This window comes from Salvelinus namaycush, chromosome 16 (assembly GCF_016432855.1).
Source record: "Salvelinus namaycush isolate Seneca chromosome 16, SaNama_1.0, whole genome shotgun sequence".
NCBI lineage: Eukaryota > Metazoa > Chordata > Actinopteri > Salmoniformes > Salmonidae > Salvelinus > Salvelinus namaycush.
Window position 1 is genome coordinate 3,497,842 of NC_052322.1, and position 72,089 is coordinate 3,569,930.

Sequence of the window (72,089 nt, forward strand, 5' to 3'; positions counted from 1 at the left end):
CCGAAACAGGCTCTCTCCTAACACACACGCCATACTTTGCTGCTACTATTTTTTTATCCTGCTGCTCAGCTACTTTTCCCCTGATTGTATGCATATAATTACCTTGTCTATCACTGATATCGTTATTGATATTGTTTTTGTACATACTGTATATTATTTTATTTCTATTGACACTATCTATTTCTAATATTGTTACTATGCAAGTATCCATTTGGCTGTAACTTTTACACCTTCTGTAGAGACCCATCCACTTAGCAAGACTTAGCAAAATATTGATATATAAAATGAATATTGATATGTGTGGTCGTAACATGATTTTGAGAGATACTACAACAATATCATGTAACCATTTCAAGTGTCCACCACATAAGTATATGGCGCATGCATCTATTTATGTAATGTACCTCACTCAGGTTTCCACTCAGGATGCATGGCCTTAACTTATGTATGGAATACTATGTGATAAGTATGTGTTTAACAGCATATACAGTATGCTTATGTATTGGTGTGAAGGCATTTGGGAAGTGGTGTAAAGTACATAAAGTAAAAATACTTTAAAGTACTACTTAAGTATTTTTGGGGGGTGCCTGTACATTACTTTACTATTTATATTTTTGGCAACTTTTATTTCACTACCTTCCAAAAGAAAATAATGTACTTTTTACTCCATACAGACACCCAAAAGTACATTTTGACAGGAAAATCAAATTCACACACTTATCAAGAGAACATCCCTGGTCATCCCTACTGCATATGATCTGGCAGACTCACGAAACACAAATGCTTAATTTGTAAATTATGTCTGAGTGTTGGAGTGTGCCCCTGGCTGTCCGTAATTGTGCCTTCTGGTGTAATATAAGGAATTTGAAATTATTTATACTTTTACTCAAGTATGACAATTTAGTACTTTTTCCACCACAGGATGTGGCTGGTGGTTGTAGCATTTCTTTCACATGACCCATCAATTTAGACAAGTGTGTCTGGGTAAGTGTCATCTAATATTTTTCATCTAAAATATTTTTATCTGGAGACTTTCTGTTTACCTGGAATGTTTCCTTATTTTAGGCTACTACCATTTTTAGTCTTAATCTTTACTACACTACTCACTGTTTAGCACATGACATCACATGAATCCTTAAAGAGATGGGTGGGGCTGGTTTAAGAGGGTGTGAACAATGGTGAATGGGTGTCGACAAAGGAGAGCACTCCAGTAGGTACCAACACTTTCAAAGGCCCTTTTCTCAAAAGCGAGTTTACAAGTTTATCAACTTTCAAAGCAGTATTACTTTCCCATTGTTCCTCAAAAATGCAGTATGTGATATACCATTTTGTAGCTCTGAGTCTCTACTTTTACCCAAATTAAAAAATATATATTTCAAATGTTTCTACAAAAAAACAATTTGAGCCGGTCAGTCACAAATGCACTTTATGCAGTTCACTCCTGATCAGTGTACCTCAGATAAGTTTCACATAACTTTTTAATTACTTTTCATTTCTTTGGGTTTAGTGCACACTGTCACAACAGTCTCAAGCATTCATTTGGAGTCAACTGCACAAACAATTTTAAGTCACAATAGGCCAACCAATCTGAGGTCAACGGAATGTACATAGTTGAATAAATAACAGTAATGGGAAAAAAATAAGAAAATCCTACGAGACAGAGCAGTACTGACCCAGCTCAAAGACCTGCAGAGGCAAGGTGAGAAAGCCTGATCGGTGGGAGTAGGGGTTGTTCTGGCCGGGGGCCGTACACACGTTGTCTGAGGGGGGCAGCAGTAGCAGGAAGGACACCTTGTCCCCAAACTCCAACACCTCCTGGGCATAGATACGGAATTCTTGTGCCTGGAAGAGGGGGACAGCATACTGAGTCACAACTATGCCATGTATTGTATTGTATTTTATGTATTGCCATGTAGTAGATGGATATACAGCATGGCTGGAAGAAATGGATGGCTGGAAGGATGGTTAAAATGTATTACAACTACAGTACAACTACAGTTTTTTACTGTGGTCATCTTTGGGTGTTTCTGACATTTTATAATTTTTTGAAAGCTCAGGATCTACAATGCTTATCCAGTGATAATAAGCAATACTTGATGGATGGATGGATGCTGACCTGGCTGACGGGGATGTTCATGTGGGTCATGAGGTCCTTGGCAGCACTGCGTAGGTCCTGTAGGAGGCGGTGTGGAGCGCTCTGGACATCCGTGTCCATCTCCAGAGACTCCTCCAAAGAACTGAGGGCCTGCAGCCACTACCACTCCTACCTGGCACGCACGCACGCACACACGCACACACACACACACAGTATTACAGACAACAGCTAGTATTTCAATAACATTCAATAACAATACCGTAACATGAAACCAATAAATTCACTAATAAACCCAGATATCCAGGTACTTCACCTAGACACATTACAGTTGTTTCGTATCTTGGTGTGACAAAGGACGTTGGGCAGCTTTCGAGGCACCAGGGTTCTGATCTGGTCCATGGCGCTACACAGCTTCAGGTAGCCCAGGTACAGGCCTGGGGAGAGGAGCTTCCTGCTCCGTCTGTGGTATGCCAGCTTCTCCTGAAATAATGACGGGAACCAGATGGGGAAGACATGAGACTGGGATTGCCTTTGATATTGTATATTTTAATGTCATTTATTTAGATATTGTTGTTGATTTGAGGGCTTTGAGGATTAGGTTGCTCCAGTCTATGGTATTTGGGGGTTTTAAGTTCATATTAAATAATAACCATATAATGCATTTTTTGGGTTCAATTATATAATTTGTTCATATTTGGAATCATAAACTATATTTATACTGTATCCAATACATCAATGGAGTTGATCGTGACCGCCAGAACTGAAGCTCCAGCCATTGTTTTTGCAATAAAAACCCCAAACCAACATGCAGCGCAAACAAAACAACATCAGATTGGCTGGTATTAGGTTCACCAGAAACAAAAATGTACTCTAAGTCATATTCAGAGAGCATTAGTAGTGACAAGCTGAATGTTCATTGGATTTTTTTATTTGTAGATTTTTTTGTGTTTGACATTTTACTGCATCGTTAGGAGCTAGTAAAATGAGCATTTCGCTGCAACATCTGCTAAGCTGTGTCCGCGAACACAGAACTTCTATTTGATTAGCCTTTCTGGATATGTACAGTATGGCCTATTGCAATGAGCATTGGCCAGCGCACTAACAAAAGGTAATCTCTATCTCTTGTTAAACAATCAAACCATGGTAAAATCACCCGCACAGCTGATCTCAATTGCCTCCATCATTGACAATTGCCTCCATTCATCATTGACAATAATTCCGTCCCCTATTGAGTCCGGTTTTGCGGCCGGAGTCCGCACCTTTGGGTGGGGTACTGTCACGCCCTGACCATAGAGAGCTGTTTATTCTCTATGTTGGTTAGGTCGGGGTGTGATTAAGGGTGGGTTTTCTAGGTGAATCATATTTCTATGTTGGCCTGAAATGGTTCCCAATCAGAGGCAGCTGTTTATCGTTGTCTCTGATTGGGGATCATATTTAGGTAACCATTTCCCCATTGTGCTTTGTGGGATCTTGACTATGTATAGTTGCCTGTGTTCACTATTATTAGCTACACGTTTCGTTTGTTCGCTTTATTGTTTTTGTTATTTGAGTTTTTTCTCTTCCTTAAAAGAGATGGAATCATACCACGCTGCATCTTGGTCCACTCTTTTCGACGATCGTGACACTAATAAAGCTATTTCAAATAGCACATATTATATTATTTTGCCATTTTAGGTGAAACATTTAAATGAAATATAGGCTTACTACTTATATATTCTTAATATACTTGAAGTATTTTTACATTCACCAGGCTTATGGTTTCCGATACACCTGTCGATATTTCCTTGAGGGCGTGTAACGGCAGATTTCCTCCTCTTCGTCTGAAGAGGAGGTGTAGCAGTCAGATACTATACTTTAATCACCTCGCTAGATCATAAAGGAACAATTGTTCAGACAGAGGTTGAGTTTACGAATTCCCGGTTTATTAACCCAACTCAACACAGACTACTGTTTGGCCGTAGCCCACGCCAAATAAATGAAGGATACCCTATAAAACAACCGTGACCATCTCTTATTAAGACCAGACGTAAGAGAGAGAACAATGGCTAAATATGGTCTTAAATTTGCGATGCTCCACCCCCCTCCGCTCCACGAACCACCAGGATGCCCGGCACAAGAACATTCCAGGCATTCCCGTGGTTGGCAGATAGCAGGTTGACTGGCATGTCGAACCCCGCCAACACTGGGTAGTGGTAAGTACAACACAACCAACCAACAGCATAACACATAACACACAGCTGTCTGTGCGGGTCGCAATACATAGAGGTGTAAAGGGAGACCAGAAAAGTGGTTATGTACCGTTTCAAGCTTTTGACAAATTTGCTGTTGGCCTGGAAGAGGTGGCGCAGGCTTTTGGATACAGTGTTTCCTCACATGTGGAGGCGCTTCAAGACAATGATTCATAGAATTATCAAGCCAAAGACACAGTAAGAATGTACAGTAAGAATCTATTTTCCTCGGTGCATCACTGTTAGGAATGGAACCCTGTGTCCCACAATTTAGGTGTATGTGGTGTGGTGGAATGTGTTATTCTATTCAGGTTTAGTTGACACAGTCACTCACACTCTGCTGCAGATTATAGGGCCAGAGGGAACCAGTCATTCTCAGTGCATTCCCGAAGGAGGGCTGGATCTGTGAGTGTGTGTGTTTTTTTTGGTTTAATTATCCTTGTGGGGCCCAGAAGTGAGACATTTCAGGAAAAAAAGGCTATTTTAGGCTTAGGGGTTAGGGTTAAATTAGAGTTAGGGTTAGGTTTAAGGGTTAGGAGTTAGGTTTAGGGTTATTGGGTTTGGGGTTAAGGTTAACATTAGGATTAAGTTTAGGATTAGGGTTAGGCTCAGGCCATTTAAGCCAATAAATGCCCTATTCAGGAGAAATTAACTAATTTTCTTTTCATGAGACAAGTTGAGGTGAAATAACAAGAAAACGAGCTGCAGCTCACCTCACCCCTCCACTAAACCCCCCCCCCCGCCTTTTCTTACCGCCCTGACACTGAGTAAGACAGACAGGTATAGCCGTCCGCTGGGGTGCCCGTGTTAGTTAAGGCCCCTTTCACAGTTTAATTAATAGTGTTTGGAGAAGGGGTGCCGGCAGGGTGGGGGGTGGGAGGGTGGTAGCAGACAGCGGTCCTGGAGGCCTGTAGAGGGACCGGCAGCAGCCAGTCAGTGTTAATTTATACCCCTTAAACTAGCGTCAAGCCTCCGTCTCTACAAGAACAACAAACATGACCCGGTACAGACGATCTCGGCTACCGTGCATGAACTTGTGCTGCATACTCTGGAAAAGCCTGGCCAGGGGACTGAATGCTGACTATTATATAGATAATTACTGATGACTATATGTCATGTTGCATTATATCATTATGCTATATGTGTATATAGTATACACTGCTACCCCCTGATTACTATACATGACGTTACATTATGTCATTACGCTATGTATAAAGTATAATTATACACAGTATAATATATATATGCACATAATGTACAACTACTACAATTACTATGGCATATGACATATACAGTATCATTGCACTATATAAACTATATAGTATAATTATACATAGTACACTATATATACAGTATATGCATATATTATCTCCGACCATTACACTATTGGGCTGAGCTGACAGACTGACTGTTTGGTTGTGAAAGTGGATTGTCACGCCCTGACCTTAGAAAGCATTTTTATTTCTCTATTTGGTTAGGTCAGGGTGTGATTTGGGTGGGCATTCTAGTTTGTCTGTTTCTTTGTTGGCCGGGTATGGTTCCCAATCAGAGGCAGCTGTCTATTTTTGTCTCTGATTGGGAATCATACTTAGGCAGCCGTTTTCCTACCTGTGTTCGTTGGTAATTATTTATTTTCTGTGAGTGTTTGTGTGCGCCACGTTTGCGTCACGTTCGGTTTTTGTTTACCTGTTTTTTGTGAAGATTTCACTACGATTAAAAAATGTGGAATTACATGCACGCTGCGCCTTGGCTCATTTATGACAGGGACTTTGAAGATAGTGAACGTGACAGAATTACCCACCACAAAAAGACCAAGCAGCGTGCGCCAACTTGGAAAACGAGCTGGACCGGGGAGGAGATTATGGCAGGGGACAAGACCCTGTCATGGAAGCAGGCGGAGGCAGCGAAGTTAGGTCAACAACGGAAGCCCGAGAGGCAGCTCCAAAAAAATGTTTTGGGGGGGGCACACGGGTAGATGGCGGAGTCAGGGTTTAGACCTGAGCCAACTCCTCATGTTTACCGTGGGGAGCATGTGACCGGTCAGGCACCGTGTTGTGCGGTGATGCGCACTGTGTCTCCAGTGCCATTGACAGGCCGGTGCGCAAAGAGTTGAAACCCAAACAAAAGAGCGAGGAGTACCTCGAATAAATAACACAAGCGCACGATGATTATCACACGGGACGAGACCAGTAGTCATCTGTGCAATCCACAAGGGCACGAAAGCCTAAAACACACAGCACAGGTACTCACATGACCAACGGACATAGTAACAATAATCGACACCACCATGGTGAACAAAGGGCACATATATACAAATACAATCAGTAGGAATAGGGGCCAGGTGTGCTCAATAAAAGTTCCAGGGGGATCCGTGACGTTTTCAATCAAAAATAATTGTTCTGAAAGCAAAAACGAGGCTTCATAGTAAAAAAAATGTTTTGCAATCAAATATTTTGTAATAGAGCGCAAAGCTTTATGCATTTTATTCCCCCAAAATATTTATAGAACAAAAAATGTATTTGAAAACAAAACTCCTATTTAATTCCGCTATCAACCACCCTCCATTTTGGCCATTTTTTGAGTATCAGTTTGGCTACAAGCAATACTGTTCAGCCTTTCTTTCCGATACAAAGGAAGTCATAGTGGACACCTACGAAGAAGGACTGTGTGATGATGGCATCTCAGGTAAGCAGCACTGGGCGTTCTTCCATCCAACTTTTACATAGCTAGTAGTTAGCTCCTAAGAATCAGTGTCGGTTCATAACATTGTACTATATTACATAGATACATACATACCGTAGAATGATTAATCATGTAATTATTATCCTCAAGCTAACCAAAAGCATTTAGCTACGCACGCCTGTTCTCACCATTTTCAGTTGAATTCATCTAACTTTCTTTCATGGCAACTCATAAGCAGGCCATGTCCTATTTGTTTTATAGTCGATATATCATCATATTTCATGACAGTGTAACAGTTAGCTTTTTTTACAGAAGGATGAAAGAACACAATATGTCTGTCAGGGAATGCTATTCTGATATGTCAGATGTCAGATTAGACCAGAAAGTCAGCGCCATTAAGGCGAAGATGCCCCATGCGGGCTTTAGAATGGTCAAAGGAAGTCTCAGAGCAATGGGCCATCGTGTACAATGGCAGAGAGTCTTTGCAGCGTGTAGATGGTGCAGGTATCATTGCCAGAATGATCCAGTTTCGTTGCATTGCTCTGCAAAAACGTTCCTGCACCCCTGTCTCTCGTCCACATTGATACAAATCATAAATTGATAAGGTACTAAGATGTATAATGTCTCCCTCAAATCTAAGAAGTTATTTAAACTTTTTTATTCTTACTTATTCGTAGACACATTTTCAATGATGTATGAAATTGGAGTTGTTCTTTATCAACTGGTAATACATAAATAATGAAGCAGGTTAATAGGTTAAACATTTCACTTTTAATTCCAATGCTTTTTTTCAAGATACAACAGGTAAGTATATTATTTTGTATACATATTGCACATTTCCCATCACCTAATGAACAACCACAATACCAGTCTGGTGTTAAGCTTTCTGTGCTGTATTGACGTATCCTGAAAATGACATCTGCTGCTTTAGATTGAATGGTCATATCTCAGTTATTGTTTTCATTTCTACAAAAAAGTATCTATTTCTTTACTTTCAGAGTGCGAGCTGATCAAGGGGTCAAAAATGTAGATATTGCCAGATGAATGTTCACTGTCCGAGGAGCAGGTCGTGGAAGCTTTATTGCTGGCAAAAGTGTCCACATTAAACTGTTCTGTGTTATTTTTCTCTCTTTCTCTCTGCCTGTCTTGTTGTACATGGAACCTGTTTCACATGCACAGTCTGGAGGAAGAAGGATACCTTGACTTGTCAAATTCTATCCACCTCTTCTGTGTGGGATATGTGTTGTGGTTCTTCATTTCTGTATTACCAAATGAGGAGAGACAAACTTCACACACCAGTCAGTTATACTTAAACTACATCTTTAGTAATAAGAGCTTTGCATTAGCACTTGACTTTCAACGATTCACCATTTCTAATGAACCGTTGAGTGTCAACATGATGGCTACTGAGATCATTTATAGCAAAGATCCACCCCCCTTTGGCATGACAAACCACAGATTTTTAGGAACTGTTCACAAAGAAAGACTTTTACTTGAGAGAGGAGTATCCCATAGCCAGATAGAATTCGCTATACATTATCGTTCAGTTTGGTCCCTCAAATGAGGTTCTAATCTCGTTCCTGGTACTTCATAGTACAAAAACACCAACTCATCCAATGGCATATATCAATTGTCAACTCTAGATACTCCCATCTCAAGTAAACCCCCTCTTGACCCCACTCCTGGACCAGCTCACTGAGGGGAGTGAGCCTCTAGGTCATACACTATCCCAGGATAAGTGTAAGATCAGAGAGGACATACAATGTTTCCAGACACTGCCATACACCTCCCCCCAATGGGAAAAGTAGGGAGTGACTGGCGCACAGACATTGTGTAGACAAGTAATTGGTTCCCCATTAATCACGCCATCCCTTCACATGGTTTAAGAATAGGTAAAGACACATTCACATATGAAGACAATGTTCCATTCTGTCCTCTTCCCTTTCTGATATTCTGCATAGCACCAAGGACATGTGAAAGACAAGCCTGAACTCTCCCCTCTCTGGGCCCCAAGTGACTGAGCCCTAGCTGAGGGAAAAGTGCAACTGCCAACACTAGAGTCCAAAGGGATACATTCTAATGACAAGTATCTCACATAAGCATATTATGCAAATAAAACATCTTAATTATTTATGTTACCCAACAAATTCTGATTCATCTGCCACAGTGTTCAGATCTGTGGGCAGATCTGCAGCATTTCACAGAGATTTGGAATAATCACCCTTTAAGTACGGAGGCGAACCTGACGCCTCACCAGCTGTGGCATATCGAAATGCTCCAAACACCTGTGCACATTTTTGTTTTTGCCTTAGCACTACACAGCTGATTCAAATGATGTGGTATGTATGTCTAATAATAACATTATCTTCTATTGTTTGTCCTCGTGTCTGTTTTTCAGCAAAAAGTACTCTTTGGCCACTTAGTGTGGACAACAGGTGAGACCACACACACACAATAAATGTCTCTCTCCTTCACTTCATCCCTCTCTCAATTCTACCTAAATCCTCTAGGTTATATCAGCTGTGTCGGTGAACCCCTGATCTGGCTGACACAGAGGGCACAGCATGATCATAGGTGAGAGGTCAGCTCAACAGGAAGTATTATTAAAGAGATGCTTTACATTAAAAAACAGATAGAGATGTAGTAGTGCTAGAGATAATGATCCAAGGTCAGTTTTACATTTCACCTCCTGATGATTATGATGACTGACCATGTTAGATTGAAAAAAACAAAGCTTAATCATGCTCTCTCTCTATCCATCTGTCTCTCGTCTGCAGTTATGTTTTGATGTGAGAGAGGAAGCCAGTCCCATCATCACCACCTCACCCGCTCTTAAGATAACCTTCCGGCCAACTGGGCTGGTTAGGAGACACCGCTAGAGACACTGCAAATGTGATGAACTGAGAGAATATTAGGGTAGCACTGTAATTCATTAATCGTATTCTGTCTGCACCTCTCTCCCCACCTTGTCTTTCTTACTCGTTTTATAATGCACACTATATGTGCATTTAAGTACAGATTTAACTTGTATTTATAATATAACATTACAATTATCATAATTATAATGCATGTATTATGTATTTATAACACCTGGATAATGACCCTCTTTCAATAAAGCGTTTCAAATTCTCCACTGGTTAAGTATCTCGTTGAAATACTATCCTATATCCTCAGATTAATGCAGATGAAGGGAGTTAGATATGCATAGTTTTTTTTTTTTCTGGATATGTGAATTACAAATCAGCCTTTAATTAAATCATGTTTCTAGTCTATTGCATAGTTACAATGTGTAATCATTGATGTCCCAGGAGCAGGATTGGTAAACACTGTTGAAGTGTATAATTGTAATACATACATGCAGACACAGCATCATTCAAAGAATGGAGTTTGATACACCTGGTATTGGATATGACTGAAAACGAATGTCTCAGAGATTTACACCTGAACAACACCTTTATTTGCCAAGGAAAAGTAGATGATCAGTGAATATATTCAATGTACAGGCTACAATGTAGGGATCTCATGCGTAGTAATAACTACAGTACATGTATGTAGGACTTGCGTCCTTGGCACAATAAAGTTATTATATTCTACTCAATCCATAGGCTTCATTAATGCCATTCCGACTTGAAGTTTGTTGATACAACAACTATGATAGCTGAGGTTCATAGATTGGTATGAATATTAGTTCAGAACCTAATGTTTTAGGGTCCAAACACAGATCGGCTACATACTGTAGCTAGCTACAAATCCATAGGCATACAGTTATTTTTTATCCTCCACTACACAATAAGCAAGTAAATAGTTAGCTAGCTATGTTACTTCAGCTGCATTGCACGGCAAGGCAAGCTTACACAATTGTACATTCAATTTGCAGCAAATTCTTTAGCTAGCTAAATTCTTTACATCCACTGTTTCCCAAGACGACAGCCTGGTTTGCTGGTTTTCTCTGTAGTCCCTAAAATATTAAACAACACGAATTACAATGTCATACTGTACTCATGTTCTAACACTAGCTAGCTAGCTGGCTAATGTTAGCTGGTCAGTTAACTTGCTAAATCGCAATTTTCATAAATTAACTTTGACAAAAAATATGCACAATCGTTTGTCTCTAGATTAACTAACATATTCCTCTCAATTGTACACTTTTACCTTGACTCGTTATGACGTTATAAGTACTTACATTTGCTTGCCCCGTAATGCTTTGTCAGCCAAGTTTGTTGAAGTAAGCCACCAGGGACGGGTGGCTCGCGTCAAATTCGTTATTGGAACCACTCGATATGATTGGTCATATAAAAACTTTGGGACCCAAATGCATAATGAGTGCTCTAACTCCCCGTTGTGGTGGTCTGGAGCAATGAAGCTGTGACGCTGGGTACCTCTAAGCCGCAGTGTAAGCTCGCAACTTTTAAAGGAGGGACCACTGTATGTTATCCAGAGCGTTGGTGACTGCGACTGTGCTGTCAGATTCTCTGCTCGAAAATTCAAAACGTGTCACTCTCGGAGCGTTCAGAGCGCATACCGGACGCTCTGGCAGATGAGTAGGGTTGAACAGAACGTTCTGACTTCACAGCGGCCATCAAGCAACCAAGCTAACTGGCTAACATTGGCAAGCTTGTTAGATACTTCCTGACACATAATGAGAGAACACCTCACTCTGACCATTTTTCTTGCCCTAGCAGAGTTAGGTTGTTTTCATGTCATCCAGAGCGTGATTGTAACTGTGGTGCTGGCAACCATTTAATTACGCTTTTTTGACAACATTTACTGACACGGCCAAATTCAACGGGTGTTGAGCGTTCGTAAATTTGTCAGTTGTTCTGCACTCTGACACACTCAGACGAGACTGGTCTGAAATCGGTGAAGATAGCCAGAGTGAATTTACCAGCTACGTCAATCAACAGTTGTCTCGGTGACCTCATGAACATTCTATTGAAATGGTTACTTGCATAGTGGAGTCTTTTGTTAAGACATGTAGCTAGCTAGCTTGCTAAACAATTAACCATAATTCCAACTCATGACGTTACTACCCTGCATGAATCTGTAGGTAGCTAACCAACCAGGTTCAATGTTAGCTAGCTAACAATAGGCTATAACTAGCAAAGCAAATGGGTCTGAGATACGAAAAATATTACTACACAGATCATACACATAATGTTAGTTAGCGAGCCAGCCAGCTAACATTAGCTAGCTAGCTAACAGTTCGATTTAAGATTAAATGAAACTGACTTTTTGACAAAATTTGAAACACGTAATATCTGAAAATGTAGCTAGCTAGACTATGTTACCCATATACATGGATGGACACTTCTGCCTCTCTGTCACGAATGCCATGGTTGCCCTTAGTTTGAAGATGTATTCTGCAGACAGGTGTTTTCTCCATCTCTTTAGCTATCATACTCAAATTCCACTGATTTCAAAACCCGGTCCTCCAGAAAGTGGAGAGCAACAAACACTTATGCAGTTCTACTACGTGATATCTTTAAAAAAGAAAGCTGCGTCAGAAAGGATTACCTACACATACCGACCAGCTCAAATAAAAAAGTCTCCAGTAAAGTAGTGGCGCACGACATACGCCCAGATTCCTGAAACGAGTCACATATTACATCAAATCCAGACAGGAACTATTATCTTAGCAGGTGACCTTAATCATACATTCAATTAGATTGACAGACGTAGCAATAAAAAAGGCAAATTCAAGGAAATCCAAAGCGTAATCTAAAACATGACAACTGGAGATTACTATTCCCAACTCAAAAATACTAGTCCTTTTTTTTCTCAAAGTAAAACAAGCTGTTCAAGAATTTACTACATTTTTATTTCCAAAAATGCTCTGAACAATTTACTTAAAATGCTCTGAACAATCATGCTTAATTATACCTACAGAAATTACACTTAGCGACAGAATATAGAAAATTAACAGAGCATCTTGAAGACCGGAAATGTATTAATTAAATACGTAAATTAAAAAAGGAAAAACCTTTTGCCAATACAAATGTAGACATAGAGGACAGTGAAAAGCCACCCCCCGATATAATTTGGGATTGTCACGCCCTGACCTTAGAGAGCCTTTTTATGTCTCTATTTGGTTTGGTCAGGGTGTGATTTGGGTGGGCATTCTATGTTCTTTATTTCTAGGTTTTGTGTTTCTACGTTTTGGCCGGGTATGGTTCTCAATCAGGGACAGCTGTCTATCGTTGTCTCTGATTGGGGATCATACATAAGTTGTCATTTTCATTTTGGGTTTTGTGGGATCTTGTTTTCTGTTTAGTGTGTTTTGCCTGACAGAACTCGTTTTCGCTTTTGTTATTTTGTTTTGAGTGTTTTTTTGAATATTAAAATCATGAACACTTTTCACGCTGCGCCTTGGTCCACTCTTCATTCAACAAACAAGAGCCGTAACACACACACTACACATCCCTCCCCCCCTCCCTCAGTCACACTGTATGCACAGGGGTAAACAGGTTAGTATAGACTCTCCCTCTAGATAGAGAGTGCATGCCAGCAGTGTCCCGCAGAGGCGTAGAAGAAGGAGGGAGGACGATGTGCTGGTGATAAGACGGCAGCAACACGGGCGTCTTGGTTATCCCCCGTGGGCCCCTGGAGGCTGGGTGAAACACCGTGAGCTCTATTCCCGGAAAGGTTCCTGTCCTGACTGGACAACTAGCCTCTTTAATGGCCCCGGCGGAGAGAGTGGTCCTCGTATAAGGGCCTCACTGTTGGGCATTTACGGCCCCAGCTCTTACTGACATGCAAATATTTCCAGTGGTGGCCCAAATAGAAAACACAAACAGCAACCATTGAAATTAGCTCGGAGGGAGGGGAGAGAGGGGAAGGGGGTGGGTGGGTGTGTAGGGGGAGAGAAAGGGAAAGCCCTGCAGTTTCTCTCTCTCTCTCACGCTTTCTCTCTCTTGCTCTCTCTGTCATGTATACAGAGAGATATACAAACACTCACTCACAAACATTCTGTACAGTGTACATGCACTATACAGACTTGCACAGACAAATGCATATACTCTTTGGTATAAGTCTGTATGTGTTTAATATTTTTTACTTTTACTTTTTGCTTAAAATGAACACGCGCCCGCGCAAACCAACGTGCAGATAAACAATTACATATGTTACATATACAATAACGTATACATATTGAATGTGTTCTAAAAGCCAGAGTACAAACTGTCTTCAGTCATACACTGGAGTTACATCTCCCTCTCTTTCCTACCATGGACATTCAGGTCAGGTATTGAGAGACCTAAGAAAGTCAACACCAGTTGACGCACTGAGGTTTTTAGGCACACGCTCTAAAACTCATCCCACACCATGCCGTCAGGAATCCCACTCGGAATGTGGAAGCGACTGAGGGCCGGGTACATCTAAATAGTCTAAATGGGCTTCCTCTCCTTGTGTCCTTAGTGAGAGAGAGAGAGAGAGAGAGAGAGAGAGAGAGAGAGATTGAGGGAAGGAGAGAGATAGGGGGAGGAAGAGACAGAGCTCGAAAGAGAGAGTGCGAAAGTAAAAGGGAGATAAAGGAGATAAAGGAAGAGAAACAGATATCGAAAGATCGAGAGAGAAGAAGAGAAATAGAGAGCTGTTCTGGCCACTCATCTCTTCAGCTGTTGACTTGGATGACTTCACACCACTGATCTCATTGGGCCAAACACACGGCTATGGTTACACACACTGACGTCCGGCCTGGATGGGGGGTCCAGCTGCCAACCACCACCCACCCAACACCATGGAAGACGGAAAGTTGAAACAACGTTGGCGTTGGAAATTCTGCTCAGAGGACACATTAGATGGTTCAATGAGAACGACACACACATTAATGGACACACACATGCACGCACGGATGCACGCACGAACACACACATATACACACACACACACACACACAAAGGAGGGGATAGAGAGGTGACCTTACTGGAGGGGGAAGCGCAGGACGGGGTGGAGGTCTGGGCAGAACCCCATCCCTTCATGTTGTAGGCAGACACCTGGACATAGTAATATGTCCCCTGTCACAGAACAACACAAAGAGATGGCATTAGCACAATGTACTATGAAATACAATGTAATTAAATAAATTAAACAAAATAAAGAAATAAAATGTTAACATTTTAATGGGTCTTTTTAATTATTACTTGATTGTCTCTAATAGTGATGCATTTGACAAATGATATATTCTCTTTCATAGCATATACAGTACGTTGGGGGGCAATGTTTGTCCCTGCATGTCTTATACTGTGTTTGTGTGTGTGTGTGCTTTGATGTAACAAAGCCCAGCGGAAAAGCATTGTAGAGATTGTATTTCATATGCGTATGTGCTGCTTACTATCGAGTGCCTCCGAGAGCTGACCATAACTCAACATCAGGTTTCCTTGACCCCTCGATGAACTATAGCTATTACAGCATGACCCCACAGCCACTTCCATCTCCATGTCTCTATACATCCCTATGTGTCTGTGTCACAGTGTTGTTTGTGTGTGTGTGTATGTGCAAGCATCCCTATGTATCATGCATCCCAGTGTGTGTGGGAGGCTCCCATCCCATGTCTACAACAGCCTACCACCACCAGCACCACAAGTAACACAACACATGGCCTTGCTGTGGAACCAGCCTGCCCTCCCCTTTTCAGCCAGATCAATCAGGCAGCCGCCAGCCACTTCCTGACCCCACGCTGACTGCTGTCATGTGACGGTGGCTCCCGTCATACTGCACCGTGCCAAGGGGCGGCATGGTGACAGGAGACACTCTTTTCACACCACTTCGATACAGCTACGACAGGAAGTGGTTTTCTTGGCAGCTGAGTAGAGCATTTTCAAAATCAAATCAAATCCAATCAAATTTTATTGGTCACATACACGTGTTTAGCGTAATGCGGGTGTAGTGAAATGCTTTTGCTTCTAGTTCCGTCAGTGCAGCAATATCTAACAAGTAATATCTAACAATTTCACAACAAATACCTAATACACACAAATCTATGTAAAATAATTGGATTAAAAATATGTAAATATACGGATGAGCAATGTCAGAGCGGCATAAACTAAGATACAGTAGATAGTATAGAATACAGTATAAACATATGAGATGAGTAATGCAAGAAATGTAAACATTATTAAAGTGACATTATTAAAATGACTAGTGATCCATTTATTAAGTGGCCAGTGATTTGAGTCTGTATGTTGGCAGCAGCCTCTCTATGTTAGTGATGGCTGTTTAACAATCTGATGGCCTTGAGATATAAGCTGTTTTTCAGTCTCTCAGTCTCAGCTTTAATGCACCTGTACTAACCTCGCCTGCTGGATGATAGCGAGTTGAACAGGAAGTGACTCGGGTGGTTGTTGTCCTTGATAATCTTTTTGGCCTTCCTGTGACATCGGGTGCTGTAGGTGTCCTGGAGGGCAGGTAGTTTGCCCCCGGTGATGCGTTGTCCAGACCGCACCACCCTCTGGAGAGCCCTATGGTTGTGGGCGGTGCAGTTGCTGTACCAGACAGTGATACAGATCGACAAGATTCTCTCAATTGTGCATCTGTAAAAGTCTGTGAGGGTTTTAGGTGACAAGCCAAATTTCTTCAGCCTCCTGAGGGTGAAGAGGTGCTATTGCACCTTTTTCGCCACACTGTCTGTGTGGGTGGACCATTTCAGTTTGTCAGTGATGTGTACGCCGAGGAACTTTCCACCTTCTCCACTATTGTCCCGTCGGTGTGTATAGGGGGGTGCTCCCTCTGCTGTTTCCTGAAGTCCACATTCATCTCCTTTGTTTTGTTGACGTTGAGTGAGAGGTTATTTTCCTGACACAACACTCCCAGAGCCCTCACCTCCTCCCTGTAGACTGTCTCGTCATTGTTGTTAATCAAGCCTACTACTGTTGTGTCGTCTGCAAACTTGATGATTGAGTTGGAGGTGTGCATGGCCACGCAGTCATGGGTGAACAGGGAGTACAGGAGGGAGCTGAGCAGTGTTGAAGATCAGCGAAGTGGAGATCTTGTTTCCGACCTTCACCACCTGGGGGCGGCCCGTCAGGAAGTCCAGGACCCAATTGCACAGGGCGGGGTTCAGACCCAGGGCCTCAAGCTTAATGATGAGCTTGGAGGGTACTATGGTGTTGAATGCATTCTTACATACACTAACGTTCTATTGTTTTGGGTCACTTAGAAATGTCCTTGTTTTTGAAAGACAAGCACATTTTCTGTCCATTAAAATAACATCAAATTGATCAGAAATACAGTGGAGACAATGTTAAATGTCTACACAGTGTAGACAATGTTGTAAATGCCTACTATAGCTGGAAACGGCAGATTTTTAATGGAATATTGACATAGGCGTACAGAGGCCCATTATCAGCAACCGTCACTCCAATGGCACGTTGTGTTAGCTAATCCAAGTTTATCATCTTAAAAGGCTAATTGATCATTAGAAACCCCTTTTGCAATTATGTTAGCACAGCTGAAAATTGTTGTTCTCATTAAAGAAGCAATAAAACTGGCCTTCTTTAGACTTCTTTAGACTAGAGGGACAGCATCCCGGAGTCGCCTCTTCACTGTTGACGTTGAGACTGGTGTTTTGCGGGTACTATTTAATGAAGCTGCCTGTTGAGGACTTGTGAGGCGTCTGTAAGCACACCAGCCAGCTGGTCTGCGCATGCTCTGAGGACATGGCTAGGAATGCCATCTGGGTTGGCAGCTTTGCGAGGGTTAACACGTTTAAATGTCTTACTCACATTGGCCATGGAGATGGAGAGCTCACACTCCTTGGTAGCTGGCTGTGTCGGTGGCACTGTGTTATCCTCTAAGCGGGCAAAGAACGTGTTTAGTTTGTCCGGAAGCAAGACGTCGGTGTCCGCGACGTGGCTGGTTTTCCTTTTGTAGTCCGTGATTGTCTGTAGACCCTGCCACATACGTCCTGTGTCTGAGTCGTTGAATTGCGATTCCACTTCGTCTCTATACTGACGTTTTGCCTGTTTGATTGCCTTGCGGAGGGAATCACTACTCTGTTTGTATTCTGCAATATTCCCAGTCACCTTCCCATGGTTAAATACGGTGGTTCGTGCTTTCAGTTGTTTTGTTTTTTTGCCGAAAGGAGGGCGGGGGAGGGTCTTGTATGCATCCCGGAAGTTGGAATAACAATGGTTGAGTGTTTTTCTAAAGCGAGTACTACAGTCAATATGCTGATAGAATTTAGGTAGCCATTTTCTCAAATTTGCTTTGTTACAATCCACAAATACAATAAATGCAGCCTCAGGATATATGGTTTTCAGTTTGCATAAAGTCCAGTGAAGGTCCTCCTCAAACCGTTATGGTATCGGTTTGAGGGGGGATATAAGCGGCTGTGACAATAACCGAAGAGAGTTCTATTGGGAGATAATACGGTTGGTATTTGATTGTGAGGTATTTTAGGTTGGGTGAACAAAAGGACTTGAGTTCCTGTATGTTATTACAAATACACCATGAGTTGTTAATAATGAAAGATACACCCCCACCCTTCTTCTTCCCGGAGAGCTGTTTATTCCTGTCGGCGTGATGAACTGAGAACCCAGATGGCTGGACCGACTCCGACAGTATATCCCGAGAGAGCTGTGTTTCTGTGAAACAGAGTGTGTTACAATCCCTGATGTTTCTCTGGAAAGAAACCCTTGCGAGGGTGGTTTTTTACCGATCCTGTACAGGTGTTGTTATGTGTGGACTGCCACTGCGAGGACGATCAGCTGCCCGCCCTGTCTCCCTGTAGCGCTGTCTTAGGCGTCTCACAGTACGGACATTGCAATTTATTGCCCTGGCCACATCTGCAGTCCTCATGCCTCCTTGCAGCATGCCTAAGGCACGTTCACGCAGATGAGCAGGGACCCTGGGCATCTTTCTTTTGATGTTTTTCAGAGTCAGTAGAAAGGCCTCTTTAGTGTGCAAAGTTTTCATAACTGTGACCTTAATTGCCTACCGTCTGTAAGCTGTTAGTTTCTTCACGACCGTTCCACAGGTGCATGTTCATTAATTGTTTATGGTTCATTGAACAAGCATGGGAAACAATGTTTAAACCCTTTACAATGAAGATCTGTGAAGTTATTTGGATTTTTACGAATTATCTTTGTAAGACAGGGTCCTGAAAAAGGGACGTTTCTTTTTTTGTTGAGTTTATTTTCAGATGTTATCGCAGGTGCAGTAAAATGCTTGTGTTTCTAGCTCCAACAGTGCAGTAATAATACCTAGCAATACAAAACAATACAAACATAATCCATAAAGTAAAAATAAAGAATATTAATAATTATCGGAATGAGCAATGTCAGACTCTGGAAAGAAATATACATTGAGTATACAAAACATTAAGGACACCTTATTCATATTGAGTTGCACCCCCACCCTTTGCCCTCATAGACTCTACAAGACGTCGAAAGCATTCCACAGGGATGCTGGCCTATGTTGACTACAATGCTTCCCACAGTTGTGTCCACTTGGCTGGATGCCCTTTTCTTGACACTTGTTGAGCATGAAAACTCAGCAGCTTTTCAGTTATTCACACAAACCAGTGCGTCTGGCACATACTACCATACCCAGTTCAAAGGCACGTAAATAGTTTGCCTTGCCAATTCACCTTCTGAATGGCACCCATACACAACCCATGTCTCAATTGTCTCAAGGCTTAAATCTCCTCCCTTTCATCTACAAATCAAATCCAATCAAATCACACTTTATTTGTCACGCGCAAAATATAACAGATGTAGACCTTACCGAGAAATGCTTACTTACAAGCCCTTAACCAACAATGCAGTTCAAGAAAGAGTTAAGGTAATATTTACCAATTAAACTAAAGTAAACAGTAATAAAAAGTATCACAATAAAATAACAATAACGAGGCTATATACAGAGGGTGCTGGTACTGAGTCAAAGTGCAGGTATACAGGTTAGTCGAGGCAATTTGTACATGTAGGTAGGGGTAAAGTGACTATGCATAGATAATAAACAGCAAGTAGCAACAGTGTAAAACTGTGTCAATGTAAATAGTCCGGGTGATTAATTGTTCAGCAGTCTTATGGCTTGGGGATAGAAGCTGTTAAGGAGGCTTTTGGTTCTAGACTTGGCGCTCCGGTACCGCTTGCCAATAACGAGGCCTGAACCCTTTATTGTCGAACACGGAGCCCCGCCGATCCATCACGACTGGACTGCCGACGTGATTGCCAGATGTGGTCTCAACAGGCTATTCTGTTACGATGTTGGCGAAGAACCATCTACTAGCCCCGGCCCGCTAGCTTTCTGAACGCTGTGTCCCCTGCTCGCCTAGCGTAGTAGTGACTACCGAACAGCACCCTGACTCACCTATTGCTGCTCTTTTGACCCTATGATCACTCGTCTACACAGCTGATGCCCCCTGGACTGTTTCAATAACACGGTACCTTATTTTGTTTACCTGTCGGCCCCAGCCTCGAACTCAGGTCTTGTATGTACCTAACTGACCCGCTCTGCCCATTCATCGCCATTTACCCGCTGTTGTCTAAGCTCTCCTGATCAACACCTGTGATTGCTTTATGCCTCACTCTAATGTCAATATGCCTTGTCTACTGGTGTCTTGGCTAGTTCTTATTGTTTTATTTCACAGTAGAGCCCTCAGTCCTGCTCAAAATTACTTAGATAGCTATTTTGTCCCACCCCACACACATGCGGAGACCTCACCTGGCTTAACTGGTGCCTCCAGAGACGAAACCTCTCTCATCATCAAGGAACCCACCAGGTACAACCCTAAATCCGTAAACATGGGCACCCTAATAGACATTATCCTGACCAACTTGCCCTCCAAATACACCTCTGCTGTCTTCAATCAGGATCTCAGTGATCACTGCCTCATTGCCTGCGTCCTTTATGGGTCCGCGGTCAAACGATCACCCATCATCACTGTCAAACGCTCCCTAAAACACTTCAGCAAGCAGGCCTTTCTAATCGACCTGGCCCGGGTATCCTGGAAATATATTGACCTCATTCCGTCAGTAGAGGATGTCTGGTTATTCTTTAAAAGTGCTTTCCTCACCATCTTAAATAAGCATGCCCCATTCATAAAATGTAGAACTAAGAGCAGATATAGCCCTTGGTTCACTCCAGACTTGACTGCCCTTGACCAGCACAAAAACATCCTGTAGCGTACTGCATTAGCATCGAATAGCCCCCGCAATATGCAACTTTTCAGGGAAGTTAGGAACCAATATACACAGGCAGTTAGGAAATCAAAGGAAAGCTTTTTCAAACAGAAATGTGCATCCTGTAGCACAAACTCCAAAAAGTTCTGGGACACTGTAAAGTCCATGGAGAATAAGAGCATCTCCTCCCAGCTGCCCACTGCACTGAGGCTAGGAAACACTGTCACCACCGAAGAATCTACGATAATCGAAAATGTCAATAAGCATTTTTCTATGGCTGGCCATACTTTCCACCTGGCTACTCCGGTCAACAGCTCTGCACACCCACAGCAACTTGCCCAAGTCTCCCCCATTTCTCCTTCACCCAAATCCAGATAGCTGATGTTCGGAAAGAGCTGCAAAATCTGGACCCATACAAATCACCAGGGCTAAACAATCTTGACCCTCTCTTTCTAAAATTATCCACCGCAATTGTTGCAACCCCTATTACTAGCCTGTTCAATCTCTCTTTTGTATCGTCTGAGATCCCTGAAGATTGGAAAGCTGCCGCGGTCATCTCCATCTTCAAAGAGGGAGACACTCTAGACCCAAACTGTTACAGACCTATATCTATCCTACCCTGCCTTTCTAAAGTTTTCAAAAGCCAAGTTAACCTGTTTGGGCTGCAGGGACAATATTGAGTAGCCGGATAAAAGGTGCCCATTTCAAACGGCCTCGTACTCAATTCTTGCTCGTACAATATGCATATTATTATTACTATTGGATAGAAAACACTCTCTAGTTTCTAAAACCATTTGAATTATATCTGTGAGTAAAACAGAACTCCTTTTGCAGCAAACTTCCTGACAGGAAGTGGAAAATCTGAAATCGATGCTCTCTTCTAGGGCCTGCCTATTAAAGTCCTTGATATTTATTCGTTTAGATGCACTTCATACGTCTTCCACTAGATGTCGACAAGCAGTGAGAGAAGAAATGGAGTGTGTAACTTGATCTGGGCTCGAATAAATGCTCTTTGTATGACGTGTCACCAGTTTCCTGTTTTCTGGAGAGCGCGTCAAGGGACCTGGATTTGCCTTCTGATAAGCTGTCGTTATGGACGACTAATATCTCCGGCTTTGATTTTATTTGATACATGTGACAATATCATCGTAAAGTATGTTTTTTCAATATAGTTTAATCAGATTATTGAAATTTTTTCGGGAGTTTTGCCGTGTTCCGTTCTCTGAGTTTGTTGACGATGGAGAGATTCGTGCCACTTGGCAAGTGTGCTTGCTAAATCGAGAGGGAAAAAGGCCGTTCTAAAACCAAACAACGATTGTTCCCGACAAAGGACCCCTTGTACAACATTCTGATGAAAGATCAGCAAAAGTAGGACCCATTTTGTGATGTTATTTCATATATCTGTCGTACATGTGAACTAGTCGTTTGCGGCCAGGTTTTGGGTACTCTCTCGCCATAACGTAAACTGCATATCGTAATGAAGTTATTTTTAGAATTCTAACACGGCGATTGCATTAAGAACTAGTGTATCTATCATTTCCTATACAACATGTATTTTTTAGTTATGTTTATGAATAGTTATTTGGTCAGAATATGTGTGTCAGAAAAAGTGTCAGAAAAATATCCGGACGTTGTGGTAAAAATATGCTACGTTAGCACAATGTATAACCACTGATTTCAGCTCTAAATATGCACATTTTCGAACAAAACATAAGTGTATGTATAACCTGATGTTATAGGACTGTCATCTGATGAAGCTTATCAAGGTTAGGCAAAAATTATATATATTTTGCTGGTTTGTTACGATCGCTAACTTTTGCTACTGAGGAATGGCTTGTGTTTCTGGCTATTGTGGTAAGCTAATATAACGCTATATTGTGTTTTCGCTGTAAAACACTTAAGAAATCGGAAATATTGGCTGGATTCACAAGATGCTTGTCTTTCATTTGCTGTACACTATGTATTTTTCAGAAATGTTTTATGATGAGTATTTAGGTATTTGCCGTTGGTGTCTGTAATTATTATGGCTGCTTTCGGTGCAATTTCTGATTGTAGCTGCAATGTAAACTATGATTTATACCTGAAATATGCAAATTTTTCGAACAAAACATAGATTTATTGAATAACATGTTATAAGACTGTCATCTGATGAAGTTGTTTGTTGGTTAGTTTGGTTGGTTCTTGGTTAGTTAGGTTTGCTTTGTGCATGCTACCTGTGCTGTGAAAAATGTCTGTCCTTTTTTGTATTTGGTGGTGAGCTAACATAAATATACGTGCTGTTTTCGCTGTAAAACATTTTAAAAATCGGACATGTTGGCTGGATTCACAAGATGTGTACCTTTCATTTGCTGTATTGGACTTGTTAATGAGTGAAAGTTAAATATTTCTAAAAAATATATTTTGAATTTCGCGCCCTGCACTTGAAGTGGCTGTTGTCATATTGTGGCCGGCCTCGGGCTTGCAGCCAGAAGAAGTTAAATATTTCTAAAAAATATATTTTGAATTTCGCGCCCTGCACTTGAAGTGGCTGTTGTCATATTGTGGCCGGCCTCGGGCTTGCAGCCAGAAGAAGTTAACAAACAGATCACCGACCATTTCGAATCCCACCGTACCTTCTCCACTATGCAATCTGGTTTCCGAGCTGGTCATGGGTGCACCTCAGCCACGCTCAAGGTCCTAAACGATATCATATCCGCCATCGATAAAAGACAATACTGTGCAGCCATCTTCATCGACCTGGCCAAGGCTTTTGACTCTGTCAATCACCGCATTCTTATCGGCAGACAATAGCCTTGGTTTCTCAAATGACTGCCTCGCCTGGTTCACCAACTACTTCTCAGATAGAGTTCAGTGTGTCAAATCGGAGAGCCTGCTGTCCGGACCTCTGCCAGTCTCTGTGGGGGTGCCACAGGGTTCAATTCATGGACCGACAATTTTCTCTGTATACATCAATGATGTTGCTCTTGCTGCTGGTGATTCTCTGATCCACCTCTATGCAGACGACACCATTCTGTATACTTCTGGCCCTTCTTTGGACACTGTGTTAACAATCCTCCAGACAAGCTTCAATGCCATACAACACTCCTTCCGTGGCCTCCAACTGCTCTTAAATGCAAGTAAAACTAAATGCATGCTCTTCAACCGATCACTGCCTGCACCCGCCCGTCTAGCATCACTACTCTGGACGATTCTGCCTTAGAATATGTGGACAACTACAAATACCTAGGTGTCTGGTTAGATTGTCATCTCTCCTTCCAGACTCACATTAAGCATCTCCAATCCAAAATTAAATCTAGAATCGGCTTCCTATTTCGCAACAAAGCATCATTCGCTCATGCTGCCAAACATACCCTCATAAAACTGACTATCCTACCGATCCTTGACTTCGGCGATGTCATTTACAAAATAGCCTCCAACACTCTACTCACCAAATTGGATGTAGTCTATCACAGTGCCATCCGTTTTGTCACCAAAGCCCCATATACTACCCACCACTGCAAGCATACCTGTATGCTCTTGTTGGCTGGCCCTCGCTTCATATCATCGCCAAACCCAGTGGCCCCAGGTCATCTATAAGTCTTTGCTAGTCTTTGCTAGTCTTTGCTAGGTAAAGCCCCGCCTTATCTCAGCTCACTGGTCACCATAGCAGCACCCACCCGTAGCACATGTTCCAGCAGGTATATTTCACTGGTCATCCCCAAAGCCAACTCCTCCTTTGGCCATCTTTCCTTCCAGTTTTCTGCTGCCAATGACTGGAACGAATTGCAAAAATCACTGAAGCTGGAGTCGTATATCTCCCTCACTAACTTTAAGCATCAGCTGTCAGAGCAGCTTACCGATCATTGCACCTGTACACAGCCCATCTGTAAATAGCCCACCCAACTACCTCATCCCCATATTTGTCACGTTCCTGACCTTATTTCCTTTATTTTGTCTTTGTTTAGTATGGTCAGGGCGTGAGTTGGGGTGGGCATTCTATGTTATGTGTTTCTATGTTGGGTTCAATGTATTAGCCTGATATGGTTCTCAATTAGGGGCAGGTGTTTTACGTTTCCTCTGATTGAGAACCATATTAAGGTAGGCTGTTCTCACTGTTTGTTTGTGGGTGATTGTTGCTGTGTCGGTGTTTGTACCACACGGGACTGTTTCGTTTCGTTCGTTCGTGTGTTCCGTCCTGTTCGTGCGTTCATGTGTTTTGTTCTCAAGTTCAGGTCTGTTCACGTCGTTTGTTATTTTGTAGTTTGTTCAAGTGTTTTTCGTCTTCGTTTAAATAAACGTGATTATGTCTTTAAACTACGCTGCATATTGGTCCGATCCTTGCTCCTCTTCAGATGAGGAGAAAGACGAGCGTGACAATATTGTTATTTTTTTTTTCTTCTCCTTTGCACCCCAGTATCTCGACTTGCACATTCATCTTCTGCACATTGTTTAATTGCTAAATTGTAATAATTTCGCCACTATGGCCTATTTATTGCCTTACCTCCCTAATCTTACCTAATTAGCGCACACTGTATATAGATTTTTCTATTGTGTTATTGACTGTACGTTTGTTCATCCCATGTGTAACTCTGTGTTGTTTGTGTCGCACTGCTTTGCTTTGTCTTGGCCAGGTCGCAGTTGTAAATGAGAACTTGTTCTCAAATGGCCTACCTGGTTAAATAAATGTTGAATAAATTAAATAAATGTGGTAGCAGAGAGAGCAGTCTATGACTTGGGTGACTGGAGTCTTTTAAACTTTTGTTGGTCTTTCCTCTGACACCGCCTAGCCACTTTGGCCTAGTATATAGGTCCTGGATGGCTTTGATGTACTGGGCCATACGCACTACCCTTTGTAGCTCCTTACGGTCAGATGTCGAGCAGTTGCCATACCAGGCGGTGATGCAACCCTTCAGGATGCTCTCAATGGTGCAGCTGTAGAATTTTTAGGATTTAAGTGGATTTAACAAGTGAAACCAATAAGGGATCATAGCTTTCACATGGATACATATGGTCAGTCTATGTCATAGAAAGAGCAGGTGTCCATACTCAGTGTACAGTGCATTCGGAAAGTATTCAGACCCCTTGACCTTTTCCACATTTTGTTACAGCCTTATTCTAAAATGGGTTAAATAGATTGTTTATTCCTCATCAATCTACACACAATACCGCATAATGACAAAGCAAAAACAGTTTTTTGACATTTTTGCAAATGTATAAAAATAAATAACTGAAATATTTACATAAGTATTCAGAACCTTCACTCTGTACTTTGTTGAAGCACCTTTGGCAGCGATTACAGCTTTGAGTCTTCTTGGGTATGACACTACAAGCTTGACACACCTGTACTCAGACACATGGGAAAGTATCAAATTGACTGAGACATTGTGACTTTTTGACATTCTGATTGGGCATCTCTCTGATGTGATGGGCATGTGTGTACATATGTGTGTGTATGTGTGCCCGTGTGTTTGCGCGTGTCAGTGTGTTCCGCCTCTCTGACTGAGGCATTGAACTTGGATGTAAGATTTTCTGGAAACAAAGTTATTTATTTGTCAAGAGTAGTAGGCTAAGGCCCAGTTCTCTGTGACATTTTAGAGACACATTTGCATCGACCCACCCTCGCACACACTCATAAAGAAGTTTCAAAAGAAGTTTCACACAGAGAGCACAAAGAAGAAAGAACATTGAGAGAGAATTGACTTTAACTAAGGAAAATAAGAAAAATAAGTTTGTCACGCTCGTCGAAAGGAATGGACCAAGGCGCAGCGTGGTGAGCATACATTTTAGTTTATTTATAATGTCACCAACAAAACAAGAAATAACAAACGTAAAGCTACATAGGGCTCGCAGGCCACTACACATAGACAACTACCCACAATCACAGGTAGGAAAAAGGGCTGCCTAAGTATGATTCCCAATCAGAGACAACGATAGACAGCTGTCCCTGATTGAGAACCATACCCGGCCAAAACATAGAAATACAAAACATAGAAATAAAGAAACTAGAATGCCTAGAATTAAAGAGCAGCAGTAAAATAACAATAGCAAGACTATATACAGGGGGGTACCGATACAGAGTCAATGTGCTTGGGCACCGTTTAGTTGAGGTAGTATGTACTTGTAGGTAGAGTTATTAAAGTGACTATGCGTAGATGATAACAACAGAGAGTAGCAGTGGTGTAAAGAAGGGGGGGGGGGGCAATGCAAATAGTCTGGGTAGCCATTTGACTAGATGTTCACGAGTCTTATGGCTTGAGGGTAGAAGCTGTTTAGAAGCCTCTTGGACCTAGACTTGGCACTCCGGTACCGCTTGCCGTGCGGTAGCAGAGAGAACAGTCTATGAATAGGGTGGCTGGAGTCTTTGACAATTTTTAGGGCCTTCCTCTGACACCGCCTGGTATAGATGTCCTGGATGGCAGGAAGCTTGGCCCCAGTGATGTACTCGGCCGTTCGCACTACCCTCTGTAGTGCCTTGCAGTTGGAGGCCGAGCAGTTGCCATACCAGGCAGTGATGCAACCAGTCAGGATGCTCTCGATGGTGCAGCTGTAGAACCTTTTGAGGATCTGAGGACCCATGCCAAATCTTTTCAGTCTCCTGAGGGGGAATAGGTTTTGTCGTGCCCTATTCACGACTGTCTTGGTGTGCTTGGACCATGTTAGATTGTTGGTGATGTCTCTAGGACTGTCTCTGCCGCCCTCTGGTGACAGGTGGAACCATGACATCCTTAAGGTTACCTCATTGATAGAGGTTTGGTAAAGTAGTTGTTAGAGTTTTAGACGCCATTTGAGGGGGGAGACAAAAAACTGTTGATAGTGTTGTAAAAGGTAAGAAACTGTTTTTCTTGTTATTAAATATTGTGCTTCTCATAAAATTGTAATAGACAAAAAAACGAATATTTTATTGGCGCAGCCCAACGGGTGTTTAGGTAAGGGCGCTGAGAATGGCCCAGCTCGGCACTTTGCTGCCTCTCCCGAGCGCGTATATTCATAATTAGTTGACCTCAAAGTGTTTAGAATGCACTGATGCAGACATGTCTTGGCCCGCTGAATGGCATATGCAGATGTCAGGTGAGAAGCAACTGCGGCCCCTCATGATGAGTTCAGATTTATTGTGGCCCCGACCTCAATCAAAGTGGCCCATTCCTGCATTAGTGCATATCGTACATACTTGACTTAATGTCTTACTAGTAAGCATTGTAATAAGCATGTAACAGTTGCTGACCCTTGTACTTGGTGACCCCTGCAGAGTTGACACTGAGAGGCTCCTGGAAGTCCACCCTCAGACAGGAGCTGCTACTGACAGACAGACGGACAAAGCTGGGAGCATCTTTATATTATCCGCTATTGTTTACTTTTTAAAGCTTCAACAATGTTATTCATGCCATCACATTCAGTCAGTGCTGTCAAAAAGTCAGAAATTTTAATAATTTCATAATATATCACATACCCAGCATTCCCTGGAATCAGTGAAAAGTTCTGTGGACTATCGTGGTTAAATCAAGATCAACTAAATTGATATCCCACATTCATAATTATTCATCAGTCAACTTACAGTAAAACAGTTACATACAGTTTTCAATCACTCAAAGACGTATTTTTCTTTATTCATAATCGTAACATGCACCTTACACTATCTGAAGAATTCCACTACTGTATTTGAGAACCAGAGAAAAGCCTACAATCATGGAGTATGAAAATCATGGAGTATGTAGAATGATGAAGAGGAAAAACTCCTCTATGCATCAAAGTCCAGATTGATTCAGGTGTAAGGGGGCTGCCTACCTGCTACCACGCGTATAAAACGTTAAAACAGGATCGGGTTGTCCGCCCCCCTTATATATATATATTTCTTTTTTAAATGAAATTCACTGAGGAGGATGGTCCTCCCCTTCCTCCTCTGAGGAGCCTCCACTGACATAGACACACACACACACACACACACACACACACACACACACACACACACACACACACACACACACACACACACACACACACACACACACACACACACACACACACACCCGCTCTGTCCCAGCCATCACAACGTGGAACCCATTACCAGCTCAGCCCAGACAGAATGCCATCAAAAAAAAGAACAGAAAAATTGAAATCAAGGCAATGCTGGATTGATCTGGGTACCAACTGCACTTCAAGTAGAGCTGAGCACATGATCTCTGGCTCAAAAATGTCTAATGCCACACACACACACACACACACAGTATATTTTACAATTAAGTTGCACAAGGCAGTGCCCCTGGGTGTGTACTATGTGTGTTTTTGCGTGTATTTGGGTCTGCATGTTTGTGTGTGTGTGTGTGTATTTGTATCTACTGACTGGCATGCTCAACGCCCGTCTGCATGCGTCTGAAGAGATGGTGCCTCCGCTCCCAGGCCTTGAGTTGCCTCTCATGGTCCGACGACTCCCGCTCCCCGGGGCCCTCGCTACGCACCTGGGCCTGTAGGTCCCCCATGCGCTCCTCTGCCTCGCGGACCAATGTGGCCAGGTGCACAGCACAGCCCTCAAGGCTCACGACTGCAGGTCACAATAGTTGTAATTTATATTAACACGAGAATCTCCGAGGTGATCAACACATTACTTTATCAGCTCTTTGAAATAAAATTATCACTTTTGGGGGAAATAAATAAATCATTTTTTTCATTTCTTCAACATATTGTTCTTCCCTCAGAAAATGAGACCCAATAGATGTGCTGAAAACACACAACTCTTTAATTCTAAGAAACCTCCTCTCTTCCCATAATCCACTGGTATAACACTCTAGCCTTTTTAATGTCTTTGTTTGTCAGAGGCACTAACGCAGATTCCTAATTAAAGCCCATTTAACTTCGGAGTCACTCTTTAAGGGTGACATCATTCAGAGTTAAAATAACAGAGAAAAGTGTGACCGGGCAGGGTTTGGTTCCTCTGTGAATTTCAATGGGACACCCAATATGACGGGAAAATTGTTTGTCAGTGATGTAAGGTTCCGAGGTATAACTAAGTTATTCTAGTACTCTGTCTATATTTCAGCTTGACTCAGTATCTATCACGTCACCATGTCTCACTTTGGCTTAAGTGTGTCTTCATGCATGAGGTGGTGAGGGTAGGCAACAACACATCCGCCACACTGACCCTCAACACGGGGGCCCCTCAGGGGTGCGTGCTTAGTTCCCTCCTGTATTCCCTGTTCACCCACATCTGTGTGCCCGCACATGACTCCAACACCATCCCTAAGTTTGCTGACGACACAACCGTGGTAGGTCTGATCACCGACGACGATGAGACAGCCTATAGGGAGGAGGTCAGGGAACTGTCAGTGTGGTGCCAGGACAGCAACCTCTCCTTCAACGTCAGCATGAAAAATGAGCTGATCGTGGACTGCAGGAAACGGAGGGCTGAGCACGCCCCCAAATCACGCCGACAGGGCTATAGTGGAGCAGGTTGAGATCTTCAAGTTCCTAAGTGTCCACATCACTAGTTTCAAGTTTTAATGTCACCTGCACAAGTCCAGTGAAATACCTCTCTTGCAAGCTCTAACCCCAACAATGCAGGAATCAATTTCAATGTAGTACTAAAAATACATAAGAGAAATAAAAATAAGAAGAATACGAGAAAGTAAGTAAGCTATATACAGGGTCAGTTCCAATACTATATTTGCAATGTGCAGGGATACTGAAGTGATAGAGGTAGATATGTATAGGGGTAAGGTGACTAGGAATCAGGATATAAGATAAACAGAGTAGCAGCAGCGTATATAAGGATTGCATGTGAGTGTGTGCATGTGTGCATGTGTGTACAGTCAGTATAAATGTGTGTCTATGTTATGTGTGAGCAAATTAAGTGAGAGAGTGTGTGTGTGTGTGTGTGTGTGTGTGTGTTTTGGAGTGTGAGTGTGCGTAGAGACAGTGCAAAAAATACAAGGGTCAACTCAGATAGTCTGTGTGTCCAATTTGTTAGCTATTTAGCAGTCTTGTGGCTTTGGGGTAGAAGCTGTTCAGGAGCCTACCATCAAGGACCTCTATACCAGGCGATGTCAGAGGAAGACCCTAAAAATGTCAAAGACTCCAGCAACCCAAGTCATACCCTGCTCTCTGATACTGCACGGCAAGCGGTACCAATGCACCAAGTCTGGAACCAACAAAACCCTGAACTGCTTCTTCCCCCAAGCCATAACACTGCTAAATAGCTAACAAAATGGACACACAGACTATCTGAGTTGAAAACCCTTTTGCCACACCAGTCTCAACGTCAACAGTGAAGAGGCGACTCCGGGATGCTGGTCTTCTAGTCAGAGTTCCTCTGTCCAGTGTCTGTGTTCTTTTGCCAATCTTAATCTTTGATTTTTATTGGCCAGTCTGAGATATGGCTTTTTCTTTGCAACTCTGTTTAGAAGGCCAGCATCGGAGTTGCCTCTTCACTGTTGACGTGGAGGCTGGTCTTTTGTGGGTACTATTTAATGAAGCTGCCAGTTGAGGACTTGTGAGGCGTCTGTTTCTCAAAATAGACACTGTAATGTACTTGTCCTCTTGCTCAGTTGTGCACCGGGGCCTCCCACTCCTCTTTCCATTCTGGTTAGAGCCAGTTTGCACTGTTCTGTGAAGGGAGTAGTACACAGCGTTGTATGAAATCTTCAGTTTCTTGGCAATTTCTCGCATGGAATAGACTTCATATCTCAGAACAAGAATAGACTGACGAGTTTCAGAAGAAAGTTATTTGTTTCTGGTCATTTTGAGGTTGTAATCAAACCCATAAATGCTGATGCTCCAGATACTCAACTAGTCTAAAGAAGGCCAGTTTTATTGCTTCTTAAATCAGAACAACAGTTTCAGCTGTGCTAACATAATTGCAAAATGGTTTTCTAATGATCAATTAGCCTTTTAAAATGATAAACTTGGATTAGCTAACACAACGTGCCATTGGAACACAGGAGTGATGGTTGCTGATAATGGGCCTGATAATATTCCATAAAAAATCTGCCGTTTCCAGCTACAATAGTCATTTACAACATTAACAATGTCTACACTGTGTTTCTGATCAATTTTATGCCATTTTAATGGACCAAAAAATAGCTTTTCTTTCAAAAGCAAGGACATTTGTAAGTGACCCCAAACCTTTGAGCGGTAGCGTACATGTCTAGCTCAATTACCTCGTTCCCCTGCACATTGACTTGGTACTGATACCCGTGTATATAGCCAAGTTTCCGTTACTCTTTGTGTATTTATTATGACTTTTATTATTACATGTTATTACTTTTCTTTTCTTTCTCTATTTTCTTTCTCTCTGCATTGTTGGGAAGGGCCGTAAGTAAGCATTTCACTGTTTATATACACCTATTGTTTACGAAGCATGTGACGAATACAAAATGTATTTCATTTTATGTATTTTCAGAGGCATATGCCCACTCAGATTTGCCAGCAGCTTACCACCCTGCATCCCACTGATGGCTTGTTTCTGAAGCTAAGCAGGGTTAGTCCTGGTCAATCCCTGGATGGGAGACCAGATGCTGCTGGAAGTGGTGTTGGAGGTCTGGTAGGTGGCACTTTTTCATCTGGTCTAGACTTTTTTTTAAATATCCCAATGCCCCAGGGCAGTGATTGGGGACATTGCCCTGTCTTTTGGATGGGACGTTAAACGGGTGTCCTGACTCTCTATCTTGACTAAAGATCCCATGGCACTTATTGTAAGAGTGTTAAATTCCCCATCTGGCCCTCATACCCAATCTGGGCCTTTGTCCTGTTTCAAAACATTTAATAAATAATATTTTAAATGATTGTTGTTGTCTCTCTGTAATACTACTAGCCACCTAGACATGTTATGAAGTTGGCTTTAGCTAGCCCAGATAGGTTCCCAATCTCCCAACTTCATAACTAGCTGTCAAGAAGCCATTTCAGGCTATCAATACATTTAGAGTAGCTAGCTTGTCTAACTATCTTCGCAGGCATGCCTGCTGGCAAGGTTGGTAGACTCTAGAAAAGCAAGCAATAACTAAATGACCTGAATAAGACTCACATTTACCTAGATTTTAGCAGCAATGCAGAGAATAATATTTTGTTTCTTTAAAAAAAAGAACCACCAGTCGAGGATACAGACAGCTCAAGAGGTATGCTTAGATGTTTGCTTATTTTTTTTACATTGAATTAAGCAAAATTATTATGGCTCTAGATTGCAGGAAAAAGCTGTTTCAGGTGTTTGAAATATGCAAAATTCTCCAACTTCCAGAAAACCACCCCACAGCCATCCTCATGTACTTTGTGCCCCCTTAGATGTTTGGGGTGCATGACAGCCCTGTGCATGTCTCAGTATGTCTCAGTGTTTTGTCCCTTTCTTGTACCATCTGAGCAACACAAGACCACTACGAGTCTATGCCTGTCTATAAATGCCTATATCTGTCTCCCTCTGTTTGTCTCTGTACAGTATGTCTCTCTGACGTCTCTGTCCCTGTCTGTCTCAGGGAGCCACAGACAGACTCTGTGAAGTCTGCTACAGCAGAATCAATGGCGTCCTTTCAAAGCCCAACGAAAGCCCCGCATTGTCTATGATCTCAATTCACCTCAGATGGAGTTTGATTACAACGTTCTTATAAAAACGCTGACTCTGTATCCTGGCTAGGGCTGACGGGAGAGCCCTTTATTTCTCTCCCCCTCTCCCTCTCCCTCTCTTTCTATTTCCCTCTCTTTTTTCTTCATGTGTTATTTGGGCTCCGGAGAGCAATCAAAGAGCGAACTTCAGTAAACACCACTTTCCCTCAAGTGTTTTCAATTTGGTGATACCTTTATAAAATGTCTGGATAGGTTCTGGAAAGGGAGTGCAAACACACAAATAGTCTGGGAGAGCTCGGTGAGGCCTAATCGTTAGCAGAGAGTGAGACGGCGGAGGCTGCTAGATCACAGGCGGCAGAATGGCCTTATGAAGATGACTAATATCGCATCGAGATGACTAACAACACCCCCTGAGCACCATTGTGTTTTTCGTCTCTCTTTCTTTCTTCTCTCTCTGCCAACTTTGACATACTCTGTAGTGTGGGAACGTGCTTTTTTTTGTGCGTGTGAGAGGTTGGTTGTTCTGCTGGTTGTGGTTGCTGTGGCAACTGCTCTGGTTGCCGTGGCGGTGGGTACAGTTGGCCATGCTTGCCAGAGTTAGAATGAAGTCACTTTTAGACACTGATCTAAAGTCAGTTTTGCGGGCCTCCCGAGTGGCGCAGCAGTCTAAGGCACTGCGTCGCATCGCTAGAGGCATCACTACAGCCCCGGGTTTGATCCCGAGTTGTAACACAACCGGCCATGATTGGGAGTCCCATAGGGCGAGGCACAATTGGCCCAGCATCGTCCAGGTTAGGGAAAGGTTTGGACAGGGGGGTCTTTACTTGGCTCATTGCGCTCTAGCGACTCCTTGTGGCTGGCTGGGTGCCTGCAGGCTGACCTCGGTCGCAAGTTGAACAGTGTTTCATCCGACACATTGGCGCGGCTGGCTTCCGGGTTAAGCAGGCGGGTGTTAAGAAGCGCGGTTTGGCGGGTCATGTTTCGGAGGACGCATGACTCGACCTTCGCCTCCCGAGCCCATTGGGGAGTTGCAGCAAATAGACAAATTGGGGAGAAAATTCAGTTTTGTGTTTTACAGGTTAAGATTTGGGGAGGGTAAGCTCATCCTAAATCAGTACCAAAAGTGCATCTTCTACTCATACTATGGTTTATGATGGAACATGCTCCATATTTTCTTCAATAAACAACTGTAATGATCCTATAAGCTAAGGAGCGAGCGTGCAAGTGGGCACGCAGGCAAGCAGGTGAACAGACAGACAGAAAGTCAGTCAGTCAGAACAAATACAGACAGCCAGACAGAAAGACAGACAGATAGCCAGTCAGCCAACCAACCAGCAAGCCAGAACAGGTACCCACAGTGGGGGCTCTCCTTGGCTCCGGCGTGGAGCAGCAGCCTGGCCATGGGTACGTTGTTGGTCATGATGGTCATGTCCAGGGGCAGCAGGCCCTCACTGTTTGGGATGTTGAGGTGGGACAGGAGTAACTGCACCAGGTCCATCTCCTGGTGCTCCACCGCCTCGAACAGCACCTCGTTGCTCTGGAACTAACACACATAAACACGTTTGAAGAGATACTTCAGGATTTTGGCAATCAAGCCCTTTAACTCATGGATACCATTTTTATATCTCTGTGTGCAATTTGAAGGAATTTTTGAACTAGCGTTAGTGCAATTGCTAACTAGTGTTAGCACAATGCCTGGAAGTCTATGGTAACTGCTAGCATGCTAGTATATACCATAGACTTTCAGTTATTTTGCTAACGCTAGTAAGCATTGGCTCGCAAAACTAACTCTAACTTATATCATACTGGATGCAGAGATATAACAAATGGTTCATCTGACTAATTGACAAAATCCTGAAATATCCCTTTAATGAGACTTTGGTGTTAGGGGCTGTGTTGAGCATGTCTTGAACCAGTGTTGTGTCTGTGTTGAGCCTGTGTTGTGTCTGTGTTGAGCCTGTGTTGTGTCTATGTTTAGTCTGTGTCTCGCTTGTATCTCACCTGTGTTGAACCTGTGTTTAAACCTGTATTGACCGTGTGTTGAGCCTGTGTCCCTCGCCATGGTGGACTTGCGGAGGTGCTCCTAGTCGCACCGTCTTGACACCACACTGTCCTCCAGGTCAGGCAGGTTGCCCGCAAGGAACTTCCCCGACAAGTTCCTGTAGAGGCGGCAGGCAGCGCTCGGGGATGACAGGCTGGTGGACTTGTTCCGGGTAGGAAGAGGGTGAGGCTTCCGCATCTCTCGCTGGGTCATCTTGGCTGAATCAGCCATGCGGGGAGAAAGCGGATCATCGATGCAGGGGAGGGTCGAAAGTGGGTTTTAGTGAGTATTAGTATCAATCATTATATCAGTCATAGTATGGTATTTTAGCAGACACTTTTATCCAAGGTGACACTTTTATCCAAGTTTATTTTGGCAACTGTAGTATATTCAGTATTTGTGGACCATGAGGGAATCAAACCCATAAGCCTGGTGTTGCTAGGACTTACCCACTGAGCCATTGGAACCACAGGGGGAATGGGGTGAGTGTTATTGTACTTTGCTATTTTTGAATCACTAGCACTGTGGTTACCAGCGCTTTTGAAGAATGCACCAAACATTACCGACACTATGTTTGGTGGGCCACATGTTTGACGCTTCTGCCTTAGATGTTATAATATGTTATAATAAACAGTACCTTGCTTGTTAACGTCTGTAACATGTCTTGTTTAGAATGTCCTTAACATGGAGGCTCTGACGAAGACTAAGAAAACACATTAGATCCTACACCAGCTACGGAATTAATGCACAATTTTGAAGTGACTTACCTCTTTTTTTAAGGGTCATGTGTTATGAGGTAGGGCCAAGAGTTTTTCCGAACCAAATGACCTGGCAAGGAAAAACTCTGGGCCTTAATAATGGACTATAAGGTTTTAACTTAACGTTTTCCTGGTCAGCTGGTCAGGACAAACTCCTGGTCCTGGTCCTGACACGTTTTCTTAATTCCATGCCAATGTGCCAGCAAACCAGGTGGGTATCGCATTGGCATAATTTCTAAGTAATTATGATAGTTAACGTTAACATATGAGTCATCATTGGCACTGCCATCGCTGTTCCTCTGCCAGTCCTGCCCTCTAACCTGACACCTCTTTCTCATGAGAGGCTGAGATGAGCTCATTCCTTCCTATCTTGGCATCTGTGGCATGGCAGATATGCTGCCCTCTCCACTCTGCCACAGGAACAATGTGAATGACTGGGGAGCTTGGGCTGTGATGCTAACACACACGCTGACGGAAGTGTCAATGGGATGCATAGGCGGTGGTGGTGCATTCCGTAACCCGATCCCACACAAGATAGATGAAGGAAGAAAGATAGAAAGTGTGAAAAAATTATGAAACACCTGCTTTGGCCACCTTTCCTTCTAGTTCTCTGCTGCCAATGACTGGAACGAATTGCAAAAATTCACTGAAGTTGGAGACTTATATCTCCCTCACTAACTTTAAGCATCAGCTGTCAGAGCAGCTTACCGATCGCTGCAGCTGTACACAGCCCATCTGTAAATAGCCCATCCAACCAACTACCTACCTCATCCCCATATTTGTTTTTGTTTTTCTGCTCTTCTGCACACCAGTACTTCTACTTGCACATCCTCATCTGCACATATATCACTCCAGTGTTAATTGCTAAATTGTAATTACTTTGCCACTATTGGCCTATTCATTGCCTTACCTCCTTACTTCATTTGCACACACTGTATACAGACTTTTCTATTGTGTTATTTGACTGTACGTTTGTTTATCCCATGTGTAACTCGGTGTTGTGGTTTCTGTCGCACTGCTTTGCTTTATCTTGGCCAGGTCGCAGTTGTAAATGAGAACTTATTCTCAACTGGTTCAATAAAGGTGAAATAAAAAATAAATTAAAATTAAAAGAAAGAAATGAAAGAATAAAGAAAGAGCCTCGCTATGCTTAGTCAATAGTGAATCACCTATTGAATGTGTGTCATGGACCAAATGCACATGACACATATTGAGCCTATGGTGAAATCAGTGTAAAGAGTCAATTTCCAACGCTCGTCCGATGTTTATGACTGTTAATAGAGAATAGAGAATTAATAGAGAATTTAAGTGAGTTATAGTGTTTCTGTAATCAGGATTAACACAGACATGCACGGACACACACACACACACACATCAAACGACAGCTGACAGTGGCGGCAGAGCCCACATATCTCCAAGATAAAGGCTACAGTCGGTGGAGCCACTGATCGCCCCCCGCATCAACCCCTTTCACAGGCAGGGCGACACACCAAAATACACCCATCACATCCCCATTCTCTCCCTCTCTCCTCTCCCTCAGTAAATGTTCTGTCCCATAATAGAGGCCCTTATTTTAGGCTTCCTCGTGTTCCCTGTGCCAGCCTATTGCAGGGGCAGATAAGCGACGCAGGTATTTGGAATAATTTTTCCATGGGGCAGGGCCTGAGGCACAGAGAAAACAGAGATATATTTGTAATGTTCTGAGTATCCATTTCAAAGAGGCGGTAGTATAGGAATTTCCAGCAGGCTTATTATTGTTTGTTGTCTGATTTTTTTGTCAGCCGCCAGAAGGCCCATCACTCTTTGACGACATTAGCGTGGGGCGGTGGCGAGGGGTTGGTGGGCGGTGACTTTCAAAGTTCAACGGATGCCACTGCCCGCCACGTAGATACGTGACTTGTCCAAAAGTCACTCATCAATGACAGTCACTGATTCCCCCAGTGACTCCATGCTGTCCCCAACACCAGAGAGAAATAGGGAAAGAGAGATCGTGAAATGGAGAGGAAAGCAGGGAGAGAGAAAGTTTAAGAGCGGGAGGGGGGGGGGCAAGTTAAGAGGTTGAGCTTTGAGAGACAGTGATAGGTGAGGGCAAGAATAAGAGGGAAAGAAAGAGAGAGAGAGATTGAGAAGGACAGAGAGAGCAAAAGAACGAGAGAGCAAACTACAGCCATGCAGCATTGAAAGCCACAACAGTCAAACACGACACCTCTCAACACCCAATTTGTCAAAGTTAGGGGTAAGGGAATAGAATTAGCACAGACCAGCCCACTTTAGAGAACAAAGGAGAACTCTGACCTTGTCAGTCCGCTTCTGGTAAAGACCAGCACCCAGCAGTGACACAGAGGTGCTGAAAATCCCCATGTACAACAGGACAATGACAGATCTAGGACATACTGGAGATGATCAAATATATATACTGATATAGTCCATCAGGACTGGAATTCAATATGGCTAAGGCACCTATCAGTTACACCCCAGCACACATTAGAGAACTCTTTATCTTGGGAATCTTACAAGAGGGTAGGACATACGCTGTATAAGCCTCTGTCAGGTATATTACACACACACACACACGCACCCCATTCCTGCCTTATAACACACTGCGAGCAGGAAACAGTCCTGGTGGGAACAAAGCCCTACCAGAATCCTGGGTTCATGCTTGGCCCCTCACCAAGCCCACATCAAATAGCACAGTTACAGCCCCACCACCGCAACTCACACACAATGTACACGCACACACATGCACAGAGACACACACACACACGACTACTCCACCACTGCTCTTCTGTGTACCCTGCCGCCACCACCACACCAGTCTTCTCTACCACCACTTCCTCTCCTTCCATTCCCCTCCTCCCGCTATACCCTATCTCCCTCCATCCTTCCTTCCTCCTCTCCTCTACCACCTCTCTTTTTCTCTCCCATCCTCCCCTCTCTCCCTCTCCTCTACCACCTCTCTGCCTCCATCCCTGTTCTCCCTCCAACCTCCTTTCCCCGATCACCTCTTCTTTTCATCCATCCCTCGCTCCCTGTCAGTGCCTACTGGAACTCTGACATAGGGAGTGGAATTAAACATGGATGCTTGCTGTATAACGTGGGAGCTGTGTGTGTGTGCGCATGCGTGTTTGTGTTTGTGCACGTTTCCGTGTGTGTGTTTCTCCGTCCCCGTCCTCTTCTCACCAGTCCTTGTATCTCTCTTACTCACTTTCTCCACCTTTCTCAATGCAGATTATTTTTCCTTCCCTCTTGTTTTCGCTTCTTCTCACTCACACACCTCAACTCACCGCCTTCCCTATTTCTCCCTCTCACTCACTCGTTTCTGCATGCCTTCTTCCCTCTTTGACTGCCCTCTCCTTGCCTCCTCTATTTCTCGCTTTCTGTCTCCCCTTACTCCCTCCCTCCCTCCCTTGTGTATGTGTGTTTGTGTTTCTGTGCCTATGTGTGCGAAAGCATGCTTGTGTGCACCTGTGCGTATGTGTGAATGTGTGTGTGTATGCCTGTGTGTGTGCCTCTGTGCCAGTGGATGCTCCTCAGAGGAGGAAGGGGAGGACTATCCTCCTCAGTGCAGGTCATAAAAATAAAACATCTTAAAAAACTATACTCACATATCACCAAATAATTGATTGCCACATGATGCCACTCTGTAGGGTGGCATCATGGTGTAGCTGGAGGACAGATAGCTTCCGTCCTCCTCTGGGTAGATTGGCTTCAATACAAAATCTAGGAGGCTCATGGTTCTCAGCCCCTTCCATAGACTTACTGTATGACAACTTCCAGATGACGTCCTCCAACCTATCAGAGCTCTTGCAGCATGAACTAATGTGTTGTCCACCCAATCAGAGGATCAGAGAATGAATCTAGTACTGAAAGCATAAGCTACAGCTAGCTAGCGCTGCAGTGCATAACATGTGGTGAGTAGTTGACTCAAAGAGAAAGAAAGACAATAGTTCAACAGTTTTGAACAAATTCATTTATTCCAAAATGAAGGAGAAGCAAGAGAGATAAAGAGTCAGTTTCACTTACTTAGCTAGCAAATTTAGCTAGCTAGTTTAGCCTACTCAAACACCCTGCTCAAACAGAGGGATGCTATGTTAGCTAGCTGGCTATGACTATCCAACACAACACTGGAACTCTTCTAAGTCAAGGTAAGCTTTTGGTTTTACACATTTATTGCCACCGGGGCCAGCCGGTGTAAGTACTAAACTGCTCACTGACTGTACACTAACTTTACTGCATGATTGTAGCGGGTTTACTAATGTGTTAGTTCTATGAGCTATGTTGACTATGACGTTACTTAAGCTAATATGGTGAAAACAATGTAGGCTGTGTGTAGTGGTTATGATATGGTTTGGAAAGTTTTTTTTCCCTGGTCACATTCATATGATGTCCACAAGTGAAGGGAAAAGGTGAGAGGAGGAGCGCGCATAGATGTGAGAATGAATACAACGTGGCTGATGTGAAAGTGAACTGTGTTTACGCGTGTATTCATTTTGCCGATTCTGTTGAAAAAAGTTTCTTAAACGGAAGCAAAAGGAAGAAAACGGGGATAAACATACCTGAATTTGTCCAAAATAAATGATTGTTTTCAACTGTTGGACTCATGATGGACTCATGATTACATCCTAGATCAGCTAGATGCAGGCAAGAGTATGCAAGGCGGTATTGAATGTGTCACTGTCTGTCGCCTCCAATTTTTCTCTCGACCTGTTTGCACCTACATTGTAAACATTCAATCAAAGGCTAGGTTGTAGCAACCTCATGATGGTTCTAGGGAAAATGTGATTATTATGTAGTAGCCTAAACCTCTTGCTTTTACAATGAACTGGGTGAGTGGAATATGAATGACAGTCATTTCTATTACGGCATTTTGATAAGGCCATGCTCATGAAATTTGTTTTATCCTCCTTCATCTTAAACGGCACCGACTGCCACTTTTCTGTGCATATACGTGTGTGTGTGCGCATGTGTCGTGCTCCCAGGCTGGACCCTTTACACCAGGCCAGTCTGCCGCCACAGGACTACATAAATCTCTACTAGGATGTATGGCGGCAGGGGGCGCTGGGGTTGGTTGTGTGTGTAGAGGGCACGACAACACCTCTTCCCCCTCAGGAGGCTGAAAAGATTTGGCATGAGCCCTCAGATCCTCAAAAAGTTATGCAGCTGCACCATAGAGAGCATCTTGACTGGCTGCATCATCGCTTGGTATGGCAACTGCTCGGCATCTGACCGCAAGGCCCTACAGAGGTTAGAGTGGCCCAGTACATCACTCGGACCGAACTCCCTGGAGTCCAGGACCTCTATACCAGGCAGTGTCCGAGAAAGGCCCTGCTACCGCACGGCATGTCTGGGATCTAAAGGCTCCTGAACAACCTCTACCATCAAGACATAAGACTGCAAAAAAGTTAACCAAATAGCTACCCGAACTACACTGCTCAAAAACATAAAGGGAACACTTAAACAACACAATGACTCTCCACTTAGGAAGCAACACTGATTGACAATACATTTCACATGCTGTTGTGCAAATGGAATAGACAAAAGGTGGAAATTATAGGCAATTAGCAAGACACCCCCAATAAAGGAGTGGTTCTGCAGGTGGTGACCACAGACCACTTCTCAGTTCCTATGCTTCCTGGTTGATGTTTTGGTCACTTTTGAATGCACATTTGTGGCCTGCTGGAGGTCATTTTGCAGGGCTCTGGCAGTGCTCCTCCTTGCACAAAGGCGGAGGTAGCGGTCCTGCTGCTGGGTTGTTGCCCTTCTACGGCCTCCTCCACATCTCCTGATGTACTGGCCTGTCTCCTGGTAGCGCCTCCATGCTCTGGACACTACGCTGACAGACACAGCAAACCTTCTTGCCACAGCTCGCATTGATGTGCCATCCTGGATGAGCTGCACTACCTGAGCCACTTGTGTGGGTTGTAGACTCCGTCTCATACTACCACTAGAGTGAAAGCACCGCCAGCATTCAAAAGTGACCAAAACATCAGCCAGGAAGCATAGGAACTGAGAAGTGGTCTGTTTTTAGCACAACAGCATGTGAAATGTATTGTCAATCAGTGTTGCTTCCTAAGTGGACAGTTTGATTTCACAGAAGTGTGATTGACTTGGAATTACATTGTGTTGTTTAAGTGTTCCCTTTATTTTTTTGAGCAGTGTATTTGCATCGACCATTTTTGCACTAACTCTTTTTGACTCTATTCACACACTGGACTACCCACACACTCACACAAAGTGTATTCGGAAAGTATTTAGGCCCCTTGACTTTATCCACATTTTGTCACATTCCAGCCTTATTCTAAAATGGATTAAATCATTATTTGTTCTCATCAATCTACACACAATACCCAATAATAAAAAAGCAAAAACAGTTTTTTTCAAAAATTGTCTAATTTATTTAAAAACAAAACATTTGAAATATCACATTTACATAAGTTTTCAAACCTTTTACTCAGTACTTTGTTGAAGCGCCTTTGGCAGTGATTACAGCCTCGAGTCTTCTTGGGTATGACGCTACAAGCTTGGCACACCTGTATTTGGGGAGTTTCTCCCATTCTTCTCTGCAGATCCTCTCAAGCTTTGTCAAGCTGGATGGGGAGCGTCACTGCACAGCTATTTCAAGTCTCTCCAGAGATGTTAGATTGGGTTCAAGTCCGGGCTCTGGCTGGGCCACTCAAGGACATTCAGAGACTTGTCCCGAAGCCACTCCTGCATTGTCTTGGCTGTGTGTTCAGGGTCGTTGTCCTGTTGGAAGGTGAACCTTCGCCCCAGTCTGAGGTCCTGAGTGCTCTGGAGCAGGTTTTCATCAAGGATCTCTCTGTACTTTGCTCCATTCATCTTTCCCTCGATGCTGACGAGTCTCCCAGTCCCTGCCACTGAAAAACATCCCCACAGCATGATGCTGCCACTATCATGCTTCCCCGTAGGGATGGTGCCAGGTTTCCTCCAGAAGTGGCTCTAGGCATTCAGGCCAAAGAGCTCAATCTTGGTTTCATCAGACCAGAATCTTGTTTCTTATGGTCTGAGAGTCCTTTAGGTGCCTTTTGGCAAACTCCAAGCAGGCTGTCATATGCATTTTACTGAGGAGTGGCTTCCGTCTGGCCACTCTACCATAAAAGCCTGGTTGGTGGAGTACTGCAGAGATGGTTGTCCTTCTGGAAGGTTCTCCATCTCCACAGAGGAACTCTAGAGCTCTGTCGGTGTGACTATCTCGTTCTTGGTCACCTCCCTGACCAAGGCCCTTCTCCCCCGATTGTTCAGTTTGGACGGTTTGCCAGCTCTAGGAAGAGTCTTGGCGGTTCCAAACTTCTTCTATTTAAGAATGATGGAGGCCACTATGTTCTTGGGGACCTTCTATGCTGCAGACATGTTTTGGTACCCATCCCCAGATCTGTGCCTTGACACAATCCTGTCTCTGAGCTCTACGGACAATTCCTTTGACCTCATGGCTTGGTTTTGCTCTGACATGCACTGTCATCTGTTGGACCTTATCCTGTTATGGCTGCAAGGGAAAGTATTGAGTAGCCAGATAAAAGATGCCCATTTCAAACGGCCTCGTACTCAATTCTTGCTCGTACAATATGCATATTATTATTACTATTGGATAGAAAACACTCTCTAGTTTCTAAAACCGTTTGAATTATTTCTCTGAGTGAAACAGAACTCATTATGCAGCACTTTTCCTGACCCGGAAGTGGAATGTCAGAAATATATGCTCTGTTCAACTTCCTGCCTATACATGGTCATGATACGTAAGAGTCTACGTACACTTCATACGCCTTCCTCTGGGTGTCAAGAGGCTGAGAGAGAAGAAATGTTGTGTTTATCTTGGTCTGAGGTGGAATAAAAGCTATTTCTTTGACGTGACCGTCCACTTCCTGTTTCTGGAGCGCGCGAAAGAGGACATGGATTTGGCTTCTGTTTTGCTCCCGTTATGGACGACTAACATCTCCGTCTTAGATTTTATTTGATACATTTGACCATATCATCGTAACGTATGTTTTTTCAATATAGTTTAATCAGATTATTGAAATTTTTCCGGGAGTTTTGCCGTGTTCCGTTCTCTGACTTTGTTGACGTTGGAGTGATCCGTGCCACTTGGCAAGTGCCCATGCTAAATCAAGAGGGATATTTGCCGTTCCAGATCAAAACAACGACTGTTCTGGACAAAGGACACCTTGTCCAACATTCTGACGGAAGATCACCAAAAGTAAGAAACATTTTATGATGCTATTTCTAATATCTGTCGTGCATGTGAACTGGTCGTGGGCGCCCAAGTGTTTCTGGCTATTGTGGCTACGCTAATATAGCGCTACATTTTGTTTTCGCTGTAAAACATTTAATAAATCGGAAATATTGTCTGGAATCACAAGATGCCTGTCTTTCAATTGCTGTACACTATGTATTTTTCAGAAATGTTTTATGATGAGTAATTAGGTATTTGACGTTGGTGTCTGTAAATATTATGGCTGCTTTCGGTGCAATTTCTGATTGTAGCTGAAATGTAAACTATGATTTATACCTGAAATATGCAAATTTTTCGAAATTTATGCTATACAATAAATATGTTATCAGACTGTCATCTGATGAAGTTTTTTCTTGGTTAGTGGCTATTTATTTCTTTATTTGGTCGAATTTGTGATAGCTAGTGATGGAGTAAGAAACTGATGGAGTTAGAAAAGTGGTGTCTTTTGCTAACGTGGTTAGCTAATAGATTTACATATTTTGTCTTCCCTGTAAAACATTTTAAAAATCGGACATGTTGGCTTGATTCACAAGATGTGTACCTTTCATATGCTGTATTGGACTTGTTAATGTGTGAAAGTTAAATATTTAAAAAAAATATCTTTTGAATTTCGCGCCCTGCACTTGAGCTGGATGTTGTCATAAGTGTACCGGTGTCGGGCTGCAGCCATAAGAAGTTAAATGTGTGTGCCTTTCCAAACCATGTCAAATCAATTGAATTTACCACAGGTAAATATCTAAATATAGTTGTAGAAACATCTCAAGGATGGTCAATGGAAACCTGAGCTCAATTTCGAATCTCACTGCAAAGGGTCTGAATACTTTGTCATTATAGGGGTATTGTGTGTAGATTGATGAGGAACACATTGAATTTGATCCATTTTAGAATAAGTCTGTAACGTAACAAATGTGTAAAAAAGGAAGGGGTCTGAATACTTTCAGAAGGCACCCTACTTACACTGACACTCCAACACATATACACACACACTCACACACTCACTCACGCATAACACTTATACACAGGCACAATATCGCCACACACACACTTACACACTCATCACATACATTGCTGCTACTGTTTATTATCTATCCTGTTGCCTAGTCACTTTAACCCTACCATAGTGCATCTACCTCAACTCGGTACTGGTACCACTGTATATAGCCAAGCTGTCATTGCTCATTGTGAATTATAATGTGGTATTTGTTTTTGATTTGGTTAGAGGTAACTTTTATAATTATCATTGTTTTCATTTCACAGAAGGTGAAGTATTGTGTGTTTGCAGGTGCGCGTGTGCGCGAGAGAGAGATGCATAATGAGGCAGAGCGACAGAGATGCATAATGAGGCAGACGGACAGTACTGACAGAGAGGGGTGAAGGGCAAGGTAGAGACAGCCAGAAAGAGTGTGAGATAGAGCCAGAAAGGGCGGGAAAGTGAGAGAGCAAAATTAATAGCAAGAGAGACAGAGAGAGAAAGATTGAAAGAGAGAGAGGGGCAAGGGGATGTGTGGACTCTGCTGGCTGACTCTAAACGTGGCTTGTAGAAGGAAATTCTGAAATCTGATTCTTGGCACCAGACAGACTGGAGGCAGGCAGGCTGGACAGGGATAGGAGGGAGGGAGAAGGGCGGCAGTGTTACTAGGATTCACATAGTTTCCCCCCCGCTGGCTCTTATCTGCTTATAGGCAACACGGAGCCACAATAACCTTCTGACCCACAACCACAGACAAGGGGTTGGCATGGGAACACAACAAACTGCAGACAAAACACACACAGACAGACACACACACATACTTACGTGCACACACAAGGACCGGCACACACACACACACTTATATCATCAGAGAGGATATTCTGTTGGATAAAGTACAGAAAACATGGAGCAGCTCATCGCCAGATTAGAGATTTAAGATACCAAAGACAAAAACAACTATGTATGAGCTTCGATAAGATCTTATAGATGGGCAGATATAATTCATGAGATTAGTTGTAAACCTTAACGCCATGATCAATGGAATGGGTGGTGAAGGGATGCATCTTCAGGACTGCCACCGTGCATAGAGACTGGGACCAGTCTGTGTCATTGAAGGTCCCTGTGTTTTGTGCAATTATGTGAAATAGCAAGATTTGATCCTGTATTTTGAACGTTATCTAGATATTAGATTTACACAACAAATGAAAGCAAGTGTCTGTGGATAGTGTTGGACCATCTGACTTAACAAGTAAACGGGACAGTTTGATAGAAAATCTTTAAATAAAAGTTACAATCCAGGCATGTCATATGATTGCACAAAACACAGGGCCCAAGCATGAAGTCAAACTGATCCAGGATCAGCTTTACCAGTTGTCCACCCCCAGCTTGGCAGCAAACGTACAGGAGCAAACCAGAGAGAAAGAGAGAGAAGGGGTTAGTGGTGATGACACAAAAGACATGGCCAAGACTTAGACTAGGACCTTTTAACACTAGGTAAGAATCTCTCTCTCTCTCTCTCTCTCTCTCTCTCTTTCTCTATTTCTCTCCACCTTGGGAAAAGGCCCCAAAAAATAGCCCACACTCCTCTGTATGTTTAACTTTTGAAGGGCCCTGCTGAGCAGAGCAAGGCCTGCCACCTGTTCAGCATGTGTGTGGTGTATCTGTGTGTGTGTCTGTGTGTGTGTGTGTGTGTGTGTGTGTGTGTGTGTGTGTGTGTGTGTGTGTGTGTGTGTGTGTGTGTGTGTGTGTGTGTGTGTGTGTGTGTGTGTGTGTGTGTGTGTGTTGGGGGTAGGTAAATCTCCCTAATTTTGATGAACAGAGACAGCAGTGAGTCGCCATGGGGATGCGATTGAGCGTTCTCAGGAGGGGTGGGGGGGCGACAAGGTGGGATTTGGGTTGTCTACACTCGCACCCAACACACACAAACACAAACACACACACACACTCAAACCCGCACCCCTAAACCCCACTGATCATCAACTGTTCCCTAGCCACTCAGACAACGGTCTCTATCTCTCCTCCTCCCTCTCGCTCTCGGCTTGGTGACACGGCGTCTCTGGCGGCGACCGGGGCCTAGCCTGGGTGGCTCCAGGGCTCCTGTGTGTGCTACTCTGATATGTGTGTGTGACACACCAAAGGGGTCTCGCCTGGATCTCCCTCTGTCTCCCCTCAGTCTCCCCTCAGTCCGCCATATGCCCGCCACCTAGGGGGGGCCGACCCCAGCCATTGACTTGAATGGCGCCGCCACCAGTTGGCTGATTCTCACACGGAGCCCGGGCGCCGACGCTGGTGCCTGAGCGCTCTAAGTCCCACAGCCGTAACTCTGAGAATAAAAACATAGTGAGGGTCCCACGCGGGCCCCATGACTCCATCAGAGACTACCGTCTACCTCCCCTAATGTCTTGTAGCTCCGGTCTCCGTCAGGCCCCCCCAAAAGCCCCCAATGTAAAGTCTGAGGCCCTGCCATCCACAGTCAAATACATATGGAGGTGTTGGAGTGTTATTGTACTGAGTTGCGAGAGGAAATGAAAGACAAACTGGAATAGACACCCTCCCCGGAGTGGAAGCACACACACACACATGGGGGGCGTGTGTGGGCGCACATGCATGCAGATAGGCAGGCAGGGAGTCACACAAATGCAGGGAGGCCCACACACAAACCACAGGAGGTTGATGGCACCTTAATTGGGGAGAAAGGGCTTGTGGTAATGACTGGAGCGGAATTAGTGTAATGGTATCAAATACGTCAAACACATGATTTCCAGGTATTTTATGCCATTCCCTTTGCCCCGTTACGGGCCATTGTTATGAGCCGTCCTCCCCTCAGCAGCCTCCTGTGGCACATACACATGCACTGGCAGGCGCACATACATACACACAGTGAGAAAATCCAGTAGGTGTGAGAGGGTGGAAAGGAAAGGGGGGATTGGGATAGAATATAGAAAGGAGGGAGAGAGAGAGAGGGCAACTCAAGGGAAGCAGGGGAAAGATTGGAGAGGGAGGACTAGGAGGAGGACGAGGACAAAGGGATCAGAAGGGACAATTGGGTTGGAATGATGGAAAGAAAGAGAGAAAGAGGTAAGGAGGGAGTTGAGGATGGTAGAGGGAGACACGGGAAAGGAGCAATAGAAGAAGGGGAGATGATAGAGAGAACGTAAGGGGGAAAAGAGGGGTAGACTAATTAGTTCAGTAGTACATTGTACAATGTCCATACTTGGACATATTATGTGCAGTGCTGCAGGTATAGTTGCCCAGAGGCTCAGATCTAGGACTGCTTTACATTGTTTTGAGTTGGAATGAGAGGGAGGAGGGAGGAGGAGGAGACAGGGTGAATTACTACCTGAGTTTCTCATCCCATATATTTTCTTTCCCAACCATTTTCAAACCACAAGTCACTTTAGCTCTCCCTTTCTTGGAACCCCCCTCCCCCCTCCCTTCCCAATAGTCTCTCTCTCCCTCACTGTCCTTCCTCTCTCTCTCTCCCCCTCTCTGTCTTCCTCCCTCTATCTCTGCCCCCCCCCTTCTCCTCTCCCTCTCAATCTACCCCATCCCTCTCTCCCTCTGTCTGCTGAATTGAGGTTTTCGGTGGAAACCTGAGTGAGTCTGGGACGCAGGGAAAGAGGGAGCTAGCCTCCTAAATATCCTCTGCCCTGTGTGTGAGAGAGAGCAAGAGAAAGAGTAGCTCAGTCCTATCCAAATGCCCGAAAGGAAAGCAGAAATGTGTTCTTTGCAATGTGTAGTTGTTAAGTAACAAATATCTATGCATAGCTAATCCCAGAGATACAAAATTGAATGCTGCTAGCCGCTACATTTATTATAAGCATTTACAATTCAGTTAAGTGCTATGCATTTGAATACATTTGCTCAAACCAAATTGTGTTCACATTTCAAATATATCATTTCAATATCTCACTTCATTTCGCTCTAGAGGATTCACTAACTGAAGTATCGATCACAGTGTTTGTTGGAGACAAACAAGTCGAGGGGCGAATGAGGTGAGCCCCTCTCCTTTTCATAAGACGTCCCTTGCCTCGCCTCTGGTCAGTTTCGTCTCTCTGGAAAGCTAGCTAACCCCACAAAGGGCTAGCTCTCGCCAAAAGGAGTAACTAACCCGGGTAACCGATAAGGACTCCTGCCCCTGCCGACTACCGGCACACGCGTGCTTGTGTGGGGCGACACTATCAGGCAAAGAGACACACACGACACATGGATTGTCTGCCTGGGGGCGGAGCAAGCAAAGACAAAACTCACTAACCCTGAGTACCGCATGCTCTGCAAGGTCTTTACTAGGCCGGCCCTTAAGCAAAGTATTAAGATGGTAGACGCCACTGTAATGATTTACCAGTCCGATTTGCTGTTGGTGATGCAAAACCTCCTAGCATATGGTATAGCCAACCAGGACCCATGGTAGAAGATCTCCATCATTGCAGATCTCACCCTCTGAGCCTCCAGAGGCATGCCATAAGCCATGCGGTGGTGGGCAGAGAGCCTTGTGGCTTGACTTGTCCAGCCTCTCGGACAAGAAAAAAATCGGAATTCCTTCGATGCTCCTATCACGCCAAAAGAACTGTTTCGGCCTTCTGTTGCCACCATGAGGCAAAGGTGAGAACTGCGGAACTTCTATTTACCGTGGCAGCCGAGTACAGAGTACCGTGGCAGCCAGGTTTACCCCTCCACGAGCCAAGGCTTTGCAGCAGGGAGAGGGCTGCAAGCTGGCACAAAGGTTTTTCGTAATGCGAAACCCTCAGCTATGCAGCAGGCTACGAACCCACAGTTCGCTAGAGCGAATCCCCAAGTGAGATATCTCACTCATATTATCATAGAACCAGGGTTACCCAAGTAACCCTACATTTTTCATGCAAGAGCAATTTTATTATACAACAATAAAACCCAATTCTATAACAATGCAACAACTTTATCACAAAGCCAAATGTACGTCTAGAACCCGTCTTAAGTAGGTCTAAGAGAGCCATTACTGTACTTTCTAACTCCCTCATTTGCTCTGAGGAGTAGAAGAAAGAAAAAGAAAGGAATATTAAAACAAATTAGAATCAAATGAGCAGGCCAGTGCTCCATCCAAAACAGCTTTAAACTTGGGCCCCTCGAGCATTGTCCTGAATTTTCCACCGAGACTTTGACTTGAGCCTTGCACTCTTTTATTCCCTTTGTGCACAGTTCAGAGGGATTAGGGCTTGGCATTAGCCTCTCCCTAACAAAATGCTAACCATCGCAATGCGTGTTGTGCGTTTGCATGTGCATGTGTTTTAAGAGCGTGAGAGGGAGAGTGTGTGGGGGAAAGAAACTGTGTGTGTATGTAAATGTATAGGGTGAGTAGAAGGGGGTCTGTTTCACTTCTGACATCCAAGTAAAGACTTGATGTGAGTGAGCTGTCAACGGGGAGGCATCCCAGAAGACAGAGTGGCACAGAGTCCTGGGGCCTCGCTTATTAATATTGCATCGAAACCATTCTAAAATACTACTTATGAATGGAATTTAGAATGTTCGTATACATAGAATTCTGTAATTTATCAAAACAATCCTTTGATTGTCGCACGCAAACCGGTAGATCACCTTTGATAAATACCAATTGCTTTCAGCCTCAGAAGCTCGTGCACGACCTTGGCTATTTGCATTACAAAACTCCCCTAACTAATCATATATGGTCAAAATCCCTTCAAAGCCCGTGGGGAATATACAAAGCCATACCATGATATACAATGGCACAACCAAAAAAAGGTAAAAAGAAGTGTCAGAGGTTGTGTACAACCAAAAGGTTTTATTTGGCTTGCTCAGTTATGGCTTGACCAGTTCAAATTAAAAACATAGCTACAAAGAGATGACCATTAGAAAAATTGAAGTCGCTTTAGCAATGGCAAATATACTTCAAAAAAGCAACACCCACCAATAAGCCATCCATCCTCAAGAGCTCCCACATATAGGCCTGCATTCTGCAGAATGAATGAGTCGTGCGTTCCACCTGGCCACCTTGACACCACATTGAGCAGTGTCTTTTGCGCATTACATAACCTATCACCTGCACATGAAGTGAGTGGAAGCCTTTTCTGTTCACATAGTTGAACACGTTTTGGGATGGTGCTTGTATGGTGATGTGGGTGCCTTCTATTGCTCCGTTCGTATTTGGGAATCCATTGATAGCAAATAGACCCATCTTGACTTTAACCTGTTATGTGATGGTGTATGGAAATTGAATGTAACTGTTCACTTAGCTGATGATTGCATCCAAAACGTCGGCTCATCGAGGGCTGTGAGATGCCGATCAGCAAGCTCCCGTGAAAAGTGCCCATTGCCAAAAACCTGAGGGTGGATAGCACTTGGATGTACACCGGAATGGCATGTGTTTGCTTTTCTAAAGTAGGTTATAAATCCTTGCAAAAATCCTATAATATTTTGGGAAACGATATCTGATGAGACAATCTGTACTTTCTACAAAAAGGTCCCACCTGTATCTAAAAATGTGCTCCCTACGTAATTAAGTTTGTGGCAAGTCTTCCAACAGAGCAAGGTCAGCCATCTCTCATTTGATTTCCCATTATCTCAGTCTTTTATAGTATTTTAACAATGTTTTAACTTTCAGACGTGCCTCTAATTTAACAAATTACTATACTTCATAGGGATTATTAACATTACAAATACGCTTATGTGTTCAAATTACAGTGCTTTCAGAAATTCATACCCCTTGACTTTTGTCACGACTTCCACCGAAGTCGGTTCCTCTCCTTGTTCGGGCGGCGCTCGGCGTCACCGGTCTTCTAGCCATCGTCGATCCACTTTTCATTTTCCATTTGTTTTGTCTTGTTTTCCTACACACCTGGTTCTCATTTCCCTCAATTAGTGTTGTGTATTTAACCCTCTGTTTCCGAACATGTCTTTGTGTGGTATTGTTTGTTGTAAGTGCTTGTGCACATATGTACTGGTGAGCGTCGGGTTTTTATACCCATATTCTGTTGTATGTTATGCCGTTGGTTTTTGGATTAAACTGCTCTGGCTACTACCTAGTTCTGCTCTCCTGCGTCTGACTTCCCTGCCACCAGTTACGCACCCCTTTACAACTTATTCCATATTTTGTTGCGTTATAGCCTGCATTCTAAATTGATTAAATATATTGTTTGTCATCCATCTAAACAATAATGAAAAAGTGAAAACATCTTTTTTGACATTTAAAAAAAAAATCAAATTTACATTATTATTCACACCCTTGAGTCAATACATGTTAGAAATCACCTTTGGCAGCGGTTACAGCTGTGAGTCTTTCTGGGTACGTTTCTAAGAGCTTTGCACACCTGGATTGTACAATATTTGCACATTATTCTTTAAAAAAGTCTTCAAGTTTTGTAAAGTTCCTTGTTGATCATTGCTAGACAGCCTTTTTCAAGTCTTGCCATTTTTTTCAAGCTGATTTAAGCCACTCGGGAACATTCAATGTTGTCTTGGTGAGCAACTCCAGTGCATATTTGGCCATGTGATTTAGGTTATTGTCCTGCTGAAAGGTAAATGTGTCTCCCAGTGTCTGTTGGAAAGCAAACTGAAGCAGATTTTTACCTATTCTGTTTCTTTTTATCCCCCCAAAAAACTCCTTAGTACTTTCCGATGTCAAGCATACACATAACATGATGAGGGACCACCAAGCTTAAAAAGATGGAGAGTGGTACTCAGTTGTCACGCCCTGACCTTAGAGAGCCTGTTTATTTCTCTATTTAGTTAGGTCAGGGTGTGATTTGGGTGGGCATTCTAGTTTGTCTGTTTCTTTGTTGGCCGGGTATGGTTCCCAATCAGAGGCAGCTGTCTATCGTTGTCTCTGATTGGGAATCATACTTAGGCAGCCTTTTTTTCCTTTTGGTAGTTGTGAGGAGTTGTCTTCATTTGTGCATGTATAGCCTTACGGAGCTTCACGTTTGTTTTTGTTGTATTATTGTTTTGTTGGCGACATTTGCAAAATAAAGAAAAATGTACGCTCATCACGCTGCACCTTGGTCCATTCCATATGACGATCGTGACAGAACTACCCACCACCAAAGGACCAAGCAGCGTGGAGAAAGGGACTCATGGACATGGGAGGAGATCCTGGACGGGAGAGGATCCTGGAGGCAGGCTGGAGAATATCGCCATCCAAAGGAGGAGATAAAGGCAGCGAAGGAGGAGCGGCGACAATATGAGGAGGCAAGTCATCGACGGAAGCCCGAGGGCACACGGGGAGGTTGGCGGAACTAACTCCCCATGCTCACGGCAAGAAGCTTGGTACTGTTCAGGCACCGTGTTATGCAGTAAAGCGCACGGTGTCTCCAGTGCGCGTGCACAGCCCGGTGCGCTCGGAGCCAGCTCTCCACAAGTGTCACGCTAGAGTGGGCATCCAGCCAGGGCGGATTGTGCCAGCTCAGCGCTCTTGGTCTCCGGTGCGCCGTTTCGGCCCAGGGTATCCTGCGCCGGCTTGGCGCACTGTGTCTCCGATGCGCTGTGACAGTTCAGTGCCTGCGCCTGCGCTCCGCACGTGCCGGGCTAAAGTGGGCATTCAGCCACGAGGAGCGGTGCAAGTGTTAAGCACCAGATCTCCAGTGCTCCCCCACAGCCCGGTTCGACTTGTGCCTGCGCTCTGGAGGTGCCGGGCTAAAGTGGGCATTCAGCCTGGAAGAGTGGTGCCAAGGAGAAGCACCAGATCTCCAGTACTCCCCCACAGCCCGGTTCATCCTGTGCCTTCAGCGACGGTCCCCAGTCCGGAGCCTTCAGCGACGGTCCCCAGTCCGGAGCCTTCAGCGACGGTCCCCAGTCCGGAGCCACCGGCGACGGTCCCGAGTCCGGAGCCACCGGCGACGGTCCCCAGTCCGGGGCCTGCGGCGAGGGTCCCCAGTCCGGGGCCTGCGGCGAGGGTCCCCAGTCCGGGGCCTGCGGCGAGGGTCCCCAGTCCGAGGCCTGCGGCGAGGGTCCCCAGTCCGGGGCCTGCGGCGAGGGTCCCCAGTCCGGGGCCTGCGGCGAGGGTCCCCAGTCCGGGGTGGCGACGAGGGTCCCCGCACCAGAGGCGCCACCAAAGTGGGGGGAGCCAGAGGTGAAGCAAGGGCTAAGTCCCGAGTCGGAGCCGCCACCGAGGGTAGATGCCCACCCAGACCCTCCCCTATAGGTTCCGCACCTTTGGGGGGGGGGGGGGGGGGTACTGTCACGCCCTGACCTTAGAGAGCCGTTTTATTTCTCTATTTGGTTAGGTCAGGGTGTGATTTGGGGTGGGCATTCTATGTTGTTTGTTACTATGTTTTGGCCAGATATGGTTCTCAATCAGGGACAGCTGTCTATCGTTGTCTCTGATTGGGAATCATACTTAGGCAGCCTTTTTTTCCTTTTGGTAGTTGTGGGTAGTTGTCTTCGTTTGTGCATGTATAGCCTTACGGAGCTTCACGTTCGTTTTTGTTGTATTATTGTTTTGTTGGCGACATTTGCAAAATAAAGAAAAATGTACGCTCACCACGCTGCACCTTGGTCCATTCCATATGACGATCGTGACACAATTAGGCACATCAATCAATCAAGTTTATTTTATATAGCCCTTCGTACATCAGCTAATATCTCGAAGTGCTGTACAGAAACCCAGCCTAAAACCCCAAACAGCAAGCAATGCAGGTGTAGAAGCACGGTGGCTAGGGAAAACTCCCTAGAAAGGCCAAAACCTAGGAAGAAACCTAGAGAGGAACCAGGCTATGAGGGGTGGCCAGTCCTCTTCTGGCTGTGCCGGGTGGAGATTATAACAGAACTATGCCAAGATGTTCAAAATGTTCATAAGTGACAAGCATGGTCAAATAATAATCATGAATAATTTTCAGTTGGCTTTTCATAGCCGATCATTAAGAGTTGAAAACAGCAGGTCTGGGACAGGTGGCGGTTCCATAACCGCAGGCAGAACAGTTGAAACTGGAATAGCAGCAAGGCCAGGCGGACTGGGGACAGCAAGGAGTCATCATGCTCGGTAGTCCTGACGTATGGTCCTAGGGCTCAGGTCCTCCGAGAGAGAGGACCTGAGGGCACTCTTGATAAAACATTTTTAACAGATATGCAGTGGTTCATTGGATCAGTCTAAAACATTGCACATACACTGCTGCCTACTAGTGGCCAAAATCAAAATGGTGCCTGGGCTGGAATAAAACATTATGGCCTGTCTCTTGCATTTTAAAGGTTGACGGTACAATTTCTTTTTAAATGTCCTTTGTATTATCTTTTACCAGATCTATTGTGTTATATTCTCCTACATTAATTTCACATTTCCACAAACTTCAAGGTTTCCTTTCAAATGGTATCAATAATATACATATCCTTGCTTCAGGTTAAATTTGGGTATGTCATTTTAGGCAAAAAAAATTTTTTAAAGGGACCGATCCTTAAGAGGTTCCCAGAACTTATGGGCGTTGTCTGGGATGTTGCAAGAATATTCTTGTGATATTCACATAGATTGCACAGAACATTCCCACAATGTTATAAAATGTTCCACAATTTCCCAATAAGTCCGTTTTTATGACGTTCATAGCATATTTGTTTTAGGTTTAACATAATATTCCATTGATGTTCACTGAATATGCATTTAACCTGGTCTTGGAGGTTCTCAGAACATTTCAAAAACATTGAGCAAATGTTATACTGAACTCAGACTGGGGTGAAGGTACACCTTCCAACAGGACAACGACCCTAAGGACACAGCCAAGACAACGCAGAAGTGGCTTCGGGACAACTCTCAATGTCTTTGAGTGGCCCAGCCAGAGCCAGGACTTAATTTAACATCTATTGAGAGACCTGAAAATAACTGTGCAGTGATGCTCCCCATCCATCCTGAAAGAACTTGAGAGGATCTGCAGAGAAGAATGGGAGAAACTCAAGACGACTCGAGGCTGTAATTACTGCCAAAGGTTCTTCAACAAAGTACTGAGTTTGAATACTTATGTAAATGTAATATTTATTTATTTATTTTGCTACAAACCTGTTTTTGCTTTGTCATTATGGGGTACTGTGTGTAGATTGACGAGGGGAAAAAATGATTTCATTCATTTTAGAATAAGGTTGTAACGTAACAAAATGTGGAAAAAGTTATTGGGTCTGAATACTTTCCGAACGCACTGTAACAGAAATACTGGTAACTGGGTTATTCACCGTCACTTCACCCATCCACTTTATATTCTGTGTACTTCTGGGCCCATATTTACATGGTATCCAATACTATTAGTGATGATCTAGGACCACTTTTGCTTTTCAGATCATTAAAAATTAGACAGGGTGGGACCATAATCAAGCATTTCAAACAATGTTTTATTTTTTACAGTTAGTCTAAATTTGATAAATCTGTCAACATTCTTACAACATATGAATGTCCTGTGCCACCTAACTTAAACATTGAATGAATGTCATCACAACTGAGCATATTTTGTGTTTTGGGAACCTAGCTCTTGTAATGTACCCACACTGTTCCCACAGCCTAATTAAATGTTCTGGTAACCTTCAAAGAACATACAAAATGAAATGTGTTCAGGCAAATGTTTTTTCATAAACATTCTATAATCATCAGCACGACTGGACAATTTTTGTTTTATGAGAACATTTGCCGCGACCTAACAAATGTTCTAGGAACTTTCAGAGAACCAATTTTGGTTTGCTGGGTTTCCTCTCTGGGCATATTGCAGGGAAGTGTTCTCGGAAATAGCCGTGCTGGATCGGATTCTGGGCTTCAGCTCCTATTGTACTCAGGGGTTTGGCATTGGGCTGGAACAGCCTCTCACTCCTCTGAGTAAATATAGAAATAAGTCCTTATTAACAATGATATACTGGAACGAGACCAGTGTCCCTTTATAGCCTCAAGTATACAGTCACCAGTGATAAAGTATGAGGCTGTCTTATCTTTGATGTGTCCGTATCATCCATATCTTTTGTATTCTGGGTTAAGATGCACATCTGATACTGCCTTGAAATATAGACGGCATACAGGACCATTTTGTAATCAATGTTCCCTTACCTACAATATACTATATCTTCAGTATTCTAGGTCAAGATGGATCTGTGGAGGTCTGCAACTGATTGAACGCACCCTTAGATAACTGTTGACCCGCCACCCATGTTGAATCTGCCCTCAAGAATGATGGTTTCCTGACAAAACCCTTCAATAAGTTGTTTTCATATAGCCAGCCATAATCATAACCCTTCTCTACCTCTGCCTCACCCTTCTCCCCTCTCCCTCCCTCATCTAAGAGTCCCCCTCGACCCCATTTACTGTGATTAACAATAACACAGCCATTATCTTTTATCATCACATTCTCCCAGGACCCGGCCAATGCGCCGACACTTTGATAAAGCTGCAAAACATATTTCGACCTTTTGCTTGTTTTCTTGGCTCACGACGCCCGTAAAGGCTGCGTTACTGTTTCCGTACAAAATGTAAACATAAATGGCACAAGTGTTGTCTTACGTTACAGTGTGAGGGCCAAACTTGAGAAGCAGGTTTGTGCTGTAATCAATGTAACCAAACCTTAAGTAGTCTAGTCATTAAATAAATGTCATATTCATTCCACTACAATGGCAGTGATGTCACATGTTGATGAGTAGTACCTTATCCTTAGCAGAGTGTGATTGGAGATTGTTTGAAGAATTTTCTAATTTTACAGTCCAGAAATTGCCAGATGTGAACAATTCCAAATATGTGAGTGCTTAAAGGGGCAGTGCAGTCAAAAACGTGATTTCCCTGTGTTTTGTATATGTTTCCACACTATGAAGTTGGAAAAATAGAGTGAAAATGTGAAAATTATGATAACGCACTTTACCGTAATAGCTGTTTGAAAAGACCGCCTTAAATGTCAGATTGTTTACCTGGGGGGGAGCTTTTGGACTGCCTGGTGATGTCACCAGGTAATGCACGGTCCCATGTTGCAAGGATCTGTACACAATTCCTGGAAGCTGAAAATGTCCCAGTTCTTCCATGGCCTGCACACTCACCAGACTTGTCACCCATTGAGCAGGTTTGGGATGCTCTGGATCGAATGTGTACGACAGCGTGTTCCAGTACCCTCTGATATCAAGCAACTTCGCAAAGTGGAGAGGAGTGGGACAACATTCCACAGGCCACAGTCAAAAGCTTGATCAACTCTTTGCGATGGAAATGTGTCGCGCTGCAAAAGGCAAATGGTGGTCACACCAAATACTGACTGGTTTTCTGATCCCAGTCTCTGTATTCCCAGTCATGTGAAATCCATAGATTAGGGCCCAATTAATTTTTTTCAATTGGCTGATTTCCTTATGAATTGTAACTCAGTAAAAAAATTGTTGCATGTTGCGTTCATATTTTTGTTTTTTTGTTGTATTTGAAAACAGTCACAGTAAGGTACTTAATGTTACCCAGAAATGATTTGATATTAAGATAAAACGGCTGCATTGGACCTTTAAAGGATGTTTTCAACAGATGCTACTACTTCATATATTTCCCCTGTTCTGCCGAGGATGACTGTGCATTCCAGAGTGGCTATGTTTGATCCTCCAGAGCCGGACTGACCTCGTTTCACCTACAGTAGCATGACTCAGCTGTAACCTTGAACGTCTCCTGTCGGGGTCTCGTGTTTATGATGTCACAAAGGTCAGTCGGTCATGTTTTTTTTACAGTCACTCTCAGGTAGAAAGTTGTAGGCTATTAGGCTATTCAAGCTGTCGGCTATTCAAGCCTGTCCTTGTAAACGAGTGTGTCCAATCTACCCACTGTGTTTCATTAAGAACAGACCACATCAATCAGGGGCTGAACTTTAAAGTCCAGGTCCCTGTGCCCTATGTGCTACTTCAGGGAACACGGCGCAGTAAAGGACCTCACACCACACCAGCGCTAACAAACTTAACACCAGCCCTGTATTTGTAGACCACACACCCAGACCTCTAGTCATAGACCACATGTGTGACCTCATGAAATCTCATAGCAGACCACACCGTAGACCTCACACCTGTCACTCAGCCACCAGACACTCGTCCCGTTCATACAGTCCAAGATTAAGCGGCTCCACTGGAGCCGACTGGCCTGGCGCTCCTCAACGAATCACCAGACACAGAGACAGAAATGGACCCCAACCTTACAACTACCTTCCCACACCAGACCCACCCACACTGCTCCAACACAGATCTATTTCCCTCACTTCTGAAACATGACTGTAACATTTTCACACCAGTGACTCCAATCACTCACATTACGATCTGAGAAATCGTATCCCATCGCCGCCACTAGTTTACATTTCACCATATTCAAATTCTCTGTTTTCTCAAATAACTCTCACAGTATGTGACTCTTCACAATAGTTTTGATGAAAATAAGGCAGTTTACATCTATGCTCCAAGAACCACCTTCCCACATATCCTTTCTTTCGTGTTCACAGATCTAAGAGGACTTGACTTTTGAGAAAGATATGGTGGAGACCAACAGAGTTATTTCATCTATTATTGTTTATGGAGACAAGAACAGGGTGAAAATAAGTATTCCAACACAAGCCATGTTTGGTGTACAGTAATCATATGGTCCTTACCAGTCCGGACTGAGAGAGCGCCTCCTGTAGGATGGAGATCTGTCCAGCGTAGTGTTCTCAGGTTTGGCCTGCCGCTCTTTCAGGGACAGCCTGTGAGTGAATTTGGAGATGCTCGACTCTGGCCTGGGGTAAGGGAACATATGGAGTCAATACTTCATCAAAAAAGTAATCAACCGATGCAGTATAAATCTCTAATGTTATAGTTATTCTCTTGAGGGACTAGTTTTCTGAGAAAGCAGCGCTCACTCACTGTTGGGAAAAAGAAACAGTGACAACGTTTCACGCAGAGGTCTTCATCTCTTAATATTAGGTTGGCAATGTCCCAGCTCCCCCTCTGTCTAAATAAAAAAAAACGGGAAATGTAATATTTCTTCCCATTCAGCCCAAGTTAATTTGATGAGATTCAGCTTTGGTAATATTAGTATGGTAACAGCATGGGGATTAATCATTGCATTATTAACCTCGACAGGATCGGTGTCCCCTCCATCCCCGTCCCCCCACGTGACGGTTGTGCTATGCTAACGTAGGTTAGTGTGATTAGCATGAGTTTGTAAGTAACAAAAACATTTCCCAGGACATAGACATATGTGCAGAAAGCTTAAATTCTTATTAATCTAACTGCACTGTCCAAATTACAGTAGCTATTACAGTGAAATAATACCATGCTATTGTTTGAGGAGAGTGCACAATTATGAACTTGAAAATGTATTAATAAACCAATTAGGCACATTTGGGCAGTCTTGAACAGAAATGCAATTGTTCATTAAATCAGTCTAAAACTTTGCACATACACTGCTGACATCTAGTGGCCAAAATCTAAATTGCGCCTAACCTGGAATAGTACATTACGGCCTTTCTCTTGCATTTCAAATAATCATGGGAACATGCATATCCTTGCTTCAGGTCCTGAGCTACAGGCAGTTAGATTTGGGTATGTCATTTCAGGTGAAAATTGAAAAAAATGGTCCGATCCTTAAGAGGTTTTTAACAGCATTTTGGCATCACAGAGCTGGACTCACAGGGGGATGGAGTGATCTTTATTTATCCCTATTTGATTGATCATTGATATAATATCAGTAAAGCATGTACGAAGAAGCAGATATCATTCCTAGGAGATATATCAGGCCTCAGGCACCATTGTTTGGTGATCTTGTAACAAAAAGTCAATAAAAAAACATTTCTAATTGAGTCATGCTAATTGAGTCATGCTTTTACAACTACTACTATTTCCCATTGACAGTCTCTATGGTATTCTTCAACTTAAAACAATAGACCATAGACCTCCCGACATGTTGCATCACGCCTTTCCTCGTGCCACTTTTCACACACCTCATCTAACACTAACCCATTTGTTTCCATTTTAATATGAACGGCACACTGCTCGTGACTCACACACGTGACTCACACACGTATCACCTCTTGACCTTGTGCCCCCAAAAAATGTTTGGTCCCCATTGTGAGCTTTTTTTGAGACACGGGCTACTGAGGCACCCTCCAGAGCTCAATGACATAACAAAGGTGGTTTATACTCTTTATGTGACTAGGTGAGACTTTACTTGGGAACATCCATCAGGCTACCGTGTCTTTAACATACCAGACAGTAGCTGTGACCATTTAGCCTACTAAAGTCACGATTAGGGCTAGGTATTTGTCCTGCGAATGTGACCTTATCAGGAAAAACTCCTGGTCATTTAGTCATGACAGCTGACTCACTTGAACATCTTGATGTATGTAAAAGTATCCAATTGCACCTTGGTAACATATTCGTGTTTTTGTCATAAACTCAAGTTGTAAACTTCATGAAACAAAGTATAAGTCATTCTAGACCAGCAGTCTGTTTCCACTAAGATAGGTTAAAAGTTATTTGAATTTTCGGTCAAGATCCATCATACCCCATGAGATCAATCTGATATGAAACGTACGATCAAACTGGATCAAGATATTTGTCATAATAATAAACTGGTGTTGGGCATGCTTCAGCTTGAAAGAAAGAAAAAAAATCACTGAGATATTTCTAATCGTTTTTCCTTGTGTATTGTGTTTCAAATGGGTCACAAGGTTTGAGTTGAATTGCAAATTATGTATTTACAGTGCATTTGGAAAGTATTCAGGACCACTTGACTTTTTCCACATTTTGTTACGTTACAGCCTTATTCTAAAATTGATTGAATTGTTTATTTACCCTCATCAATCTACATACAATACCACATAATGACAAAGCAAAATCAGGTTTTATACATTTTTGCGAATTTATTACAAATTAAAAAACTGAAATATCACATTTACATGACACTTTACTCAGTACTTTGTTGAAGCACCTTTGGCAGCGATTACATTTATGTAACCTTTATTTAATTAATAGCACTCGGATCCCGCTAGCGGGATCAAATTCGACAACATGCGGGGAAATTGGAGCGCGCCAAATTCAAATTACAAACTCGTAATATTAAACATTCATGAACATACATCTTACATCATTTAAAAGCTTAACTTCTTGTTAATCCAACCGCGGTGTCAGATTTCAAAAAGGCTTCACTGAGAAAGCATACCATGCAATTATCTGAGTACAGCGCCCCACATCAAAATACTTTTTCAACCAGCACCGGCTTTACAAAAATCACAAATAGTGATAAAATAAATCACTTACCTTTGAAGATCTTCCTCTGTTTGCAATCCCAAGGGTCCCAGCTACACAATGAATGTTTGTTTTGTTCGATAAAGTCCTTCTTTATATCCAAAAAAGTATGTTTAGTTGGCGCCATTGATTTCAGTAATCCAATCCTTCAACATTCACACAAAGGAATCCAAAAAGCTACCGGTAAGCTTTGTCCAAACAAGTAAAACAATGTTTCTAATCAATCCTCAGGCACCTTAATATGTAAATAAACGATAATATTTCAGACGGAAAGAACGATGTTCAATTGAAAAGGAAAATAACGAAGAGCGCACCCTCATTCACGCGCGGCAAAAGCCTACCTTTCCTGATGATAACACCTTGGATAAACTACAACTACTTTTCGTTTTTCAAGAAACAAGCCTGAAACCCTGTATAAAGACTGTTGACATGTAGTGGAAGACATAGGAACTACAATCTGGGAGCTATTTTCTGTATATCCCATAGGCTTGCATTGAAAAGACCTATGACCTCCCAAAAAAAACATTTCCGGGATGGATTTTTCTCAGGTTTTCACCTGCCATATCAGTTCTGTTATACTCACAGACATTATTTTAACAGTTTTAGAAACTTCAGAATGTTTTCTATCCAACAGGCAGTTTACTTTGGGCACGTCAGTCATCTGGAAATTCAGGATACTGCCCCCTAGCCTTAAGATTAACAAGGCAAGCCAGTTAAGAACAAATTCTTATTTACAATGACCGCCTACCCCAGCCAAACCTGGACAACGCTGGGCCAATTGTACGCCGCCCTATGGGACTCCCAATCACGGCCGGTTGTGATACAGCCTGGAATCGAACCAGGGCCTGTAGTGACGCATCTAGCACTGAGATTCAGTGCCTTAGACTGCTGCACCACTCGGGAGCCCAAGTCTACATCCTCGAGTCTTCTTGGGTATGACGTTACAAGCTTGGTACACCTGTATTTGGGGAGTTTCTCCCATTTCTTCTCTGCAGATCCTCTCAAGCTTTGTCAAGTTGGATGGGGAGTGTTGCTGCACAGCTATTTTCAGGTCTCTCCAGGGATGTTCGATCGGGTTCAAGTCCGGGCTCTGGCTGGGCCACTCGAGGACATTCAGAAACTTGTCCCGAAGCCATTCTTGCATTGTTTTGGCTGTGTGCTTAGGGTCCTGTTGGAAGGTGATCCTTCACCCCAGTCTGAAGTCCTGCGCACTCTGGAACAGGTTTTCATCAAGGATCTCTTTGTACTTTGCGCCGTTAATCTTTCCTTCAATCCTGACTAGTCTCCCAGTCCCTGCCGCTAAAAAACATCCCGTCATTCAGGCCAAACAGTTCAATCTTGGTTTCATCAGACCAGATGATCTTTTTTTCATGGTCTGAGAGTCCTTCAGGTGCCTTTTGGCAAACTCCAAGTGGGCTGTCATGTGCCTTTTACTGAGGAGTGGCTTCTGTCTGGCCACTCAACCATAACGGACTGATTGGTGGTGCTGCAGAAATGGTTGTCCTTCTGGAAGGTTTTCTCATCGCAACAGATACAGTCTGGAGCTATGTCAGAATGACCGAGTTCTTGGTCACTTCCCTGACCAAGGCCCTTCTCCCCCGATTGCTCAGTTTTGCCGGGCAGCCAGCTCTAGGAAGAATCTTGGTGTCCCCCGACCCACCCCTGTCTCGGTCTCCAGTATCTATGCTGCAATAGTCTATGTGCCGAGTGGCTACAGTCAGTCTGTTATATCTGGTGTATTTCTCCTGTCTTATCTGGTGTCCTGTCTGATTTTAAGCATCCCCCCTCTAATTCTCTCTCCCTCCCCTCCCTGAGGACCTGAGCTCTAGGACTATTCCTTAGGACTAACTGGCCTGATGACTCCTGGCTGTCCCCAATACACCTGTTAACATAATTGTGTGTTGCTCCATAATGTCAAATTGGAACTATGTTTTTGTCACACCCTGATCGTTTTCACCTGTCCTTGTGCTTGTCTCCACCCCCTCCAGGTGTCACCCATCTTCCCCTGGATATTTATACCTGTGTTTTCTGTCTTTCTGTGCCAGTTTGTCTTGTTTTGTCAAGTCAACCAGCGTGTTACTCCGTGCGCCTGTTTCTTTTTATCCTGAAAAACTCCCCAGTATTTGCCGATGTCAAGTATACCATGATGCAGCCACCACCATGCTTGAAAATAAGGCGACAGTTACTCAGTGATGTGTTGTGTAGGATTTGCCACAAACATAAGGCTTTTCCTTTGGTATTACTTTAGTGCCTTGTTGCATACAATATGTATGTTTTGGAATATTCTGTATATTTGTGTTATTCTTTTCACATTGTCATTTAAATCATTCTTGTAACACAATAAAATGTAAAGAAAACCAAAAGTATGAATACTTTTGCAAGGCACTGTATACTTATAGTGTACTTGATCACTCAGTTAGATTTAAAAAATCAATGCTTCAACTTAAAAACAACTCCAAGTGTAATTTGAATGAATATACTAAATTAGAAATAAAGCTTTTGAATTTGAAGTACAGTTTTTTAAAAGTTTAATGATAGTCAATATATAGTATACTTAAAGACTGAATAACAATACATTTAAAGTACACTTTTAATAAGTGTATTGAAGGTGGATGTTTGCATATTTATGGTATACTAAAAGACAAACTATGAATATAAAGTACACTGTTAATGAGTGTGTTGAAGTGTAATTATATTATATTTATAGTATACTTCAGATATAAGAGAAAATATATTGTATTTGAAGTATATTATTATAATTTGTAGTATACAGTATTTAAATATACTTTAGTAGACCTATCAATTAGTTGTACTGTTTCTACTGATATAATTTTTGTTCATGAATTATTAAGTGATTAAACTCATAATTCCGTTACCGAATCGGTAACGGAATTTCACAAAAATCAGTAACGGAATTTCTGCAATTGAATTGGCTACAATGGGAAGTCATAGTAGTCACAAACCACAGTTGGGTTCAGAAGCTGGGACAATACATCAGTACAGTACACTACAGCACAACTAATATTTCTTACGGAAAGAAGTATGTTCAATAGGAAACTGGACTAGCAGGTGCGTCCTGTCTTCATGGTGCGCGCAAACACAGTAAAGAAAAGTAGAGTATAGTTCAGTAAAGTACAGCACAGTAGAGTACAGTACAGTAAATAATAGTATAGTTCAGTACACTACAGTACAGTACAATAAAGTACCGTACAGTAAAGAAAAGTCGAGTATAGTTCAGTACAGTACACAGTAGAGCAAACTAGAGTTGAGTACACTAATTTTGTCACGTCCTGACCTTAGTTCCTTTTTTATGTCTCTATTTTGATTTGGTCATGGCGTGAGTTGGGGTGGGCATTCTATGTTTTTCATTCTATGTTTTGTTCTGTGTGTTGTATTTCTATGTGTTTGGCCTGGTATGGTTCCCAATCAGAGGCAGCTGTCAATCGTTGTCTCTGATTGAGAACCATACTTAGGTAGCCTGTTCCCACCTGTGTTTGTGGGTAGTTGTTTCCTGTTTTGTGTTGTGTCACCTTGCAGGAATGTTTCGATTTTTGTTGTTTCTTTTTTTTTGTTATTTTGTATTCAGTGTTCAGTTGTAATACATTTAACATGGACACGTACCACGCTGCAGTTTGGTCCGATCGTTCCTATTCCTCGTCCGAAAAAGATAACAATCGTTACAAATGTACTGAACTCTACTGTACTGAACTATACTTTATTGTATTGAACTCTACTGCACTGAACTCTACTATACTGTGCTGTACTCTACTGTGCTCTACCAAGCTCTACTGTGCTGTACTTTGATGTGAAACATAGACATCTATGATTGGTTCAGATTTGGTGAAGACCAACTAAATTTAGTCTTGTCTGGGACAGAGCTCACTAAAGGACTAGGCATCCCGCTAGCGGGACAACTTCCTGTGAAACTGGAGGGCGCGCAATTCAAATAAATAATCATAAAAACTATGGATATTAAACATTTAGGTACATATAAGTGTCTTATATCGGTTGAAAGCTTAAATTATTGTTAATTTAACTGCACTGTCCGATTAACAGTAGCTATTACAGTGTAAACATGCCATGCAATTGTTTGAGGACGGCGCCCCACATCAAAATATTTTTCCAGCGGCACAGGTTTCATAAATAAACAAATAGCGATTAAATATTTACTTCCATTTTGAAAATCTTCCTCTGATTTGTCCAAGGGTCCCGGCTATAACATGTAGTGTTGTTTTGCTAGATAAAATAATTATTTATATCCCAATAAGTCTGTTTATGTAGAGAAAGGAATCCCAAAATCTACCCCTAAACTTTGTTTCAACAAGTCAAAATACGTTTCTATTGACTCCTCAGATACTCTAAAATGTAATCAAACTATAATATTTCTTACGGAAAGAAGTATGTTCAAAAGGAAACAGGACTAGCAGGTGCGTCCTGTCTTCATGGTGCGCGCAAACACACATTTCAAGACTGTGTCCCTGTACTAAAACTATTTCTTATTAATTTTTGAGGTTACAAGCCTGAAACCTTGAACATAGACTGCTAACACCCTGTGGACGCCATAGGAATTGCATCCATGGAGCTCATTTTCAATATGACCTTATACTTGCCATTCTAAGAGCATGGTATCTCTCTCCAAAATATTCAGGTTGGTTTTTCTTTGGATTTTCTTATACCATATATATTGTGTTATATTCTCCTATATTATTTTAACATTTCTACATACTACAAAGTGTTGTCTTTCCAATGGTACCAATTATATGCATGTGCTGGCTTCAAGCGGAAATTAAGAAAATAAGGGGCCCAGCCCTAAGAAGTTCAAATAATAGCCAGTGTGTAGAATAATACCCAAATATGCAATGGTGGATATTGCATATGTATACATGTATGTACTTATTTAGATACTGAACATCACCATGAAGAGAATGACACTCATATATATAATAATACATATCTGTGTAGTAGAGATCATGGACCGATGATGAAATTCTATCAACACAAGTCTGGTACCGGGTGTAAATCCACTTTACTTACTGTAGTTCAAAAACCATAATAGATTTGTTCAAAGTCAATGTGTCATGTCATAACTGACACCCCATTCTTTCTGCAGACATCGTTGATTCTTATCGGAGCAGATATTACATTTTTGGAAAACGTGGACAAAATAAAAACAAAATTCTTTACCAAACTTTGCATTTGCACAGTTCTTCCAGTAGTGTGTTATTGTAAAATGTTCTGTGTAAAAAAGTAGTCCTTGTGTGGGGCCTCACGAGTGGCGCAGCGGTCTAAGGCACTGCATCGCAGTTCTAGAGGTGTCACCACGGAGCTGGATTCGATCCCAGGCTGTATCACTCCCGGACATGATCGGGAGTCCCATAGGGCGGCACACAATTGGCCTAGCGTCATCCAGGTTAGGGGAGGTTTTGGACGGGGTGGCTTGACTTGGCTGATCGCGCTCTAGCGACTTCCTTGTGGCGGGCCGGGTGCCTGCAGGCTGACCTCAGTCGTCAATTGAATGGTGTTTCCTCCGACACATTGGTGCGGCTGGCTTCCGGATTAAAAGGGTGGGTGTTAAGAAGCATGGTTTAGTGGGTCATGTTTCGGAGGACGCATGACTCGACCTTCACCTCCCGAGCACGTTGGGGAGTTGCAGCGATGAGACAAGATCGAACTTGGGGAGAAAAAGGGGGTAAAACACACTGGATGGAGTTGGTACTCTTTCTCAGGATGTGTCCAATCCAGCTCCAGCGGCATCTCTTGAGTACGGCATCCATAACTTCCTGCTTCGTTTGTCTAAGGAGGTTGGTGCTTGGTGTTTTGCTTTTGGCCAGAAGATGATGTACGTGATTCTTCGTGGACAAGTTGTGTGGAAGGTCTGCTTCTGTCATTTTCCAGCATTCCAAACCATAAAGGTGAGTTGCCAGAGCACAGCTCTGGTATATTTAGACTTTTGTGTTTGAGCTATATTGTCAAGATTTCCATACTTTGTTGAACTTCGTAAAGGTTGCTCTTGCTTTATTGAGTCTGGTGAAGATGTCTTTGCTGGTGCCTCCATCATGGCATATGGTGCTCCCTATGTAAGTAAAACTGCAGGTTAACTCCAGGTCTTTTTCCTTGATTTGGACTGTTTTTGCTGTGTTGATGTTGATGGGCATTACCTTTGTCTTGCTGCAGTTGACAACTAGGCCAACTTGCTGTCCAAAGGTCTGACGTCTGTCAGTTGTGTCTTGTAGATTTTGGTGTGTGTGTGTGATAAAAGAGCCAGGTTATCAGTGAAAGTGTTTTGTTTGGCATACGTTTTAAGTAAAAAAATCGGAGTATCAGCACAATTCCATTACATCATCATTGCACTTTGACCTCACTTGGAGCTGGAGGTTGGAGCCTGTTGCTGGAGACTAGAGTTAAGACCGATTCGAATTGTAATGTCAAGGTTTATGCAACTAGCTTCCATTCAAAACCAAATGTTGATTTAACAGAGTTGCTAGTGCTTTTGTTTTGCTTGGTAGAGGTATGAAGATCATAGAGTACAAATAGCACTTGAACACCAGCATTATTCCTTGGATATGAGTAACACCTCTCTATACTAGAACGATTGGTGTGGTGTCTTGTCATCAGTTGTTTCGAGGAAACTTCTACCTACACCATTAGTCAGAAAAACAAGATGGAGATGTGGGTTTGAAGAAAGATTTTTTTTTGCTTTGTTTTATTTAAATCTCAGCCCAATCTCATGTCTCTGACCTGAGCTCTGATACAACACACATGCGCACACGCATACACACGTACGCACACACACACACACACACACAAAAACATTGAGTATTCTTATTATGATGTAACTCCCCTCTCTTGTTCGATCCAGGAACATATCCTAAAGTGTTTCATTAGCCAAACAAAAATGCTTTCAATGCTCCAATCATAAAGACCGGGGCCAAGCTATGAACATATCTAATTAAACCTTCCTCAAAGAAATGCTTGTTTTCCATGGATGTGTCCCAAATGGCACCCTGTTCCCTATATATTACACTACTTTTGACCAAGGCCCATATGGCTCTGATCAAAAGTAGTGCACTATGTAGGGAATAGAGTGCCATTTGGGATGCAGGCCATCTCTCTCCTTCCAAACCAATGTCTGGAATCTCTAGATGTACATTGGTTTCTCAACATGGCTGAGGATTCCTCTTTTATTTCACTTGGACGCGGCCTAGACGCGGCCAATAAAATATATAATATTTTCGAGCTAACGAGCAGAATAATATTTCCCTAATATTTCAATAAATTAATGACTGAACCCTGCCATGGATATGTGAATTGGAGTGACATTGAAGTTATGTGTGTCATCAGTAGGGGGGTGAGTTGTTACAGTTGAAGACACATAGACGGTAATCAGGTGGCTGTGGTGCCCATTGTCACTACATGACACCTGCATTGTTGAAGATGAAATGGAATGGTGCCCAGCTCTGCTATAACCCTATTAGCCTGAAGCGTATGACAACACCACAAACAGATTGAGAGCTGTCTCCTTGATGTGTCACGGTTACAACCTGTTTCATGGGGGACTAGTTTAATTTCACTCAGTGGAATGTACAGTTCGGGCTGTTGCAGTGACCGTATTACCTTCACACCGGCACCCATGGGTCATGACCGCAGTCAAATTCCAAGTGACCATTGAGTCACGGTAATTTCCTCCTATGCGCTTTGTACATGAATTGCGCTGATGCGTTGGTAGTACCCAACTTCCTAATGACTGTCAGGTTGCTAATGGCCTGGTACTCAGCGCTCTATTTAAGCAGTAAGGCACGAGGGGGTGTGGTATATGGCCAATATACCACGGCTAAGGGCTGTTCTTACCCACGACACAACGCGGAGTGCCTGGATACAGCCCTTAGTCGTGGTATATTGGCCATATACCACAAACCCCCGAGGTGCCTTATTGCTATCATAAACTGGTTACAAATGTAATTAGAGCTCTAAAAATAAATGTTTTGTCATACCCGTGGTATACGGTCTGATATACCACGGCTGTCAGCCCATCAGCATTCCGGGCTCAAACCACCCAGTATTTAATAGACCTTTAATCACTCTGACATCAATGCAAATGCAATCAAAATCACATAAAACACTTATCATCAACCAAAAAAAAAATCATGCTTTTAAAACTCATTGTGATGCTACATTGTTTGACCTCACTGTGATCGATCAATTTGAAAAAAGAAGTTCAACAACAGGTTGAAACTGAGTGGAAAACATGGTCGTTGTGGATCTTGTTTCAAAGCCAAACACAACGAAATGGTGCCATTGTGCCATTATACATTAAAGCCTTTTAGCCTACCACATATTCCGCATGGTAGAAAAACATTTAAAAAAATAAACAGATTTAAGATGTTTTTGGTACATAATTAGTCTAGCCTACAGGCTACTACAAAATTAAACAAACTCTAGTAATCGCCTTTGAGTGGGGACTGTATTATTATGAATGCTGGATGGACTGGTTACCTTTTGCTACTCTCCAAATGTTATATCCATGCATCTGGGAGAGAACATATAGGCCTAGGCCAGGAATCATCAATTCGATTTCAGATGCGGGCCGATATTTTTCTTGTGTGGATGGTCAAGGTGACGGAACATAATTACAAATAATTTGTAGACTGCAAATTGACCGCAAGAACAGATATAATATTTGACTAAAACATATATATTTCAATCCTTGCTTAAATTTTTACACGCTCACATATATCTCTAAACTATGTGTTAGAATTCTTTGGAACAGATTTCCAAAATTCTAATCACTTGGAGAAGATTTGCTGGGGTTTTTACAATATTTTATGTCCAACAATTAAAAAATATATAAACTCTGTTGAAAAAATTCTCACCCACGGGACAGCCCCTTGCCTAGCCGATGCTGTTGGTTCATTGATTGTGCAGGGCAGCTTACAGAGTATAGTTAGCCTACAATTACAGTGAATTTGTATTTGATTATGAATAGCCTAGTAATAGGGCATTTTTTTTAATTTTTAATAATTAATAGGCTGACACGTTAACCTTTTGCTACAGTATATGATGGTGGCCACTAAAAAGAGCATGATCCCAGCTTTCTATTGCTACTAGCCTATATTTAGTTCTCAGGAGCTAAAATTAAGCATATTACTCATCTGTAAAACTTGAGTAGCCTACCCAGTATGATTGAAAACGGAACCGCGGGAAATATAGGGTATTTGAGTGCATACAGATTTTTTCCTACCCATTTGATAATGTCCCATTCTAAATATAA

The 72,089-nt window shown here is 43.1% G+C and overlaps 1 pseudogene; it reads right to left on the reverse strand.

The window, feature by feature from the left end:
* Positions 1 to 1,650: 1,650 nt before the first annotated feature.
* On the reverse strand, positions 1,651 to 35,913 carry LOC120060856 (annotated as a pseudogene).
* Positions 35,914 to 72,089: the final 36,176 nt, after the last annotated feature.